This window comes from Nanorana parkeri, unplaced genomic scaffold, assembly GCF_000935625.1.
Source record: "Nanorana parkeri isolate BGI_ZX_2015 unplaced genomic scaffold, ASM93562v1 scaffold5, whole genome shotgun sequence".
In the NCBI taxonomy this organism is placed as follows: Eukaryota; Metazoa; Chordata; class Amphibia; order Anura; family Dicroglossidae; genus Nanorana; species Nanorana parkeri.
Window position 1 is genome coordinate 1,401,927 of NW_017306273.1, and position 51,172 is coordinate 1,453,098.

The 51,172-nt window shown below is 44.7% G+C and overlaps 2 protein-coding genes across 2 annotated transcripts; one reads left to right on the forward strand and one right to left on the reverse strand.

Annotated features, from left to right (window-relative positions):
- Positions 1 to 1,732: 1,732 nt before the first annotated feature.
- NOL9 (nucleolar protein 9) lies at positions 1,733 to 24,876 on the reverse strand. Its single transcript, XM_018576972.1, has 12 exons — positions 24,581 to 24,876; positions 23,763 to 23,982; positions 17,621 to 17,751; positions 15,119 to 15,254; positions 13,674 to 13,770; positions 12,524 to 12,621; positions 9,928 to 10,089; positions 8,714 to 9,005; positions 7,872 to 7,983; positions 5,930 to 6,107; positions 3,689 to 3,822; positions 1,733 to 1,834 (listed from the first exon to the last, which is right to left on the reverse strand). Exons 1-12 carry the CDS (start codon positions 24,809 to 24,811, stop codon positions 1,733 to 1,735), a joined length of 1,893 nt encoding a protein of 630 aa, XP_018432474.1. The 5' UTR covers positions 24,812 to 24,876.
- Positions 24,877 to 27,563: 2,687 nt separating this feature from the next.
- On the forward strand, positions 27,564 to 43,880 carry TAS1R1 (taste 1 receptor member 1). Its single transcript, XM_018576608.1, has 6 exons — positions 27,564 to 27,754; positions 31,030 to 31,333; positions 36,283 to 37,023; positions 39,245 to 39,454; positions 40,988 to 41,108; positions 42,946 to 43,880. Exons 1-6 carry the CDS (start codon positions 27,564 to 27,566, stop codon positions 43,878 to 43,880), a joined length of 2,502 nt encoding a protein of 833 aa, XP_018432110.1.
- Positions 43,881 to 51,172: the final 7,292 nt, after the last annotated feature.

Below are 51,172 nucleotides of genomic sequence, written 5' to 3' on the forward strand. Positions count from 1 at the left end.
GGGGACACCTGTTCTGCGGACTATTCCCCTCACTTTCGGAGATTTCTCTAACTTTCTGCTGCGTCTTTGGAACAGGACATGTAGGAAAATGTCCCCAATGAGACAGACAGCAAAAAAATAAAATAAAAAAAGAACCCATGGGTTTTATTCCTTCCCTACCCTATACATACACATTAAATGGTATTTGACCTGCTGTAGTTGCCTTCCTTTATTACCTTGTAGGCACACATGCTGCAGCCCTTTAAATGAAGGATAGACAGCGTGGTTGTAAATGGTCCCGTCAGTCGGCTTAGCTGGCATAGTCTGGTGCCAACACAGCTCGCGGAGAATAAACATTGTGAGCCATTGTCCGCACTCTCCCATTTATCCTGCTCAGTAGACTGCAGTGTGATTAATGCACCGTGCAGACATCCACCGGCCGGAGAGAAGTATGTCACATCTTGGATAGAGAAAGGAACTTATCCAAGAGTTTGGGCAGAGAAGAAATATGTACATAGAACAGTGCACAAAAACTCCAGAGGGGCCATATCAAATTTAGCTAAACAGAGTTTGCAGACAACGTAGGAAGAGCCCCGAGGAGGCAGCGGTCCATAACAAAAAACCCATCTTCCAGAGATGTATATGGAAGTGGTGGAAAATTTAAAGCTGAACTCCAGGAAACCAGCTAAATACATAAACACTACATTGCCAAAAGTATTGGGACGTCTGTCTTTACACGCACATAAACTTTTATGACATCCCAGTCTTAGTCCGTAGGGTTCAATATTGAGTTGGCTCCGCCCTTTGCCGCTATAACAGCTCCACCTCTTCTGGGAAGGCGTCCACAAGGTTCAGGAGTGTGTCTATGGGAATGTTGGACCATTCTACCGGAAGCGTAATTTTGCTCAGTCACTTTTGTGATCACACCGGCCAAAACATATAGCCAGGTCGATGTCTTCACTTTTCTGTACAGCAGATAGGCAATAGTGTCTGGTCACCAACCTCCCCCAGCTTAGAATTGGACAATGCAAGAGAAGCCGAGGAAGCTCTGCCCTCTCCTTTTATAAAGCATGTTCAAAGTGTTGACTGACAGCACCATGCAAAGCAGTACAGCCAGCATATTCAGGAGGTCATCAGCAATGGCACTCACTGTCTCTTTCATGACAGGTTTACTTTAAGAAGGTTGCTGGTCCCTGCAGAATGTCTCCCATAACACAAAATACTGGGGTGCTTTATGTAGGAAGCTACAACAGCACCTTGCATGGTCGCAGTGTAGCCCCACCACCCTACCTTCCCAACAGGTAGCGGATGGGATGGGTGGCCTTATAGTCCAATAAGAGTGCAAGGGAAGGGACAGGGCTCCCAGCCTATGGTACATTAGGACTGAGAGAGGGAGGGGCTGCTGAAGAAGCTTTTGATTCGTTCTTGTTTAACGGTCTGAACAAAATACACAAAGTAAAAAAAGTTTTTGTTTTTTACAAACCTTTATTGCAAACGCATTTCTCAAAACAGGATTATGTACATATTATACAATAAAAAGGATTTTGCATGAAGACTTTTTTAGACATGATAGCTCCCTAGAATGAACTTATAACCAAAAGATACCAACAGTATAAAAAAGAAATAATGATGCAGACAAAGTATTTACAGAGGAAATTCTGTGCCCGCCATCCAGGATCACTGCCAATCATTTGCACTTTCTCACATAGCTGCAAAACAACGGCACACAATGCAGTACACTGGACTTCAACACTTAGACATGTTCACGTCTTTTGAGGTGTTTGTTTATCTTCATCTTCCCGGAGCCGTATATGGAGAAGTCGTATTCCGAGGTGACATAGGGAACGTCGCCAGGCTGTTCATGGAAAATAAGGGAGAGAGAGAAGAGACATTCTTAGATATGGAAGATAAACTGGCCCCCCAGCACTAGAGGGAACTAGAGTAACAGGTCCCGTCTACAGACATCCTGTATAAAAGATGAGCAAAGGCGACTACTACAGGGAAATCGGATGAAATACCTGTGTGAGAAGCTTCAGGCTGAAGTGGGTATTCTCCCAATTCCTGAGCTGCAAATTAATTTGCCTTCTGATATCACCTGCAGCTTCCCTACCCTGGAACCAGCCTGTAGGTGGAATGTCAGGATGGAGAGTTTCTATCTGAGGCTTCTCTCATTGCTAAAGGAAACAAAGCTGCTTTATACTGACTTTACTTGCCTCCAGTTTTCTAGAATCAAGCTTTATCAAGAGTATCACCACACAAAGGTAATTAAATACCTGCATTTATAACACTAGCGCATATTGAAAACCGCAAGGATATTCATTATGTACATTCACCAGACCATCACCCGGGCCCCTGTGCAGTTCATTAGGCATTGTACCCTCCACAACAGACATTGCTTGACAAGCTGCACAGGATCCTAGGTTAATGGTCTGCTGTATGTACATAATAAACTAGACAATGGACACATACACACACACACACACCATCAGGCTAGTTGGGTTGGATGTAATTTGACTTAACCAGCATGTGTTTGGATTGTGGGTAGAAACTGGAGCACCCAGAGGGGACAGACACAGAATATAAAACTGCTCAGATTGTGTCCTTGGGGCAAACTGAACCCAGAACCCCGGTGTTTAAAGATTAGAGTGCCAATAGTAGCCCAGCAGTGTTTAAAAGTGACACTAAACTCAGTAGTTAAATCCTAAAAAATAATTCAAGTACCTGAACTATTAACAACAATGTATCTTATTTGTGTATCACTCGGCTGTAGATCCTCCAATCATCTCTGAATTGGTGCTGACACTGTCCTTCCTTCTGGAGGGGGGCTACTTTTGTTCCCCATGGTCCCTGTGTGTGTTGTAAAGTAGTTACCGCTCCAAACGCACTCCTGTGATGGACTACAATCTCATGTTTAGTTTACTCATTTGTATTGAGATTGTAGTCCATCCCGGGGGGGAAGCTTGGTGCCGTGACTATATTACAACACACACAGGAACCATGAGGAACAAAAGTAGCCCCCCCTCCAGAAGGAAGGACAGTGTCAGCACCAATTCAGAGATGATTGGAGGATCTACAGCCGAGTGATACACAAATAAGACACATTGTTGTTAATAGTTTAGGGACTTGAATTCATTTATACTATCTAACTCCTTATTGAAGTGTCATTTTAAGCCAAGCATAAACTTCTTGAACGTCAGTTGATCCCTGCTGAAAATTTGCCAAAATTCAGCTTTGTCGACCTCACCTGGCTCAACAAAATTGACTTCAGATGATTTTTGTTGAAAGCCCAGGGTGAAAAATTGGATTTCAGTCACTGTCCAACAATCATTTGCAGTCACTGTTCGGGTATGCAGCTGATGAATACAATAGCGGATAGGGGAGATTTCTTCACCCATGCATTATAATGCGTATGGGGGATCTGATTGATTTCTCTAGCTCAGGGGACAGAGATATCTAGAGGAGTATTGCCAGCTTAAGAGTCATTTCTCTGCAGTGAAGAATAGTCACAGTAATGGGCAGACGTTGTTAGGAATTGTGGAACTTATCTGTGAAAAAAAAACAACGGCAAACAGCTCTCATTCTTACAGTGGGGAGACTTTTGTTTCTATAGCAACACCACCCTTCCTTCAGACACATAAATAGGGCTCACTAATCATTCTGTGCCATGGTATTATGTGCCATGTAATAATTTAACAATAAGATACAATACCTGGCGCTTGAATACGCTGTGTGGTATAGATATGTTTCCTATCAGGAGGCAATTGACCGATCGCAGAGTCTCTGGAGGGATGGGTGTAAGGATGTGGTAAACCTTCTTCGTTACATTAACTCCCCGAATAATACCTGAGGAAACAGGAAGAACTCCTCAATTTACAATTGTATGTTAAAGTGTAAAATACCTTCCCTCATTCCCCCCAAAAAGTAGCATGCAATTAATATTTTTTTCAATCAAATCATTCAGTTTTTAAGAAATAACTTAAGACCCAATGAAGTCATTATGGAGTTTGTCTCCTGGTCTTTGCTCCAAATTGGTGGGAGAGGCCGGCAGGCTTCTGTAAACGTCACAGCACTATGCCTCAGATTTGCTTTCAAGAGTATTATATGAAAGACATCCCCGGGATCCCTTTAGATGTGCCTGCTTCTTTCTGATGGCCACAGGGAGACATCCCCGGGATCCCTTTCGATGTGCCCGCTGCTTTCTGATGGCCACAGGGAGACATCCCCGGGATCCCTTTAGATATGCCCGCTTCTTTCTGTTGAACAGCAAAAAGTTTCCCAACACACTCACCAGTCAGCATGCAAAAAAAAAAAAACCTGTCTAACCGCTAAGGTTAAAAAAAGAGGTTTTAGATACATGTCTTCTGCAGAATATGTGAAAGCCGCACAGCCGCGTCAAGGCTCCTCTGTGTAGTGCGGTCCTAACCCTAACCTATGAGAGTCTCCATCTTGGAGCACATGGAGCAACAGATAATATTGGGTGCAGGTTTGTCAGGAGGAAGCCCAACCTCCTTAAAAGGCACAGAGACGCACAAGGGACCCCGCACATCACAACGGCAGCTGAGACCCCCAGTGTGCCACTGCACCAAATCAGTCAAGCAAAACGAACGGCAAACGCACTCATCAACTAATAACCAGCTTTCAAGCAAGGTGCACATGAAAAGGGCTTTATACAGTACCACAGCAAAATGTTTCCCTGCACTCACCAGCCAGCATGCAAAACTGACAAACCTTCACCCAATTTTATCTTTTGCTACATGTGCTCCAAGATGGAGACTCTCATAGGTTAGAGTTAGGACCGCACTATATAGGAGGTACCTTGACGAGGCAGTGCGGCTTTCACATATTCTACAGAAGATGTGAATCTAAAACTTGTTTTTAACCTTAGCGGTTAGATAGGTTTGTTTTTTTGCATGCTGGCCACAAGATGCTGCAGACCTTAGATGTTCAATCTGCTGATCGGTTACTTGAGCAATACAGCTCCAAAGGGATGCCAGGGATGTGTTTTCTCATATAATGATCCAGAACAAAGCTAACAGCTGTGAGTGGCAGGCAACTACAGTACACATCAGGAGGTGAGGGCATTGATTGTAGTTAGAAGTTGTTCAGAGAGGAAATGGAGGCAGGCTCAAGATAGCTGCCGCAGCTTCATATGGTTATAGTATGGAGATGCACGTTTGTAGAAAAAAAAAAGAAAAGGTAAGGCCATCCATAAGCTGTATTGTGTCCACATCACCATGTACGATGCAGGATGAGCAGTCAGACACTGTACGTGATTAAGCGCTGTCCACATTTCAGAGATGGAGAGTGGAACGAAACCAAACATTATATTCTGCTTGGTAGAGACTAAATTAGCCTGGAATTTTCACACAGAATCATTTAATGGACACCTTTTAACCCAGGTGAGTGAATGTACACAGGTTAGCCATAGTTTTGAATGGTGCTTGTTCAAATCTGTACGAAACACTGAGCAATTGTTTCGATGCAGTGACATGGTATTATAGGGCCTATTGAGGACAATGGAAGAGCTTGAAAACCCCCGATTGTTGATAATGCATGTAAAATGTGCACAGAAAGGTGCGATTCCAGGCTAAAGAATTAAAGCAACGGTTAGGCAACTCTTGCCCTCCAGCTGTTGTGGAACTACAAGTCCCGTGAGGTACTGCAAGAGTGACAGTTACAGGTATGACTCTCAGAGGCTCGTTGGGATTTGTAGCTAAAGCACAGCTGGAGGGCTGGAGTTGCTCACCTCTGGATTAAGGGATGACTGCACTGATAAGCCATGTTACAAAAAAAAATTATAAACAGTAAGACAAGCGACGAGCCGCTCATGCTGAGATTTTAATGCCCTCTCTTCTGGAAAAATTCAATAAGGAGCTTGATTGGCCAACAAGCAGTTTTATACCCTTGTATGATCAGCCCCATATATTATTTTTTCTCTGTCCCAACTCACCAAACCCTAGGCAGTCACAGATTGGCGTCTGTGTTAGGATCACCGAGTCGGTTTCCTGGCTGCTGATATCATCCAGAATGTGGCAAAGGCCGACCCAGTTAGCGTTGGCCGTGTACATGATGTGAGACGGAGCGACGGCTGAATGAATGACACGAAGTGCTACGGCATTAAAAGGCACCTGGGAGACACAAGAACACGGTCTACGTTATACGGGTTCATTCACTCGCTGTGCCGTACAATCACAACTAGATTTCATATACGGTTTTTGAACTCCCATTGCTAGCGATGTGTATGTCTGCAAAGAGCAATCAGCGGTAACGGATATGAATGACAGAACAAGCCACCCAGGGACTGCACAGCTTTCGATAAACCATGTGCACAGACAAAGCGTATCTAAACCTTCAATGCTATAGACTAATAATCAAATGTTTATGATCCTTGAATGCATAGGACAACCGCAGTCTACATCTCCCTGTTCATAATTTGAATTGCATCAACATATTGACAAATTCAGCCTACGGAGTTAAACAAGAAGTAACCTGGCTACATTTGTATTTATACAAGTACAATGTTCTGCGGAAGGGTCTTGTATACCTCCACAGTGGTACCTGCCGTTTGTGCCGTTTACAGATTATACACACAGCATTAGGAAGGAGAATTAAAAACGAACAGTACATAAGCCCTTTCTAAAACATAAATGCCCTTTAAATAGCTTTTTATACATGCAAAGTGCCTGTAAACAAGCACTTCATCTGCAACCTAACTATGCAAATCCATCAGCACTCATTTCCTCCAGGCTTCCAATGTCAACAATCATTTACAGCGCCTCTAAGCTCTGCATATTCCTCATGTTAAATCTCAGCTATTTACACCTCATTTGTTAACACAGTGCCCCCCCCCCCTTCTCTAAGGGGCAGTAGAGGATCCCAACAGAATACTTATTTCATTAAAGGAGAATTATGAGGTGAGTGATTTTCACTCAGCCTCATAGTTGGAGCCGACCTGTGACAATGAGACTGTCACAGGTCGGCTCAGTAGTTTGGGAAGTGACCGAACACATACCGGCGCTCGCTCACTTCTCGATCCTGTGCCGGGAGAGATTTGTGACAGGGGAGGGACTGGATTCCCCCCTTGCCTGTCCGATCCTCCAGCGCTGACTGGCGGAACGGCGCGGGTACAGCCTCTAGATAGGCAGAGCCAGCTGTCACTCACGCAGCTGGGCGGATCCAGACATAATTGTCAAAATCCATTCCGGCTGCAGCGTCTCAGTATACCGCGAGCTGTAGCTCGCGGTATACTGAGTTTTGGGTGATGGGAGGACGCTAGTTTGTGTCCTCCTGTTACCTTTAGGAGAACTATGGGGAAAAGCACTGACCATAGTCCCGGCATTGTTCTACTTCTGCCACAATTGTGAGAGGAAAAAAAAAAAGAGAGCAAGTGAGTAAAAGAGGTAGAGGAGAGCGCGAGAGAGGTGAGGGAGAGCGCGAGGGTTAGGGTTGGTGAAGGAGTACGGAAGAGAGCGAGAGCAGAAGACAGCGAATGGAAGAGAGGAGCCAAGAATGGGATGGCGTATGGAGAGAAAGAACAAGGAAACAGAAGCAGCTCCAGGATCCAGAGCACATCATCCGTCGAAGTATATTAAAATGAATCAGGAGGTCTGTACTTATCTTTGTATAAATAACAGAATAGTCTGAAACCTGATAATTTTATAACAGTTTCCCTTCAACTAAAATGGCAAAGCACGGAGATAACTTGTTGCTGGGAAACTCATAGCACAAGAAAAAAAAATATTTATATGCAAGGAGTCCCCCACATGTGATGGACGTACTGCATGAGAAGCTATAGAAAACAATTTTGAGATGCAACTTTATTAGTAGGCATGATAGGTAAAAGGAAGTCAACCTCTGCAAAGTGTAATGCGACAGGCGATCCATATACTGACCTCGTATGGTACTAAGCTGTTCAGGGGAATGATCTGTTCCAGTTCTAATTGCTGTAACTTACTCATGTAGCCCAACATGGCAAGATCACGCAGAATCCAGGCATGACAACGCCTAAAAGGGAAAAAAAAATAAAGCTGAGAAAAAGCTTGTTCATTTTTATAGAGGACTTATATAGAGCCAACAGTTTGCAAAGCGCTGAATTTAAAATACACTTCATTTGTGTATTGTAAATTAAGGACAGCATTTCATTTTTTCCCCTTTCGATTCACCTGAAAAAGAATCAGCCAACTAATCGACAATGAAAATAATTGTTAGCTGCAGCCCTCCTCACCTCTGACTAGTACACTGTGGGGGTTCAGAACCCAAGGCAATCCATAAAATAGAGAGGACACTTCTGTTCCAAATGTTAACAATGCTAACACTATTGCTGGCCTGTCATCAGTGAAGGGAGTACATTCCCCGTCTGGGAACACACTCACCCCACTAAAGACTACCTAGCAATAGACAAGTCTATGTGACTGCTGGAAAAGGTTTTTATTTTTTATTATGGAGAATGTAATGGGAGGAACTGGAACACACAAAGGTGGTCAGGAGCTCCCAAAACTCCCAGGTGGACAGGAGCAGAGTCGGGAATTATTACAGGGAGATCTCATTGGGAGTATCCAGACGTATGCTCAGCCTATCCAGGTGGCTGCTTTCACTTACACTTTAGCCAGGACTGAAATGGCCTTGGTACACCATCTACAGTTCTATAAAGGCTTCTAGAAGGACCGTCATACCTTAAATCACTACCTTTAAGTTGCCAATTTCACAAACCAAACGCTTACAAAAAATGACTTACACAGTCTCGGTCCCTCCTGCTCCGCTAAAACTGCTCTCTGCTTGAAGAAGCTCGTGTCCTACTGACGCTTTAAAACAAACGTCATTTGCAGAGTCTCCTTCTTCATCGGAGGAGTCCAACTCATTGTTTCTGTACTTGGCGCCAGAACAGGGCTTCGTCATAGATCCGGGGGTGTTCCGAACATACTCATGGGTGAGTGGCTGCATGCGGTCAGCTCCCTCTGCAACCATCTGCACGACGTGGCTTGGGGACAGCAGGTGGATCAGGTCTAGCAGAAGTAGCCATCCAGACCCTGAAAGGGAAACAAAAAGCCACAACAAAGCTGTAAACAAATAATAAAAGGCAACTCCAACCAGACGCGGGATGTCTCTGTTTTAAGAAATGTGCCAAGGCTTCTCCAGAACGCTCCACATTTCCATGATCAGAATATGGTTCAACCTTGACTATCAGTGAATATACACATCACAAAAGCACAGGCATTTGAACATCTACATACTAAATATGGCAGTCACAAGACCTCTGACCTGTGTATTATAAACTCAGCAGAAGCCAAATACATGTGACAAAGAAACTTTTAAAAGGGTAAGTTCACTTTAAAACCAACATATCCTTTTTGCCCCCTTCCCCCGACCTAACCCATCCGCCCAAGTAAATATCTAGGCTCTCTTACACCTGACCTATTTTACATCCCTCTCCCAACCCTGTCCTATACCATGCATACCACCACCAGTGGTTCAGAGCTTTTTCTGGCTGCAGGCTTCTAGATGTAGATGCATCAGCAGTGCATATGCTCACTTAAAGAAAAATCTGGGTTCAGGCAGAAGTACTAGTTGACTGGCTCTGCCAGTTGTTTGGCAGCAATGACTAGTCGCCATGTCAATGGGGACCACTGTTCTAGAGCGAGATGATGCTGGACGTGTTCCAGTCAGTAAATGAGACAGGCTCTTTTAGACTTGCTGCAGCTTCGAAGCTCCTAGTGTATTGTGAAGTCAGAGTAAGCAATTTCAGCCCAGGAGAGAAGCTGGTACAACTGTGCAAGACTAGGGAAGGCCGGAGTTCTACTTCAATCTTACTGGAAGCGAGGCTCAAACTGGACCTTCAGAAAAATGCTGTAAACCCTTCAGATCTCAACTCATACAATTCCTCCCCCACTTAATTCACATGTTGTTAGAAAATGACTATAGTTATTAAGGGCAGTAAAATAACAAGCTGACCTTTAACCCATCCCATGGTGTTGATAATGAGCGGCTGCTCCCTCTTGTAACAAGTGATGACATATTTCACAGATTCGAAGTAGCGCTCCATCTCCTGTTCACAGGACACGTCTCCAAAGTAAACCATTTTCTGCACATCTCTCTGATGAGTGAAAGGAGGACCTACAAGAAATGAATTCAACAGAAGGTTTTGAAAAGCCACTCAGCCATTAAAATGTATGTAAATTCTAAATTCAAAAGTGGGGAGGGGTCGGCTTTCTTTTGTCCCTCACGAAGCAAACGGTAATGACTGTCATGTATGCACCATCTGTACAACTGAGTAAATAACCTGATGATCCAGCCGGTCCCCTTCAGCGATATCACCTTCCAGGTTTATTCTGACCACACTGAAGCAGCTCCATCCTAGTTTCACAAGCCTGCGTCTTATTTTACTGGTGGTTTGTCGAGGGACGAATGAGATATATAATAAGTTTCCTTGGGGTCATTGCAAATTAATCTAAAGTCTAAGGCCAGGCACAAAAATGTTCATTTAAATATATTCCTCAACAGCCACAAAAGGATATATAAATCAACTCTGTGTGCATCAAACGGATTTGTACACCTAGTTATCACCTTGAAAAAAAGGCAGCAGTGACATCATCACTGTGCTGCACATCAACTGCAGAGCGCAGAGCTGTAAGAGGAGCCCAGCAGGCTCCACCCTCTACAGGAAACTAGAGGAGGGGGCGGAGATGAGACCATCATCTTTCACAAGAAGAAAGCAGCAGTGACCAGTCTTCATTACAGGAAGATCCTGCACAGAGGTAACGCTTCACTCTGGATTACTGCAGAAAGCACACATGCCTCTTATACTTGTTAACCCAGAGTTCAGCTTTAGGATGGACAGTGCCAAGTGGAGATCTCCAAGATCAGATTACCGAATTAGGAGTGTAAGAGCCAAGCACTACAATAATATTGCTCGGATAGATAAATAAAGCTTCACAAACTGGCCTCGGTAGAAAATTCTACTCCGGCTCCAGTCAGTGATGGTCACATGTAAAGGCCTAGGTCTTTGTCTACATCAGGGGTCTCAAACTCAATTCCCTCGAGGGCCACTCAACAACATTTTTCTCCCCCATGGGGGCCGCTCGCCAAATTTCAAACTTTAAAGGAGAACTATGATGTGAGTGATTTTCTCTCAGCCTCATAGTTCGAGCCGACATGTCACACGTCGACTCAATAGATCGAGAAGTGAGCGAACGCATACCATAACTCCCTCACTTATCTACCCTGTCCCTGCAGGGATCCCTCCTCCAGCGCTGACTGGAGGAACGAACGGGGGAGGGTACAGCTAGCTCTTCCCCTAGATAGGTAGAGCCAGCTGTCACTCACGCAGCTGGGGAGATCTCAACAGTAATGTTGTGATCCGTCCCGGCAGCGGCGGTCTCAGTATACCACGAGCTGTAGCTCCCGGTATTCTGAGCTTTGGGTCACGGGAGGACGCTAGTTTATGTCCTCCCGTGACCCTGAGGAGAACTATGGGGAACAGCACTTACCCCATAGTTCTCCTTTAAAATAAAATGTAACTATATGCGATATGGTACTACGGACCCCAATACACACAATAAGGCCCCATTCATAACTGTAGGTTTAGGTGCAATTAGGGATTCCTGCGTCAGAAACTTGCATTTTCGTGCAGCAGGAATCCCTAATCTGATGTTTACACCCGGCCGCTGTCACCCATTCAAGTTAATGATCAGGTGACAGCAGTTGCATGTAAATGCCGGCACACCGCATGTAATGATATGTAATAATATCACATATCATTACATGCGGTGTGCCGGCATTTACATGCAACTGCTGTCACCTGATCATTAACTTGAATAGGTGACAGGTGCCGCTCTTAAACGTCAGATATGGGATTTCTGATGCAGGAAATGCATGTTCCTGATGCAGGAATCAGGAATCCATAATTGCACCTAAAGATACAGGTGTGAATGGAGCCTAATACACTTATGCTCTTTCTACACCCCCCCCACATAGAAAAAACTAAAACCTACACAAAATAATACACCCCCCATACACATGAAAAAATACCCCCACACACATTGCAGGGAGGAGGCTGTGAGCGGCGCCACGCTCACCGTTTATCTAGTGGCGATTAGTAATGTCTGCTGCAGACACTACTAATCTAATCAATCCTTTCGGCCTGCGTTTAGCGAAGACGCCGGCCAAAGGATCCGAGTGTCGGCACAGAAGCAGCTATGCGGTCTGCATCCGACAGAGATGCAGACCGTGTAGCTGCTCCCGCAAGTCTGGTACGCGGTCGCCACATAGTACCGGCTCACGGGCCGGTATTTTGAGACCACTGGTATACATTATCTATGCTAAAGGAGAAGACCAGCCAATCTGAACCCCAACAGACATCACATGGCTACATTCCCAGTCCTTCTGAGGTGACCGCACTAAAAGCATCCTAGAGCTGCAGTTTCTCCACAAGAGTAAAGTATTTCACCTTTTCTGTTACGTATCCAAGACCCTTAATGCAACCTTATGGTAAATATACGTCCGTTTGAACTTAGTCTAATGGAACAAAGCCCACCTATAAGACACTTACCAAGAACAGGCTTGGTGATGTTCAGCAGTGATATACAGCCAGGAGGAGTAAACTCTGACTGTCCCAAGTCACACTCCAGGTAGCCAACAGATGGAATGCTGTGAAAAAGAAGAAACTTTGCTGTCTCTAAATGCTTTCATAGGAATCATATTTAATGACTGATCTATGATCTATCTGTAAATAAAAAATGCAGTTATCTGTGAACCCTGATGGTCAAAGTGGACTGCTGGCTTCTAATCCCTTGAAGATTCCTGTATTAAGAACCAACTTCCAGAGTTCCTGGATTTGCCCCTTTCTCCCAAACCCTAGTGTTACCAGTCTGAAGATTCTTACTCTACATGCAATGGGGATTACAGGAAGCTGATGCAGCGACACACTTCGGGTACTTATGTTAAAGTGACAATAAACTCAGGAATTAAAGGAGAACTATGGGGTTAGAGCTTTTCCTGTGACAGTTTCATTGTCACAGGTCGGCTAGAACTATGAGGATGAGTGAAAAGCACTCACCTCATAATTCTACTTTAAACCTTACAAATACATTAATGTACCTGAACTATTAACAAAAATGTATCTTATTTGTGTATCACTCGGCTGTAGATCCTCAAATCATCTCTGAATTGGTGCCGACACCGTCCTTCCTTCTGGAGGGGGGCTACTTTTGTTCCCCATGGTCCCTGTGTGTTGTAAAGAAGGCACCGCAACAAGTTAGCTCCCAAAATGGACAACAAACATTAGTAAACTAAACATGAGATTGTAGTCCTTCATGGGAGCGAGCTTGGAGCTGTGACTACTATACAACACACACAAGGACCATGGGGACTATAAGTAGCCCCCCTCCAGAAGGAAGGATAGTGTCAGCACCAATTCAGAGATGATTTGAGGATCTACAGCCGAGTGATACACAAAAAAGATACATTGTTGTGATTAAGGTACCTGAATGCAGTTTTAAGATTTAACAACGGAGTTTAGTGTCACTAACTGTATAAAAGAACAAATTAGGATTTTTAGTAACTAGACTTTTGTTTGTCAACCCCCAGTAACTAACCACTTTAAGACCAAAAGTAATACTGACCATCAGAGCACACAGAGAACATGTGAACATTTTTATGACACAGGGCAGCATAAAGAAAACACGAAAGTAGCAACTTACTGATTTAATAACTGGTTGATGAGGTAGCGATTGAATGTCGATTTTCCAACATTTTGTGGGCCACATACAAGAATGACTGGACAGCCATGGTGCTCCTCTGCAAAAAAATAAAAAAAAGCACGATTAGCATAAATGTAAGGAAGCACGGCTACAAAATAAATTTTGGTTTACAAACAAACAAGGAAATAACACAAAATCTAGAAGCCCCAACTCAATATATTTCGGTGATAAGCTCACAGAAAACTCTTCTGCTTGCTTGGTCTGACAGAATGAACATAAGATGTGAGAATTTTTTGAAGCTTGCCAACTCAATATATACACAGGGGTGTGGAATTCGTATCGCCCGACGCCCGGGACATGTAGTTTTCCGGCCGCCGGGCAAGTTGTTTGGTCACTATTTTAGCCCTGCTACGGACAAGTAGCAGGGCTGGGTTTTTTTTCTTAAACGAGCGCCGAGAGCAGCGCTGCGAGCAGGGGGCGTGGAGCCATGACGTGGCTGGGGCGTGGAGCCGTGACGAAGCCAGACAGTGGAGCTGTGACAGGCTCTGTCACCTCCCTCAGAAGGTGACCGCGGTCACCTGACAGCACTGACCAATGAGAAGTGCTTCTTAGCACTACTAAATACAATTTTGGTTAAAATTATGTTTTTGTATCAGGACAAGTAGATTCGGCCCCCGCTTTAGTCCTTGGACAAGTAGTTTTTTCTAAAATTTCCACACCCCTGATACACAATAAATGTTGTCACCTGAAGCTTATTCTGCTTATGATTTGCCCTTCCTGGTTCCTTTCTTCATCCTCAACATGCGCATACATTTTTATATAAAGATAAAATAAAACCTTTCTTTTCTCTTTACATACTTTGTTATCTATGTTAAGCTATGCAATGCAGGCAGATCATGGCTGGTGCGAGGGGCCGGCAGGGTGCTGTACATGGCTTCTTAAACCACCACAGCACCCTGCCCTCAGTAATCCTCTCAAGAGCCCTCAGCCCTGATGTAAGCAGTGGGCTGGCTCCTGGGCGGAGTTATGCAAATATCAAAATAAGCCGATGGGTGGACGACAGTTGGAAGAAGGAGGGGGGGATTTCCTCTGCAGACTGCATTTGCAAGCAGAGTAGGAAATGCCCACTTGTGATGCTGAACCTTGACAATTAAATGAACAAACCTAATGAATAAAATGGGTGAGCAAGAGAAAGTGAATCAGGCTGGGGAAGAAAAAACTAGCTGATGCTGCAAGTCCCCCATCTAGAGCATGAGACAGGCTCTATCTGTGTTGTAACTTCTAATGCACATTATGAGAAGCTCACAGTATGCAGTGAAATCAGAGCAAGCCACTACAGTCCAGGAGGAGCCGGTACAACTGTGCAAGACTGAAGGAGAGGCCGGAGTTCAGCTGAAATACTTTCCCTCTTCCTGTAATGGTACTAAAGGCAGCCGCAAACTTACCAATGCAAGCGTCAACTAACGTCTGTGCTGCAGACACAGTTTTCTCTAGCAAGACAATCCCCGAGTCAGGATCACGATTCTCAATTCCAACAGACTGTAGGACTGTGTCATCCAACATGGAGGAATACTTTTCACTCTGTAGAAACACAAGATTAGATTGTTAGCATGCATCACCTTTGTGGCAAGTCTCGGTGACGGAGCACCACCCGCATCCTTCCTGCCATGTAAAAGGAAAAGAAAGGAAATACGCATACATTTCCCGCCGGGCTTTGTCTTGAAACATGGCCGCTTCACTGCTCTCCAACCGTTACATGTAGAGCTGCAGCTAACGATTATTTTCAAAATCGATTAGTTAGCCGATTATTAAGTTCGATTAATCGGTTAATCGGATAAATATGTAACTGGTCAGATGGGTCCTGAGTCCACATACCAGTCAACGTTGGGAGAGAGCACGGCATCCTAAAAGGAACAGGCATACCTGCGGTGGCTGGAGAGCACTGAACTGGTGGTGTTTGAACACAGAGGACACTAAGAAAAGTATAGAGCCTGTTTTTTTTGAGTTCCGCGTTATTTTGTAAGGGGCGGGGTCATTTTAAAGCCTAAAAAATAAATACAATAAAACACCACTGATGCAGGCATGTGTTCATTAAAATCATCAAGTGGCATTCAGAAAATGCACTTAAAGTACCTGAACTGGGTATCAGCCTTCTGTAACACTCTGTACAGCTGAGCCAATCAGTTGTGCTGCAGTGCCAACAAGCAACATGCTGATAGGAGGAGAAAGCACAGTGACAGAGCAATGAGATGATCAGTCTGTTGCTTCTCTTTCACTGTCAAATCTGGGGCTGGGTGCAGGGTAGAGCCAGGTATATCTCAGCAATAAATAGGCAGAAATACAAATCCTTTGGCAGGTAAAACAGCTCTCATATGTGTTTCACTTGTATTTAGCGGTTTAACTAGTAATCGGCTTTAAGCGCTAGTTCACAGCATATTTTTTGACCGCACCGGAATGCAGGCAATTGCACCGTGCAGCGTGGCTGCGGTGCCACTGACTTCAATGCACTGCCATGCCCCCTCAAACGCAATGAACCGGCCAGGATTCAATCCAGTGTGTTAAAGCACCGAATCAGGCCGGAAGGCACTGGGGCTGGTGCAAACTAGTCCTAACACCTACTTCATATTTGGTACGCTTACATTCACATAGCATTATCTAAATATTTAAAAACTGATGCTTAAATTTTCTGAAATCTGCAGTTTTCACATTCTATGTAATGTTAAAGGGGGGTTAAGGTTTACCATTATTAACCCCATCTGTACTGTGCTGTCAGATCTCATTGTCGTTCGTAAACTAGATTTGAACTGTCTGTCCAAAAAGCTGGCCATACACCTATAGATTATCTGCAGCTTTTCTATGGTGAGATGGAAAAAGTGCAACAGATTCCTCCATCTACGCTAAACTGTGTGGATGGAGGAATCTCCCACTGGGCCAAGCTTCAGTATCTTGCTAGTCGGCCCGGCTGGCTGTCAAAGCACCTGAACAATCTGATTGGATGCAGGCATTGTTCAGGTATTTTGAGAGCCAGCGGGGACGACTAGCAAAATACTGAAGCTTGGCCCAGCGGGAGATTTCTCCAGCCACACAGTTTAGCGTAGATGGAGGAATCTGTTGCACTTTTTCCATCTAACCATAGAAAATCCGCAGATAATCTATAGGTGTAAGGCCAGCTTAACAAAGGGTTTAAGATCGAAGATCTTTCAGGTGAGCTTGCAGTCTGCCCAAAGACTTCCTCCAAGAAATTAAGATATTTTGGGGGTATGTTGCGTGAATGGGAACACAACCATATGGTGGGGGTTTTCGCATATTGGACTGAATAGGGAGATATACACGAAGATTACAAAATGCCTCGTGTAGCAATTATATGTCCAAACAATTGTCTTCCTGCAAAATCAAATTTTTTTCTTTAAATAAAGGTATTTTGAGAGCCAGCGGGGACGACTAGCAAAATACTGAAGCTTGGCCCAGCGGGAGATTTCTCCAGCCACACAGTTTAGCGTAGATGGAGGAATCTGTTGCACTTTTTCCATCTAACCATAGAAAATCCGCAGATAATCTATAGGTGTAAGGCCAGCTTAACAAAGGGTTTAAGATCGAAGATCTTTCAGGTGAGCTTGCAGTCTGCCCAAAGACTTCCTCCAAGAAATTAAGATATTTTGGGGGTATGTTGCGTGAATGGGAACACAACCATATGGTGGGGGTTTTCGCATATTGGACTGAATAGGGAGATATACACGAAGATTACAAAATGCCTCGTGTAGCAATTATATGTCCAAACAATTGTCTTCCTGCAAAATCAAATTTTTTTCTTTAAATAGAAAATTCTTCAAATTATCCTACTGAATAAAATATTCTCCATTGTGGTTGCTTTACGCAGCACAGTCTCAGCACTATGCCAGCACCTGAGCTCTGTACACACACACACAAGATCATCTGCTCTCACGTACCAGTTTAGCAAAAAAGATGTTGGCGTACTCTGAATGAGTCATAATGTAGCTGGTGGTCGGGTCTTCTAGACGCTCCATCAGTAAAATAGAGCATGATGATTTAAAGCTTTTCATTATCGTACGTCTGCAATCTGGAGGGGAAAAAAAAAGAAGGAGGATGTTAAAAATACTACTAGGACACAACATTGCAACTGCATGAAAAATAAACACTGCAGATATCCCATGAATACTATTATCCCAGTTAGTCCTATTATTATACAGGATTTATATAGCGCCAATAGTTTGCACAGCGCTTTACAATGTAAGGAAGGCATTACAGTCACAATACAATTTAAGACAAGATGGTAAGGAGGGCCCCGTCCCTGAGGGCTTACAATCTAAAAAGGCTTGTGTCTCCTAGTATCTGAAGCCATGATTTGATAAGAGAAGCAGAGGGCGACAAATGTTTAACATATGGGGAGGCAGTACAACTACAATATAATACTATACAAAAGGATTACAGGGACCCTGCTCGTGAGAGCTTACAATCTAAAACATGGGTAGCCAAACTCCGGCCCTCCAGCTGTGGTGAAACTACAAATCCCATGAGGCATCTCTCTCCAGAAATCATGTCTGTGAATTGTGTATTGCTTTGAGTGTACGTGAATTTTAGATTTCTATTATTAATGTTCAGGTCCTTAACAAAGGATGTCAGTAGATCTTCACCTCCGCTCCACAACACCAGTATATCATCAATATACCTGAGCCACGTCTTTGCGTGGCTCAGGTATAGAGGATGATTGTATACTAGCTCCTGTTCCCATAGGCCCAGATGGAGAAATGCATAGGACGGGGCCCATGGGGCTCCCATCGAAGTGCCTCTAATCTGTTTCTAGAACATTCCCGAGAATTGAAAGTAGTTATTATCGAGGGCATACTCAAGTAGTTCTACAATGAATTCATTTTGAGTCGCCATAAATGGAAAATATACATCTAGGAAATGTTCTATGGCTTTTAGTCCCCACTCATGAGGGATCGATGTGTAAAGTGATTCCACATCAATCCCAACTAGAAGGGAACCCTCCTGTATTACCAGGTCGTTTATTTTGTTTAGTACATCTTTGGTGTCCCGGGTGTAGGAGGGTAACTGTAAGACCATTTCTTTTAGGAGGGAATCCAAGTATTTACCCATATTTTCCAGTGGTCCTCCTACAGCTGAGACTATAGGCCTTCCCGGGGGATTATTATAGTTCTTGTGAATCTTGGGTATAATGTAAAATGTTGGAATATTATAATCTTCTATTTTTAAGAAGTGAAATTCATTATGTGTAAGTAGACTTGCTTCCCTGGCATGTTTTATTTTGTTATTAAACTCGCTAGTCAATTTTTTGAAGGGGGATTCACTTACTTTAATGTATGTATTTTCGTCCTTTAATAATCTTTTAACCTCCTTATGTATATGTCCTCCGGGAGGAGCACTACATTTCCTCCCTTATCACTGCTTTTAATTATTATCCCTGGTGCTTCTCTAAGTTCTTTTAGGGCTTCCCTTTCTGTTTTTTTCAGGTTGTCTGTGCCTCTTATTGTTCAATCTATTTGTTTAATCTCTTTATGTATTAATTCTCTAAATAAGGCCAGGTATCTATTGCTCAAAAAATTGGTCATTGTTTTTGATCCTTTCTTTAGTCGGGTGGTCCTTTTTGTTGGTATTTCCCAGGGTTCTTGGGATATGATGTTTTCCTCCAGGAGGTCCTCTAGGTCTTTTAAAGCTTGTGCATCTAGTTCTGGTGTGTTGTTGTGTTCTTTTTTCTGTGATGTATCCCCGTGGGGTGGAGGTGTCTTTCTGAGTTGGTGTATGTATTTTAGGTAAACTTTCCTCAAGAATAGATTTAGGTCTTTGTATATGGTAAATTCGTCCATGCCATCCACTGGGGAAAAAGATAGGCCTCTTTTTAAAAGGCTTAAATGATGTTCATTTAATGGGAAGTCAGTCAGATTAATCACATTTTTAGTCTGTTCGTCCCCCAGTGGGTGGCATGGAGTCAGGTCCGACGGCTCCTCGTTCTCACACTGGCTCTGGTCTGAGATTGTATGTTTTGGCTGTTTATGTTTTCTCGTCTTTGGTCTTCTATTTTTCTTGGTTTTTTTTGTTTGTATGGGGGGACCTCCCCTTCCAATAAAAAACTCACTGACTTTGGGGGTTCGCTTTCACTTCCACTGGTGGAGATATCTCTAAAGCGTCTCTCTCCACTAGTGGAATATCTTGATCTAGATGTGTTCCTGCCCCTGTTTTGTATAGGTTTAAATGGGTCCCCTCTCTCCCAGTCTCCTATGTCTCTCTGGAATTTTGATTGTTTTATTTGTCTCAGATTTTTTGGGGCTTTCTCTACTTCCTTGCGTAATAGATCATTATGTTTCATGAAACTTTCTGCATCTTTTAATGGTTCTAACCCTTCGGAGCTCTCTTTTATTTGTACTTCAAGATCTCGCATTTGCAGCCTTTCTTCTTCTACAATTAGTTTAATTAGTGTTAGACCGTGTTCTATGCACTGTGTTTTCCATTTGGTCAAAAAGCGTTCATTTTGTAGGTGTTCCGCCGGTATGACTCTTTCCCTTAGACCTCTTGGGATAATTTTGGCTTGCAAGTAGGATTCAAGTGACATAACATCCCATTTCCTATTTAAATGTTTAAGTATTAATTTTTTATGTTCCTTGAATTTGTCTTTAATTTCACTCTCTATTTCTAATATTTGTGGATTTCCAAGTAAAGTCATATATTTGATTGAATGCCCATGCCAGAAATTCTACGTGGGCAAGACTAAAAGACAACTAAAAGTAAGAATAGGTGAACACCTAAATGATATTAAAAGAAGAGACGTAGACAGTCCCCTAGCCCAACACTTTTTGGAACATCATAAGGGGGTCTCGGAGATCTGGGATATCCCCCCAGCCCATACAGCCTATGCAAGTTGGTACATGGATGGGTTACCCTGTAAAGGGATAAAGACCGACATAATCCATACATCGGTCATTACTCCTTACGGTGAAATCTATATCAAGTGCCTATGAGGATCGATCCACATACAATTTATGATTGTCTGTATTTTATTCAGTTTTAATGGTGGTGAGTGAGCTAAGTGTGATGTTCTATATCTTCTTCAAATAAAATTAATTTTTGTATAATACACTCGCTTGTCCGGATCCCTACATTGACCACTACTAACTTGTTATCTTCTAACGAGTTAATCCCATTTTCTTTTGTATCAATTAACCCCTTCATGACTGAGGCCTTTTTTTCAATTTTTGCACCCATGTTATATTCCACATTTTAGGCCTGAAAATGACGTAAAACCCCCCAACATTATATATTTTCTGAATGCCAAGACCCTATAGAATAAAATGGTGGTAGTTGAAAATTTTTATGTTGCGCAATATTAGCGCAACTCCTTATTAAACCCCAAAATTTAGTGACAAATTTAATTAAATGCCCCAAAACACAACAAATTACCCATTTTTTAAATGAAATATAAAAGATGAGGTTACAACGAGTAAAACGATACCCAACATGCCCAGTTTACAGATTGCGTGCGACCGTGAAACGGCGAAAAACTGCAGTACCCCAAAAAGTCAATAAAAGACACTTTAAAAGCCCCCACAGGTCATCAATTTAGAGATACCCCAAAATACTGGCCCTAGAATTATTGCTCTCACTCCGGCGTGCGCGGCGATACCCAACATGTGTAGCGCGTTCGTCGTTTTCATGCGTAGGCGCACCCGACGCGTGTTTACGTGGCGACGCGCGTGCTCGCGGGGGCGGGGGACTTTTAAATTTTTTTTTATTATTATTAGATTTATTTTATTTCATTTTAATTTTAAAAACTGTTTTTTTTTTTTTTTTTACTTTACTTTGACTGCTATCACATGGGGGGGCTTGCAAGCCCCCCCATGTAATAGCAGATGGTGGTGACAGGTCCTCTTTAAGGTGATGCTGGGGGTCCAAAAGACCCTCAGTGTCACCTTTACACTGGAAATAAGCTATTGAAGTGCAGATCGCACTTCAATAGCTTATAGCTGGGCTGCAGGAGCCCAGAACTGACAGCCCAGGGACCGGAAGTGATGCAATCTGCATCGCTCCCGGTCCCATAGAACGGGGAGGGGATCGATGAACGGAAGTTCGTCGACCTCCTCCCCAGCTCCCCGCGGACACAAAGATCGCCGGTCCCGGGCCCGTAGGAGGGGCAACGGAGCCCGGGAAGCACGGCGGGGGTGTCCGGGGGGGGGGGCGGCCCCTTCTTCGGGACGCAGAAGCGATCTGGCGACAGGTAAGTCGCCAGGATCGCTTCTGTTGCAAAGCCGACAGTCGGCTCTACAAGTTTAAACAGAGTCCCGGCGGCAAAAGTCGCCGCGAGTCTGTTTAAACAGCCCCGATGCTGGCGACGTACACTGTACGTCGTCAGTCACGAAGGGGTTAACCTGGTTACGGATCGGAACACACAAGCAGTTATGCAAACTTCAATAGGGTGACTACAATTAGTCGGATCTCCAGGCAGGAACAAAAATCCCCTTTTTCACAAGAATCTTGCAATGACTCATGGGATTTGTAGTTCCACCACAGCTGGAGGGCCGGAGTTTGGCTACCCTTGATCTAAAAAGAAGGACAAGTGATACAGAAGGTAATAACTGTGAGGCATGAGCTGATTGAAGGAGTTGTTTTACAGTTTTTAAGAAGAGGTGGAAGAGGCGAGTTTTCAGGGATCGTCTAAAGGAAGTCAGATTAAGAGATAGCCAGACAGGATGTGGTAGGGAGTTCCAGAGGACGGGAGAGGCTCCGGAGAAGTTCTGAAGACAAGCATGGGAGGAGGTGATAAGGGAGCTAGACAGCAGGAGGTTTTGAGAGGAGCAGAAAGGACGCTTTTGGTGATACTTGGAGTGGAGGTTGGAGATATAGCTGGGAGCAGAGTTGTGGATGGCTTTGTATATTGTTGGTAGTCTTTATGCGCAGAGCTATTGGAAGCCAGTGGAGGGATTGGCAAAGAGGGGTGGAGAATACTAAGCGGTGGTGAGATGGATGAATTTGGCAGCAGCATTCATGAAAGACTTAAGGGACACTAAACTCAGGAGTAAAATCTTAAAAATACATTCAGGTACCTTAACTATGAACAATGTATCTTATTTGTGTATCACTCGGCTGTAGAGTCTGTGTGTGTGTTGTAAAGTACTCAAAGCTCCAAACTCACTCCCGTGATGGACTACAATCTGGATACAAATTAGTACAATAAACATGAGATTGTAGTCCATCCTGGGATCGAGCTTGGAGTGGTGTCTACTTTACAACACACACAGGGGCCATGGGGAACAAATCCCACCAATGCAAAATAATATGAAGCTACATACTCTGTCCTGATGTCTCCAGCGGAAGATCTCAGGTGGGCTGTGCAGGGTCTCACCAGGGGGTATACACTTTAATCACCAGGGGTCCTGGTCGGTTTCGCAGGCGCACCAATTCACAGGAAGGCTGTTGGGACCCTGCTGGTGACCTCTGCAGCCTTCCTGTGAATGGGGGCTCCTGTTTAAAGCACCGGTTTCAGTTCAAAAATTAAAAGAAGCGCTGGTATTGGCGCTCAGTATATGGGCATTATGACAAGAACATTAAAATGGTCAGTATTGGCACCGACATTGGTGCATCCCTACCTAAGGGTTTTTAAAATGTTATATCATCTTTATTTGATGAATAAAACATTCATTGCTGGTTGCTAAAGATATTACCTAGAGCAGTGGTTCTCAGTGGGTTCCCACAGTTGAGGGGGTCCCCACGTGCTTTGTGCTGCTCTAGGTAAGAGGCTCCTCAGCATCCTCCTAGCGTAACAGTGTCAGTTCTCCTAGATGGCACGGCAGCAGCAGAGGCCGGAGAGGATCAGAGAGAGGGGAGTAGGCAGGGGTGAGGGGAGTGCTTGATCACCACAGAGCTCGCAACTGGGCACCACGGAGGCTGCACTGGATGCCAACAGAGAGTTCCACTAGCCACCTGAGAGCCTGCATAGCCTCCTGAGAGCTCACACAGATACTAGTATTGGTGCATCCCTAAATTTTACAGTTGGGGTCACCACAACTTGGCAAATGTTACCAAGGGGTCCAGGGCCTGGAAAGGTTGAGAACCACTGACCTAGAGGGAGATATCCTCGTAGTACGGCTTTGGCCTCCGTGCGGATCTCTTTGAGAGTCTTGTCAGGCTTCTTCCGCTTCATCACTTCGATTGTCAGAGGCGCCTGCGTATTTGGGGAAAACAACTCGTAGGGTGTTTCGTTGGAGTTGATGGTTAAGCCCAAGACTTGAACGCTGCCATACAAGCACGTCACAATGCATTTCCCTGTGAACGTCAGCTTCTAGAAAACAAAACAAATGTAAGACGCAAAGCTTTATAGACTCGAGGGTCTCATTTACAGCATGTCCACTGAGCATGTCCGCAAGGTGCCGTTGTGACAGCACCATCCGTCATTTCAACATAGCACCTGCAATGGTCTATTGCTATATGGAATGGGCCGGATCCGCTGCATTATACACAGCACCAACTACCACACCAGCCGTACACAATAGTGATGCAATATATCCTGTATAACATAGACATACTGTACATTTAGGTCTGAGACTGGGGGAGCGGAGAGAGACGCTGGCACCTGTAGTCATGGCGGCAGAGGGCCACGCTGGCACCTGTAGTCATGGCGGCAGAGGGCCACGCTGGCACCTGTAACCGTTGTGGAGGACCATGCTGGGAGCTGTAGTCAGGGTGGCAGAGAGCCAGGACCTGTAGCCCGGGTAGCAGAGGGCCACGCTGGGACCTGCAGTCAGGGTGGCAGGGGGCCACGCTGGCACCTGTAGTCCAGGTGAGGGTAGTGTGTGCGGTTGTTGGGGAGGGCCATGCTTAAACTTATAGCGTGGTTGTTAAATGACAGAGTGGGGGGAAGGGCCATGCGTATGACAGACCTGCCCGGGGCCCAGCAGCAGAACACACTCTCCTTCCTCGGCCAGCAGTGCGGTCATGGCGGGATTCGGGGCTCTCTCCTGGGAGGTGCTAGGCCGGGCTTTGCTCGTTTCTGAGGCGGCTGCCATGTTACACTTCTCTTTCCAGACATGGCGAGACCGCAACGAGCCTCCCTTCCCAGGGCGAACCTTCAGGACGGCCTTGGAGCGGGCAGAAGGCGGCCGTGGCCTCATAGCTTGGCGTGTGTGTAGAATAGAGGCGCCACTCTGCGAATAATTCTCAGGGGCCAACAATTATTTTCCCTCGGTGCCCGATCTCTAGTAGGTCAATACGAGAAACATGCGTCTGTTTCCCAGGGTCAGGTACTGTTTGTCCCGCTTCCCCGTACGTCACCAGGCCCCGCCTTCTCATTGTCAGCGGCGGGACGCACAGAACGAGTAGATTTAGGTCATGTGATCAGAAGATATTGGCTCTATTAAAGCGGACCTGTCAGTAACGTTACAAACACATTCCTGATAGGTCACAATATACAGCAATTGTATCATTTCTCAATAAATATCCACCTTGTATCATTATAGTGAGCCTGCAGGTTAAAAAAAAGTGCAAACAGACCCAACCCAACCTTCAAAAGTTTAGTGCTTTACAGTCCTGCAGGCATCAAGTTCTTTTCTTTCAATGGCACTGCTGTCCAGCATTTCTGGATGTGTTGACTAGTGTTTCCCCTGTTGGATGCTCCCAGATAGCAAGCAATTGAGCTGCAAGTTTGAAAATGACTTGCTAAACTATTGCAGACTTGCCAAGCTTCACAATTTTGTTGCACAATTACAGCAAGTCTAGAGTTCCCCCGTACATCAAAGTTCCCAGAGCTCCCCCTTACATCAGAGTCCCCAGAGCTCACCCTTACATCAGAGTCCCCAGAGCTCCCCCTTACAACAGAGTCCCCAGAGCTCCCCCTTACAACAGAGTCCCCAGAGTTCCCCCTTACATCAGAGTCCACAGAGTTCCCCCTTACATCAGAATCCACAGAGTTCCCCCTTACATTAGAGTCCCTCCTTACATCAGAGTTCCCCCTTACATCCCAGTCCCCAGAGTCACTCTTTCATCAGAGTCCCCCCTTATATCAGAGTCCCCCTTATATCAGAGTCCTCCCTTACATCAAAGTCTGCAGACCACCCCCTTACATCAGAGTCCCCCCATATATCAGCGCCCCCGAGACCCCCTGATGTAAGTCTGGGAACTCTGATGTAGGGGGGACCCTGGGGACTGTAGAGTAAGGGGGGGCATTGATGTAAGGGGGGACTCAGTGCCCACAGTCCCCACTTTCCTCTACTCTACAGGCCCATTTACATTCGTGCGGTGCGTAATTGCACACGTGTTATGTCACGGCAGCCCTTTTAAAACCAACGGGTAAAATCAGACATGGCACAAAAACTGTTGCCGCAACCCACTTTGCTGCTTTGCCATGTGTTGCAGCACATTTTAATACACGTGTGTGGCTATAAGGCATCCGGGTGCTTTTCAAAATTTATTGTTCCACGATGTGTCGATGCGTGTAGCATGTTTGCCGCACGTTTGCATCTATTTAAAACCCCATTTACACTTGTGCGGCGCATTATGTCAAACCTTAACATGCGTAACCTAAAGGCAGTCCATTGAAATCAATAAGCTTCTGATGCATTAAAGCTAGAGGTGCACCGAAATGAAAATTTCAAAACGAAACCGAAATGTTAAAAAATGTCAGGCCGAAAACCCCATTTTTATTTTATTTGAACGTTTTCAATTTAAAAAAAAATATTTTATTATTATTAATTTTTTTATAAGGGGGGTCTAAACAGACCCCTAATATTTCCCTTTTAAAATATAAAAAAAGATTGGAGGACACAAAGTCCTCAATCTCTTTTTCTGCAGCCCCTGTTATAAATGAACAGGAATCCTCTAAACTGAGTGTTCCTGTTCATTCATAACATAAGGACAGAGTATGTTTACTATAACCACAATTATGAATGAACAGGAGGTGATGGCGATCACTTCCCATTCATTCATAATTGAGGATATAGTAAACATACTTTGTCCTCAATTATTTACAAACACTCAGCGATCACTGAGCACTGACTACTTGTACCCGTTCTCCATTCAGACAGCTGTCACAGGAGGCTGAGCGAGCGGAACAGGGAGGAGAGACGCAGGCCGCTCACAGCGCTCTCAGCCCGCAGCGCTCAGCCGCCTGTGACAGTTTCTCTCCTCCCCGCTGGGACACCCAGTGAGGAGGAGAGAAACAATGGAGGCACCGCTGTATCGGCCAGAAAATGGTACTTTCAGCATTATGCCAAAAAGTGCAATTTTCGGCCGATATGTTTCGGTGGCCGATATGATTCGGCGGCCGATATTCCTAATTAAAGCATCCCAATTTTTTTTTGGGGGGGGCTGCAATTCTCTATGGTTACACAACTAGCACATTGCAGTGCTATTCAAAAGCAATGGCACCAAAACGCGTCAACACATGTAACATGTCTTGTGGTAACATGTACGCTGACGCATGCGTTCCCGCAGAGCACAGAAGTAAATGGCCCCTCTCAGCTTTGTTTCTCTTTTTTTGCAAAACAGGGCGCATTAGTCCGGTTCGGCAGTCGCCCCGACCGGCCGAGTACATTTGAATACGGCGTCTCGTCTCTTTTAGCCTTTTTGATCCAGGTAGAGCTTAAACCGCCATAAGGCGCGCTCGGATTTGAATGCAATTAGCTTTTCACTTAAAATTTCCCCTGCGGTAATCCTCTCGTTGCTACAACAGGTGGAGATCTTCCCATATACAAATCACTGTGTACTCTGATCCTGTGGGTAGGGCGCAGTGGATGTATTTATGCAGCCGACCATCACCTGTGTAAAACAAATACCTCTATTAATAGAAGGCGCTCCGGCTATCTCGGTTTCCTCGCTTAGTGCGTCTCCATCCTTCCTGCAATCCCCCACATCTGTGATACCGGTGCCATGGTTGTCGTATCGGCGTTGGATCGTTGCTTCGCTCTCTTACTCCACCTCTGCGCCGCGCTGGGCTGCCAAATCTCCAACTATAAATCGGAATATAGACTTCCCGGAGATTACGTGATCGGAGGGCTGTTCCCGCTCCACAAAGCGGATTCAACGCAATTTCCCATGCTGGGGCTCAACTACTGTGATGGGTGAGAGAAGCCTGGAAAGCGCCTTCGCGCCGCGTCGTAAAGCAAACCTGTCATGCGGGAAACGTGGAGGCTGCCGTTACTGGGCGCTCCTGAAAACGTGTTCCATGGTGACCCTCTAGCCCAGGGGTAGCAAACCTCGGCAGCTGTGCTTTAACTACAAATCCCTCCATGCCTCTGCCTCTGGGAGTCATACCTGTGGCTGTCTGAGTCTTGCAATGCCTCATGGGACTTGTAGTTCCACAACAGCTGGCGGGCTGAGGTTGCCTACCCCTGCTCCAGCTTCAATGTTTTGACGTGCTGAGCCGGAACCAGTAGGCTAATAAAGACTACTCTGGATTTGGTGACCTGTGTATTTGTTCTGGTTTGGTGAATCTAGAGCAGTTGCCCATGGCAACCAGTCGGCTTCTAGCTTTCATTTTCAACCTTCAACTAAACAAGCTGAAGAGAGATGCTGATTGGTTGCCGTAGGCAACTGCTCTAGATTCTGTCAGCTCCAGTTTTCATAAATTTCCCCTAGAATACCTTACAGAGAGCTATCATACGATCAGGCAGCTAGCATTATCAGGAGTGCGTTAATGGCAGCCCCTTTATTTGTCTTATGGCAGCTTTACTTGATAAGATCAGTCCAAGTCAACATTTAGGTATTAGGCAAATGCTTTTTGTATTTTTTAAAGGGACCCTTTCATGAGAGGTTAATGGAGGTTGCCATTACCAAGCTCTCTCATTTGGTAATGCTAGATCCCTGGCTGCCATTCTGATGCTTTGATTTCAATGCTGTGCGTGTGCCACTGACTTGGAACAAGCAGAGAAATAGGTATTTCTGACACTTATTTACAGCATGTTTGTTCTGTGACTGAAACATACTATGCCAGTCAGATGAATGACTACCACTGGTGAAGGCTGTGTAAGGTCTGAATCCTAATATGTACAGTAATCCGCCATGAGGGAGAGGGCTGCATGAGGTCAGGATCCTAATATGTACAGTAATCAGCCATGCTGAAGAGGGCTGCATGAGGTCAGGATCCTAATATGTACAGTAATCAGTCATGCTGGAGAGGGCTGTGTGAGGTCTGGATCCTAATATGTACAGTAATCAGTCATGCTGGAGAGGGCTGTGTGAGGTCTGGATCCTAATGTGTACAGTAATCAGCCATGCTGGAGAGGGCTGTGTGAGGTCTGGATCCTAATATGTAAAGTAATCAGTAACGGACAAAGACAGTCCCTGTTTAAGTGCGTGCACTGGACCTGCTCGGACGTCCAGGTTCGAGTCGGCTTGCTATACCTGTTAGATGAATGACTACCACTGGTGAGGTCTGAATCCTAATACAGTATGTGCAGTAATCAGCCATCATGGAGAGGGCTGTGTGAGGTCTGAATCCTAATATGTACAGTAATCAGCCATCATGGAGAGGGCTGTGTGAGGTCTGAATCCTATATGTACAGTAATCTGCCATGCTGGAGAGGGCTGTGTGAGGTCTGAATCCTATATGTGCAGTAATCTGCCATTCTGGAGAGGGCTGTGTGAGGTCTGAATCCTAATATGTACAGTAATCAGCCATCATGGAGAGGGATGTGTGAGGTCTGAATCCTATATGTACAGTAATCTGCCATGCTGGAGAGGGCTGTGTGAGGTCTGAATCCAATATGTGCAGTAATCAGATATTCTGGAGAGGGCTGTGTGAGGTCTGAATCCTATATGTGCAGTAATCAGCAATTCTGGAGAGGGCTGTGTGAGGTCTGAATCCAATATGTGCAGTAATCAGATATTCTGGAGAGGGCTGTGTGAGGTCTGAATCCTATATGTGCAGTAATCAGCAATTCTGGAGAGGGCTGTGTGAGGTCTGAATCCAATATGTGCAGTAATCAGATATTCTGGAGAGGGCTGTGTGAGGTCTGAATCCTATATGTGCAGTAATCAGCAATTCTGGAGAGGGCTGTGTGAGGTCTGAATCCTAATATGTACAGTAATCAGCAATTCTGGAGAGGGCTGTGTGAGGTCTGGAAACTAATACGTACAGTAATCAGCCATGCTGGAGAGGCTGCTTGAGGTCTGAATCTAATGGTGCCCATACACTGCTCGATTCTCGTACGAGAATCGCGGGAAATCCCGCGATCGTACGAGAATCGAGCAGTGTGAACTAAGACGTGCAACCGTTTCTACTGTACGGTCGCACGTCTTTTGTCTAAGGAGCACGCTAAATCGTACGATTTTCAATCTATACAGTAATCAGTGATGGACAAAGACAGTGTCCGTGTTTAAGTGCATGCACCTGGACCTGCTCCGATGTGCAGTTTCTAGTCGGCTTATAGCCGCACGCAGCTGCGTCCTCCTATAGGGATGTACAGGCGGCTGCACGCAATGACATGCTGCACATGTCCCTCCCAGGAGCAGGTCTTTGCATAGACATGAACGCCGTACGGATGTGCACGCCCACGTGAATGAGGTCTTAAAATACAGATTTAGTCCTGTGAGCATCCATGGCAGAACCTGTCTAAACATTCCGCCCATCTTCGCCGATTTGTGAAAAGGGCGCTGACCTCAAACAGCCCTCATCTCTCCTATGTAAATCCCAGAGAAGCATCCCCGGTAGAAAGCTGAACTCTTCCCTGAAGAATGTCTATAAATCTATTGATCCTATTGGTGACATCCCATGTTGTATCTTGCACACAGTGGCACCACTGTCCGATAGACGAGTCTGGGTTTGGCGGTTGCCAGGAGAACGGTACTTGCCTGACTGCATTGTGCCAAGTGTAAAGTTTGGTAGAGGGGGGATTATGGTGTGGAGTTGTTTTTCAGGGGTTGGGCTTGGCCCCTTAGTTCCAGTGAAGGGAACTCTTAAGGCATCAGCACACCAAGACATTGTGGGCAATTTCATGCTCCCAACTTTGGGCCCGGCGAGCCGGCCTTCTCCTCCAACATCAGTACCTGACCTCACAAATGGTCCAACATTCAAGTAGACACACTGCTAAACCTTGTGGATGACTTCCCAGAAGAGTTGAGGCTTTTATAGCTGCAAAGGGAGGAGCCAACCCAATACTGAACCTTACAAACTAATACTGGGATGCCATTAAAGTTCATGTGCGTGTAAATGCCGGCGTCCTAATACTTTTGGCAAAATAGTGTATTTGTGAACATAGTAAGAGCTGTTACACTTATGCATTACTCATTCTGCATTCAGGTAACATGAAAGAATATTTCTGCTGCTCGGTCCATTTCACAATCCGGTTTGTAACTGACATTTTGTTGCCTTTATCATTCACTTTCTTCTTTTCAGAAGCACCTTTAATATTCTGGGCTACCACTTACTCCATTCAACGAGGATGGCCATAGAGGAGATCAATAACTCCAGCACACTGCTCCCCAACGTCACCCTGGGCTATGAGCTGTATGACACGTGCTCCGACCCCACCCACATCTACGGAGTTCTGCGCAACCTCTACCGCTGCGAAGAGCCCTATCTACAGATGCAGAACAACTTCACCAACTACAAAACGAAAGCCATTGCTTTGGTTGGCCCGTCCAGCAGTAGCTTTGCTTTTGTTGCAGGCAGAGTTTTGGGCAAGTTTCTTGTTCCCCAGGTAAGATTAATTTATCATTATATAGTGAGAAAATAAAGATTCTTTTTTCAATAGTACTACTTAAATTTTAAAGTACCAGAGCCCTGACAGTATCTATGATCATTCCTTTTGGGCAAATAATGCCTTAAATTAAGGTTCTTAATACGGTATATTATTTTCCCATTTCCAATGTAGTGTTGTAATGTCACATTATGGTCACTAGATGGAGCTGGGGAGTGTTTTAAATAAGGATTTCTTTTCTATGCTCCTCGGCCCCATCTAGTGGCCATAAGTTGGTATTACAACACACTACATTTGAACTTGGAAAAGCTTCATCTGGTGGCCATAATGTAATATTACAACACCACAATCGAAGTGAGAAAAAATATATTAAGAACATTTATTTTTGGCTCTATGTGCATTAAACACACATTCACAAATATTTGCAGGAGGAGGGGACCTGTGAATTGTTTATAAACAGGCCCCTTAGTCTTAGTGTCACAAGCACATCCCTCACCTACACCATTTGGCTAGACGTTTGTGGACACCCCACCTGATTATTACATTCAAGTGCTTCTCTATTAAGAGTGCAAATACTGTAAATTTTAGACCATTGTGCTCTTCCAACTTTGTGGTAAAAGTTTGGTGAATACCCTTCTCTTTTCCACCATGACTGTGCCCCTGAGCACAAAGCCAGCTCCATAGTAGTAATGGTTTGATGGGTTTGGTGTGGAGGATTTGAGTGGCCTCCATAGAGCCCTGACCTCAGTCCTACTAAACACCTTTGGGGTGAATTGGAACGTTGATTGTGAGCCAGGTTTTTTCGTCCAACATCAGTACCTGACCTCACAAATGCTCTTTCAGCTGAATGGGCACAAATAATTCCCCCCAGGCACACTCCAAAATCCTGTGGAAACCATTCACAGAAGAGTGTAGGCTGAATGGGGGACTGACTCTATATTAATGTCCATGGTTTTGGAATGGGATGCCCTGTGAGCTCATATAGGTGTAACGGTCAGGTGTCCACAAGCATTTGGCCATAGTGTAAATATCCTACCTTACCTTCATAGCTGAAACATCTTGTATGTGGACAGTTCAGCAAATTCCCCCTCCACGGCATTGACTCCCTGAGCCATCTGATGGGTAGCTGATGGAAAAGTCAATCTTCATAGTCAGTCCTCCTCCTCCAGCCTGCTGATTGGACAATGAAGGAGCAACAGTACATTTAAACCGCTCTCCCCTCCTGCAGCGATGTTCTCAGTGTTAAACTGACAGCATTGTACGAAGCAACAGATCCCTGATTGCCTCACAACATTGCCCCTCTCCCCCCTAGTCTGCGACCTGCTAGGAAGGGTGAATAAGATATGTCATCAGCTCACACGGGCAAGCTTGTTTCAAAGTGCAAAACTCTTCTTTATTGCATTACTGCATAGAAAAACAATGTGTCTGTGCTCCTCAGCTCTATCTAGTGGCAAAATGTATTACTGCAGCACACTGCATTCGAATCCGGAAGAAATATACTGCTTTATGAACATTGGTTTTGGCATTTTTTGCCCAAAATGTACATACTCAGGCCCTGTGAATTGTATATTGATTGACCCCTTTAAAATTGTGTCTATCAACTCTTTTCTGCATCCCACAATGCAAAGTGAAAGCCTCAGTTATCTATAGTAGCCAATGCATATTACACTGTGGGATGCTGGGGTAATGCCGGTGTTCTATCGAAAGCTCCAACTTGTCAAAATCTCAAGCTACCTCACTGCCGGCCGGGTACTTGCAAGTTGAAGATTTCGACCAGATGGCGTTAGACTCCAAAAGACAAAGACTGACGGAGCTCTCTAAACAATATTCAGCAGGTGTCCAACTCGACGAGTATTCTGTAAACGCTATGTGCGCGCGCAACAGTACAGAGCTCCAGTCTTTCTGAGCACTGGAAGTGAGGTAGTTGGAGATTTCGATGAGTTGGAGCAAAAGGAAGTTTTACTGCGGCCATTTATTAAAAGAGAAACACTGCCCCCTTGTGTTTTAAGTCCTGACTTACAAATTGTCTGCACAATGGCCAATCCACTATATTTGTTTTGCGTTTTTTTTAAGTGGATGTAAACTGCTGCATGCTGAGTTGCACAAATATACCAAAATATGCACAGCAGCAAGATGAAAGATAGAGCTGGATGTAGCACAGTCATTGTATTTTTTTTTCTGACGTCACTTTATTATGATTATTATGATATTATTATGATAATCCTTGATTCATTTAGCACCATCGTATCCCATGGTGCTGTACAAAGTCAGAGAAACATACAATGGTAGGTAATGCAACTACATAAAATGTTTAGAAAGGTACTTACAGTTGTATAGCAAAAGATAGTGTAATAATCGGAGAGATTGTTACTTCCTGCTTGCAGTCTAGAGTAGCCTTCTGCAAATTTTTAACCTTAGAGAAACCCTTACGATCATTTTCAGGTCTCAAGTAATAGTTAAAGTGACATTAAACCCTCAGATTTTTTAACATAAAACAATAGTGTAATGTGTGCCTTACTGTAATCCATGGTTGTTTCCCTTCTCTTTGCTGCTCTTCCTTTTAAATCCGTATCTCTTCTCATGCTGGGCAGAACTTCTGTTTTGCAGCAGACTGCCTTGTCTCTGGAATGGATACATGGTGTCTGTGTCAGCACTACAGGAAGAGACACTCAGCTGCAAAGGGAAGTTCTCCCCCAGCATGAGAAGAGATAAGGATTTAAAAGGAAGAGCAGCAAAGAGAAGGGAAACGACCAAGGATTACAGTAAGGCACACAGTATTGGTTTGTGCTAAAAAATCTGAGGGTTTAATGTGACTTTAATAAACAATAAAAGAATGTGGCTTCCTTTTTAATGTGACACATTTAACACTCAGTAGGAGAGGTGCCTTCTTAGGTTGGTGGTGAGTGGTAGAGGTGCCTTCTCAGATTGGTGGTGAGTGGGAGAGGTGCCTTCTTAGATTGCTGGTCAGTGGGAAAGGTGCCTTCTTAGATTGCTGGTCAGTGGGAGAGGTGCCTTCTTAGATTGGTGGTCAGTGGGAGAGGTGCCTTCTTAGGTTGGTGGTGAGTGGGAGAGGTGCCTTCTTAGATTGGTGGTCAGTGGGAGAGATGCCTTTTTAGATTGGTGATCAGTAGGAGAGGTGCCTTCTTAGGTTGGTGGTGAGTGGGAGAGGTGCCTTCTTAGATTGGTGGTCAGTGGGAGAGATGCCTTTTTAGATTGGTGATCAGTAGGAGAGGTGCCTTCTTAGGTTGGTGGTGATTTGGAGAGTTGCCTTTTTAGATTGGCGGACAGTGGGACAGATGCTTAATTAGACTAGTGGTGAGTGGGAGAGGTGCCTTCTTTGAGTGGTAGTCAGTGGGAGAGGTGCCTTCTTATATTGGTGGTCAGTGGGAGAGGTGCCTTCTTAGATTGGTGATCAGTAGGAGAGGTGTCTTTTTAGATTGGAGGACAGTGGCAGAGATGCCTAATTAGACTAGTGGTGAGTGGGAGAGGTGCCTTCTTATATTGGTAGTCAGTGGGAGAGGTGCCTTCTTAGTTTGGTGGTCAGTGGGAGAAGTGCCTTCTTAGGTTGGTGGTGAGTGGGAGAGGTGCCTTATTAGATTGGTGGTGAGTGGGAGAGGTGCCTTTTTAGATTGGTGATCAGTAGGAGAGGTGTCTTTTTAGATTGGTGGTCAGTGGGAGAAGTTCCTTCTTAGATTGGTGGACAGTGGGAGAGTTGCCTTCTTAGATTGGTGGTCAGTGGGAGAAGTTCCTTCTTAGATTGGTGGACAGTGGGAGAGTTACCTTCTTAGATTGGTGGTCAGTGGGAGAGATGCCTTCTTAGACTGGTGATAAGTGGGAGAGGTCATGTGCCTTCTTAGATTGGTAGACAGTGGGAGAGTTGCCTTCTTAGATTGGTAGTTATTGAGAGTAGGGCTCCTTATACTGGTAGTTCAGTTTTTTGAATGCCATGTTACATTGGTGTTTAGTGGGAAGAATGACCTTTACATTGGTGATGATCAGTGTAGTGGCCCTTAGATTGTTGCCTATTGGCTAGAATGCCTGTTGGTGTTCTGTGGCTATTTACCTTAGAGCAGGTATTAGAGGTTCCATTGGTCCTACACCACAGGCTCTTCTAAGGGCCATACATCAGTCAAGAGATCAATCTCAATCTCTCTAACAATGAGACAAAATCTCTCTAATGTGAGGACAAATCCCCTTTTGTTTCGTGTTGGGTTTTATTGCCACACTTTAATCTTTCCAGTAGGGCTGCAGAAATTAATGATTAATTACCCGATTAATCGTTAAAATTTTTGATCGATTAAAATTATTTTGATCACTAATGAAAACACTCACCTCTCCGCCGGCTTCCGGGGCTGAAGATCCAGTGACGTCACGGACATCGACGTCACCGGACTCCTCCCCCCTTCCCCAAGTGGCTCCGTCGGCTAACGAAGGGAAAGGGGAGGAGTCTGGTGACGTCGATGTTCGTGACGTCACCGGACTCCTCCCCCTTCCCTTCGTTAGTCGACGGAGCCACTTGGGCCGGTGAGTTTGCCCAAGAAACTTGTTCTGCACGAGTGCCAGGCAAGGCATTGGCCTATACACATACAGCACAGCAATGAAGTAATAAAATGAACTAGGATCACACTAATCCAGCACGTTATTATTCTGAGTTGCCCCACTCAAGCGGCAGCTATATTGAGTGGGGCACGTGAGATTAATAACGTGCTGAATTAGTGTGATCCTAGTTCATTTTATTACTTCATTGCTGTGCTGTATGTGTATAGGCCAATTTAGTTGGATCTGTATGTGCGTTATAATTAATCGAAATTAATCAATTTTAAAAAATTCGATTAATCGAACACGAAAATTTTAATCAGTACCAGCCCTACTTTCCAGGAATAACAATTAATAATAAATGCCAGAGAGAATACTGTATCATTTACAAAATGGCTGATTTCTATTTTCAGATAAGTTACTCCGCCAGCAATGAGCAGCTTGGTAATAAGAGGACCTATCCATCCTTCTTTCGCACCATCCCCAGTGACAAGCTTCAAGTAGAAGTCATTTTAAACTTGCTGCAGAAGTTTAAGTGGACGTGGGTGGCAATAGTTGGCAGTGATGATGTCTACGGCAGGCAGGGTGTACAAGACCTAAACACCCTGGCGAGCAAGAATGGCATCTGTATAGCGTACCAGGGCCTGATCCCACTTAGCACTGATACAACCAACGTCAAGAAGATGGTGGCCAATATAGTCCAGACCAGAGTCAAGGCAACTGTGGTCTTCTCGGCCTACTTCAACGCCAGGATATTTTTTCAAGAAGTCCTAAATGCCAACGTCACCGACTTTGTCTGGATCGGGAGTGAAAGCTGGATAATGGACACCCAAATCACAGCTATCGCCAATATCAAGAGAATTGGCTCGGTATTAGGAGTTTCAGTGGGTCAGGTCTTTTTCCCAAAGCTACTCGAATTTGAAACAGAATATGTCACATCTCCAAAAATAAAAACCATGGGCCAGAATGGCTGTAACCAAGTCTGCCTCGACTGTCAGGCTTTCACACTGCAGACCATGCCCATCCAAACTCAGTTTTCAATGTCAGCTTCTTTCAATGCCTATTCGGCAGTGTACGCCATAGCATATGCCTTACATGACCTACTAGACTGTAAATCTGGACAGTGCAGTACCAATACTTTCTATCCATGGCAGGTAAGTAATACTATTTAAAGTGTATATTTGGGTGAAATAAGGAATAAATAAAGCATATTCAGTATATGTCTACAATGTATTCACATTCCCCTATGTTTTATCCCTTTGAAATCTCTGCAAGTCCAGAAAAATCCCTGTTCACCCGTCAAATCTCCAGTGAGCTTCTAACTTCCTGTCAGCCCTGCCCACATGTTGTGTTTGGGGTAAGGGCTCTTGGGGGATGTAGTTCTGGGGACATGCCTAAGACAATAGTCAATAAACCTATCGCACTCCTATCCGTTTTTTCATGTAGAATAAGTGGGGGCAGCGGTAATCAACGGATGGCAACCATTCTCAAGTAAGAATAGAAATATGGACACCGGCACTCCTAATGCTGTATTAATGCGTCGATTTATTGACGGACATGCAGCATATCACATAAAATGCAACGTTTCGGGTGCTCCCAGGATCCCCTTCCTCAGGCAGAGCATGTAATGAGGAAGGGGATCCTGCGAGACCCTGAAACATTGCATTATATGTTATTTGCTACATGTCGTCAATACATTGATGCATTAATACAGCATTAGGAGTGCCGGTGTCCATATTTCTATTCTACCTAAAACAATAGACACTGAGTCTGGTGATGATGTCAGAGGGAGTATTAAAAGCTGTGTGTCTCACTACAGGAAATAGATCAAAGTAAAAAATAATGCTTGGTGTAGCGCTCACCTTCCAAAAGAGCCACTGGATGGATTGGACCCTCCTAGCCTCTCTAGGGTACACAGTTCCATAGCTGCCCCAAAGCATCCACTGGCATACCAGTGGTGACTGACTGACTTCCATGCTGCTGACCCTTTGCTTGCAGTAAATTAATTTAGGAATTTGGGACGAGAAGGTTAAGGCACAGGACACCCATGGTCTTGACTCCAGAAAAGAGAGACAAAAAAAGTACTTTTGAGGGGAGGCCAATAAGTTATTTCCCTTACCATGTTTAAAGTTGAAAGTTTATTGGTGGATATCTTAGGTAATATGCATGCCAATTTTTGTAGGTCGTGGTGAATTATAGTTAGAGCCAAGAGAAATGGAGTAGGTGTTATGCCGGACAAAATTGAATACCGAGCCGTGATTAGGTTCCTCCATCTTCAAGGGAAACCTGCCCAAATAATCCATGAAGAGATTTCAGCTGTGCATGGAGAGGATTTTCCATAGGCTATGAATCTCTGCCCCGGAAGGTGCCAGGTCAGGTGAGTAAGGTGGATTCATAGCCTATGGACAATCCTCCTTATTGGCCTCTCCTTGTACAACCTTTACAGATATAGAACCTATAGGCTGACCCAGAATTCTATGAATAGAGTACCTGCAAGATACTGGATGTTGCTGCTACCAACAACTTGGGGAGAAATCACCATACTTTAGTCAAGGACCGAGCTTCTGGCCAGCTTCTCAGACTCCTTACTAAGTTTCTCCATGGCATCTTCATCCTCAAGCTTCACATACTAGGCCTTAAACCCAGGCTTCAGTCTAAGCACATGACCACCCTCCTCGGGCAGCAGTCCTAGGAGGATCAGACAATCCAAAGCATCTCTTCCCCAGGCAGGAGGCCCAGGGGAAAGGCTGACTTCCCAATGTTACTCCAAAACATTTATGTCCTCTCCCAGCATGCACCACTGACAATAAACCTCCTAGTGGTTGGCCAGGGAGGTACAAACATTTCTGATTCTGATTACTGCAGCCTCCCACACTATTGCTTCACTTTCCAGCAACAGGCAGAAGAAAACAATGACCAGAGCTAAGGAGAGACTTAAAAAAGGTGAACTATCGTTCAGAATCGGACTGACTACAGTGGTACAACTTCTAAATTTAAATAAACACTCCTGCTTAGGGCATGGTGGCCACATTTGACATGCTCTTGAGGTGTAGGTTTGAGGGCATTGGTCCTCTATTGTTCTGGGTAGTTTAAGTCACCAATATGGAGGCTTAGGAGGGGTTTGGCGCTTGACTCTAAATTTGCATATAACGTCATCTTATTTTACAATTTACTGTTGGTTATTGTTATCACAATAGTGATCACTGGTGACGAAATGACTGAGACAGGAAGCATAGGAAAATGTTTCCACTGGGGTGATGGGCAGCAGGTTCTGACTTTTTCTCACCCTCTACAAAACGAACAAATACTTTGGGTGGAGTACCTCGATGTTTTACAATCCAGAGGGTAAATTCCTTTGTTTCTTTTTTTCCATAGCTTCTGCAAAAGGTGAAGAAGGTGAATTTCACTATGTACAATCAGACCATTAATTTCGATAGCAATGGAGACCCGGCCACTGGTTATGACATAGTCATGTGGTCGTGGAGCGAAGATACCCCAACGTTCAAACTCATTGGCTCTTACAGTAAAACTACACAGCAGTTGCAGCTGAATGACAAACTACAGTGGTACACCAAAGATAATACCGTGAGTTGGCCTAAGACATTATTGTTTAACCTGTTTGCCATATCTGGCAGCCTCTGTTGGAGCTGGCAGGCTCACCTCTATAAAATAAATACTTTATCATTAATTGCCAGTTTCCATGTGGCACAGAGCACAGGCTGATGAAAGTCTACACATCCTGCATGAACACTGCTGAATCCTACATTTTGTTTACAGGCCTCAGGATATTAGGAGGATGAGATTGGCTGTAAGACAAAATACATGCTAAAATGCTTGTGTTGTGCATTTTCAGGTGATCTTATTAGAGTCCATGGGGATAAAAAGGTGATCCATGTGTTTTTCATGTAACAAGTGGCAGCACAACACTCAAATGTAAATGGGTAACATTCAATATAATTGGGAATCTTCATGTTGACTGTTGTTGCACTTTGGGGAAGGGGCATGAAATTGCTCAGGTGTGAAGTGGGGCTTACTATGTCATTTACAGGCACATTTAGGTTGTGTAATCACTGCGGCAGTCAGAGGAATAATATCTGTAGGAAGGAGAGATATAAGCACAAAGGCACCAATGTTTTGCTCATTGTGGCATGAGAGTACTTGCAAGGGGTTTATTTATAAAGCAGTGAATGTGACTTTTACTAAACATTAACTGAAGGTGAAGCAATCACGGTCATTTAAAGCAAATGTACCAGGAAGCTTTACCTCTAGGACCATACCTAATAGCTTTACCTCTGTACCATCTAGGGCTTATAATTGCTTTGGTACATTATCACTGGGTAATATTTGCGTTAGATAAATTCAAGCAAGGGAGTAAATGAGGGCAGACAGAGATATATAATAAATAATATACTATGGACCCCATTTATAATGAGGTTTGTTCGCTACCCTATATGGGAAAAAGTTTGTGGACAACTGATCATCACTTCTATATGAACTTGTTGGACATCCCAATCCAAATCTATGGACATTAATATAGCCCCCCCCCTCCCTTTACCCCTGACTTTGTGGCTAAAACAGCCTCCACTTTTCTGGGAAGGCTTTCACAAAATGTTGTAGTGTGTTTGGGGGGATTTGTGCCCATTCAACCAAAATAACTTTTGTGAGGTCAGCTACTGATGGTGGAGGGTGGAGGAGAAGACCTGGCTTGCAATCTGCGTTTCAATAATTCACCCCAAAGGTGTTCAATAGGGTGGAGGTCAGGGCTCTGTGCAGGACATTCAGGTTCCTCCACACCAAACGCCTCAAATCTTTTTCGAAACTGACTTTGGGCACAGTCATGGTGCAACAATATAACGGCCTTTCCCAAACTGTTGTGCACAGTTGTCTAAAATATTTTTGTATGCTGTAGCATTAACAATGTCTTTCACTAAAAACACCTAAACTCAAACATTTGGAGGGGTGTTCACATACTTTTAGCCTTTTATTGTTCTTTGACTTTGAATGCCAAAAGCCCAGCAAGTATAAATAACAAAATTCTAACTAACTAAAGTCTTAATAAAAACTGAATTTACCTCACGGCAAAGTAAAACAACCATTTACTGTTCCTTTTGTATCCAGGTACCAGAATCTATTTGTTCTAAAGAATGCGAAACAGGAGAAAGAAGGGTACAGACTGGGTCTCACACCTGCTGTTTTGAGTGTTTACCATGCCCACAAATGAGTTTTCTCAATGCAAGTGGTAAGTCTAGTCCTTCTAAATTTCTGTATTAGGAAGGAATTTTCTGATACATCTCTTGAGTTGAGACATTTTCTTTGAAGGCTCCCTTGGAAGGATGCTGGGGTGCCTTTCTCCCCCCATACACAGCCCTAGGCCAATTACCAAACATCAGAATCATCGCATGAGTTATGGAACTGAATGACATGGTGCTCCATACCCAGAAGTACTGGGTATTTCCTTTTTCTCCCCATAGCTGAATGGAGTGGTACACAGGAAAGATGAGTATGTGCTATGGAGGCCAAATTGTAGTCTGTAGAAACTACCCTCCCAAGAATCTCCAGAATCCAGCACTTCCAGGAATGTTGGTTTTCCAGTTCACCCTGCACAGAATGGTTACTTCCACCATAACTCTATAGGGCACAGTAAAGATGAAGGGGTTGGACAACCGAACCACTGAGCACATTAGGGGACTAAGGACCAAACACTCCTTGAAGTGTTTCAAAATTACTCACAGTGTCCCCAGTACAACTCAAAAGCCCATTGCTGTCACCATTTCAGCTGCGGGTGCGCACATCGCCAGGGCCTGCTCCTTCCAAACCAGTCCACCATACCATACCGAGATGCTGCAAAGAGCCGTTCTGTTAGGCATAAAAACAACTTTATTGTTACCGCATTTTTTATGACAGTCAACATTTGCTTCCAGTTCTGCTATATTAAAAAATGGTCTTTACCTAGATGTAATTTATTGTAAGTGGAGACCACCCAAGGTTGCCAACTCAACTGTGCATGTTCTGGGTTTAATACAATTCAGCCAGTGTGTGGTACTATATTTTAAAAGTAGTAGTTCATTTGTTTTGGTAATTAGGCAAATGCCTTGGTAAGATAGCTAGCTTCTTAAAGTGCAACTCCAGCCAAGCAGCCAAATAACTGGTCAGTCACTTTTGTTGGTTTCCAGTCCTCTGCCTCACTACGCAGACAGAAAAATTATAATACTACTTCTTGATTCTGCTTTACCGCTTGTTGGATCATCTCCTTGCTAACTGGGCAGAATTGATGATGCTGATTCATTCTCCAGTGAAAAAGCTAGAGGTGGAGAGATGGTGTAGGAAGCTGGATACCTGAACCAGGAAATAGGTGTGTCATCTGCTTGGATGGCTTTAGTCTATATTATGTAGAAATAGTAGGCTGCTCGCTTGATGACATAGAAATATCAAAGTGTCCCACATGTTGTATCTAAGATGTGGCAAAAGGAACGTAAGTGCTCCACTCCATCAGTGCCTATGCCCATAAGAATGCTCTATACATGGCATATGGGCATGTATAGAATTTTATTACGTTGGAATTGAAGGGTCAAGGAGATCCAAATCGTTTCAGGAATCTACATCCTGCTTCATCGGGGGTAATAACAAACATATTTGGTCTTAATGAATAAAATATAAACATGAACAATATATACAGATGCAAATACACATCTGCAGTTTGGCAAATGTGTTTCAATTGCAAGACTGGTCATTCAGAATTAAAATCTTGTGGCAGGTAAAACAGTAAACATTTTAGTATTTCATCTTTGAAACTCTTGCACATCCTAGAAAGGAGATTCTATAGAAATTCAAAGTAATAAAGGAATAAATAACAACTGGACACCACTAGATCAGCCATGGTTCTGGTGGAGGACAGAGTTGGAGTAAGAGGACAGAGGAAAATCACATGGAAGCAGCTGGACACATGAAAATCATTTCAAGAGTGTGTACATTTCCTGTATATGTTGAGTTTTGGGTAGGCTTTGGGTTTTTTCTTTACAACATGTCAATTTTATTTATGTAAACTGAATGACAAAATCAATATTTATGTTCTCCAGATCTTTATACGTGTCAGCCTTGTGGAACTGATCAGTGGTCACCAATGAAAAATGACATCTGCTACAATCGAACCGTGGAATACCTACCTTGGACTGACCCATTGTCCCTCGTTCTTCTGTTTCTTGTTACATTGCTGCTATTAGTGACCATAGCAATAGCCGTTCTATTTGTTATTAATCTGAACACTCCGGTAGTGAAATCGGCAGGAGGGAAGATGTGTCTGGGGATGTTATTGTCTTTAGCGCTCTCTCTTTGTACCTTATACTGCTATTTTGGAGAACCTGGAATCATCACATGCATGGTGAGACAACCTGTCTTTGCCGTGAGTTTCACCATTTGCTTCGCTTGCATCGTGGTCCACGCCTTTCAGATTGTTTGTATTTTCAAGATGGCTACCCATATGCCAAGAATATACGACATCTGGGTGAAGAAGAATGGCTCAGATGTTTTCATTGCCGCCAGTACCGCCATTCAGGTCCTGATCTCCGTTGTGTGGATTGTGGTGAAGCCACCAAGGCCTATAGCAGACTATTCCACCTTCTCAGATCAGATCATTCTGAAATGTTCTGAGACGGTGTCCATAGGTTCCATCGCTGAAATTATTTTTATTGCTTTCCTCAGCATGATATGTTTTATCTTCTGCTACATGGGGAAAGATTTGCCTGCAAACTACAACGAGGCCAAGTGTATCTCATTCAGCTTACTGGTCTACTTCTTCTCCTGGGTTGGGTACTTCACAACGTACATCATTTATCAAGGGAAATACCTTGCAGCGGTCAATGTGGGCGCTGTGCTCCTCAGCGTTTTCGGGATCCTAGCTGGATATTTCACTCCAAAATGTTATATCATTCTGCTCCGGCCAGAAATGAACACTACAGAACATTTTCAGAGTGCCATCCAGGATTACACCAAGAAACAGTCCGCACATGATTAAAAATCAGATAAGCATGATTATGGACCAATATGCAGACTGAAAAAGAAGGAAGTACCTAGAACAGCTTAGTCTGTCAAATTAAAGAAAAACAGAATACCAGGGTTAGAAGAACCAATCACATTCCAGCTGTAGTTTACCTTGGCTTTATTAAGGAATTGCACAGTATTATGTGTAAAGATGTTGACATAAGGTCTATTTGTATATTTTAATATTAGTTTTACCAGGACTGTCCTTAAGGTAAAGGTATTTGCCCCTGAGGAGATGTCATTCGGATGTTGGATGGGGGGCATGACTACTGCCAGGGAACGATCACTGGGTCTCATATTATTTGCTTGCCAGGAGCAAATAAAACCAGAGCATGCCGCTCAATTCCTGGCAACTGGTGACTTCAGCGAGCTGGCTGGGAAGCTGCACAGAGTGTCACAGGTTGCTAAGAGCCACCACCTAGCTGCTCCCCAATGAGATGCAGCCTAGGGCAACTCAATATAGGAATGGCCCTATAATGCCACCTGTGTCATCTATGGGCTTTATGAGTTGGGAGCAATACAAGGCAATGAGTAATATCAACAGAAATGTTCAAATCGATTTCTAGGTTGAAGGTTGCACCCAGAGTGAGTAGAGATAGATTTTCATAAAACGTTTGGACACACGGGCAAAAACTAATATTCTTGCAGTGTTTTTAGTGCTACTCAATCACCCACACAATTTTGTTTAGTGTTTTTTTTAACCTATTTAGTTCTATTTAGTTAGGGTTACTTTGATGTTTTTGTTGTTGTACACCAAATACCACTTGTGTTGTGTACCGTTTCTACAAATAATTAAAGTATGTTTTCTGTCTGACTTGTATGTGTCTTCTGCAAAGTTTTCTTGGTCATACAACAACAAGCATTCAACAACATCTCTGTCAATCAGACACTTCAGCGCTAAAGCAGTCTGTCAACCTTAATGCACAAAAAAAAATCAAGTTAATCTTTGAGCGTTTACATTTGGTGCAAATTGAATTCCACCCTAAAGACCCCTGAGCATCTCTATGAGCAAAAACACAGTGTTCAACAACAGCAGCAAAAGACGCTGTGCAGTTCAGTGAGCTAAGTCGGTGGCAGATGAACAGTGATACACTGTATTTTACTATTTAAAGTGTTGACATTAAAGTGACACTAAACTAAGGAGTTAAATCTTAAAAATACATTCAGGGACCTTAAGTATTAACACAAATGTATCTTATTTGTGTATCACTCGGCTGTAGATACTCAAATCATCTCTGAATCGGTGCTGACATTGTCCTTCCTTCTGGAGGGGGGCTACTTTTGTTCCCCATGGTTCCTGTGTGTGTCGTAAAGTAGCCGCCACTCCAAGATCACTCCCGTGATAGACTACAATCTCAATACAAATTAGTAAACTAAACTTGAGATTGTAGTCCATCACAGGAGTGAGCTAGGAGCGGTGACTACTTTACAACACACACAGGGACCACGGGGAACAAAAGTAGCCCCCCTCCAGAAGGAAGGACAGTGTCAGCACCACTTCAGGGATGATTTGAGGATCTACAGTCGAGTGATACACAAATAGGTTACATTTCTGTTAATGGTTAAGGTTTTTAATATTTAACTCCTGAATTTAGTATCACTTTTATGCAATGAGGAAAGGAACAACACCATTCCTTGGCACCATGGGCATGAAGATGTAAGATGAAAAAGGTTTTTTAAGCCAATATTAAAAGCTTGTTTGGGTGACTACATGCAAGAGGATATCTTTTTGAATAGATATTTGGAAAACTTCTGTTAAAGAAACCCGTTAGAACAAAACAAATCCCAATGCACTTCTCTGTACCCTAGCCTAGACACACTTCAGCATCTATACATATCTTTGCTGCTGATCCACCCTCACTCCTATCATTGCCACCACTCTTTTAAATTCTGGTACTTCCAGGTATTAGAAAGCATGTCGCATGCCACCCAATTGCAGAACATGAGGTCTGAGTGATGAAGTCACCTGTAAGAGGGTTGATATTTTGTGTTATCTCCAGTGACTTTTCATGGCCGATGCATGGTTCTAAGTGTTATGTGAATGGCCATAAAGGTAAGCAAAAACATTGGAGAGTGTCCAGGACTGTTACAACAGACTCATAGTATACCTCTCCTGACCTGACCCATTAGCCATCAACCTTCAGTGCTTGCTGCTATTAGTGATAACAGCTCTGTTCACGATATTCATTATTCACTATAATAATATGTCACACTTGCCCCAGGGGGTAATAGCTTTCTGGACCACAGCTGCGGACAAGGCTTCTATCTGTTGCTTTAAGGATGGGTATCAGATTGCAGCTCTACCTCTTATGCCCAGTATGGGAGTAAGGCGAGGAGGGAGCTGCTACACATCACACCCCGTATAGCAACACGTAATTCCCTGTAAGGTGACCACAGGGTATATATGGTTAATTCAATTAGGAATCCCAATGGGTTGGGTTTAGGTGAGTATAATGGTTCTAAGTTATGCAGATGGTATACACGCTACACAGTGGAAGGAGGTAGTATAAACGGTAAGCATAACACTAGAACTAGGCAGTTCAAACGGTAGGATGCAGGTTACTATGAATCAACAGCTGTTAAGGTGATCCCTTGAGATATATGCAGTTCACTTTAAATCAGATAGCAGTTCCATTGATATCTATGCAATTCACTTTGAGTAATTAGTAGTTAAGGTGATCTTATTTAGATATATGCAGTTCACTTTAAACAGGTAGCAGTTCCATTGATATCTATGCAATTCACTTTGAGTAGATAGTAGCTAATGTGATCCTACTTGATATAGGGAGTTCACTTTGTATAGCCCTACAGCTATAGACAAGGTACTTGCGCTTTGTGGTCTCTCCCTGGTGTGGAAGAGCTTCAGGTGGTGCTTGGTTTCCTCGATCAGGTTGGTTCCAGGAGTGGAGCACGGGGAGGCTGCATTGATCAGCGTCCTGCTTCAACAATAGTGGGACGCCGATCAATCAGTGGATGGCGGCTTTATGCCAGCGACTCGTGTGAGTGGGCGGAGACTCGAGGCACGCCTGCCCCGTAACTGAGACGGACCGCGTCCGAGAGTGGGAGGAGCCGCACGTCGCGCCTGCACAGTAGCGCGGAAGGAGGCCGGACCCGGCCGTAGAGGGACACGAGTGTTACAGTACCCCCCCTTCAAGGGAACCCTACCAGGGATCCCAGGAGGAGAAGGCCGGTCAGGATGCCTCTTGTGGAACAGCAATACCTTCCTAGGTGCGTGGACGTCCTTCGAGTCCTCCCAGGAATCCTCCTGAGGGCCGCAGGACTTCCATCGTATGAGATACTGCCATCGGTTACGGTATCTTCGGGAGTCGAGGATTTCTTCCACCTCGTACTCCTCTTCACCGTCAACCGTAACAGGAGTAGGAGGAGGGGGCACCCGATCCCGGAAAGGGTTCTCCCGAAAAGGTTTTAGAAGGGAGACATGGAAGGTCGGATGAATCCGCAGTTCCGGTGGGAGCGAGAGCCTCACAGCGTTGTCGTTCACGACGTTCTGGATAACGTAGGGTCCGATGAATAACCTGCTGAACTTTCGTGAAGGGGTTTTTTGGTTCAGGTTCTTGGTCGAAAGCCATACAAAGTCACCCGCCTTGAACTGAGGTGGGGGGCAATGTCTGAGGTCGTAGTACTTCTTCTGTCTTTCCTGGGCCGACTGTATGTTGGCCTTGATGGCCTCAATACCCTGCTGTATATGGTTTACATAGTTGTCAGAGGTAGGATTGTTTGATCGGATAATTGAGGATGGAAGAGGGACCGGATGGAATCCGTAGTTGGCCATGAATGGAGTTTGTTTGGTGGAGGCATTAACAACGTTGTTGTAGGAGAATTCTGCGTGAGCCAGGAGGTCCCTCTTCCATTCACCCGTTCCGTCTGCCCATTTGTTTGAGGGTGGTAGGCACTCGAGAGTCGGTGGTCGATTCGTAGCTTCTGACAGAGGGCTCTCCAGAACTTTGAGACAAACTGCGTTCCTCGGTCTGTTATGATGCGAGAAGGGATGCCATGCAGTCTGAAAACCGAGGTGAGAAATGCGTCGGCAGTCTCCTGGGAATTCGGCAATCGGGTTAGAGGCACAAAATGCGCCATTTTTGTCAAATGATCAACAGCGACAAGCACAGTGTTGTGGCCATGAGATAAGGGAAGATCAACAATGAAGTCCAGAGAGACAACCTCCCATGGGCGTCCTGGTATAGGGAGGTTAGCCAACAACCCGTAGGGTTACCCGTAGGGTTACAGGATGCACAGGTGTTGCATGTGGTAACAGGATGTCACAATCTCTCTCATTCTTGGCCACCAGAAGTACCTTCTTACTAAATCCAGTGTCCTGTCTACACCAGGGTGACCTGCGGTAGGGGAATCATGGAGGAGTTTCAGAATAGGAACGTGCATAGCAGGAGGAACGTATAGTTTGTTGTCTCTGTAGAGGAATCCTTCGTTATCCCGTACGAGACCAAGGGGATGGTCAGCCGTCCCCAGTAGTGCCAGTTTGAGTTGGTTTTTTAGGTCGACTGTGGAAGCCAGTACCCTCTCAGGAGGGATGATGGATGACATCACGGGGCTCCCCTTGGAGGAGTCATTGATCCTTGAAAGGGAATCCGCTTTACCATTTCTGGTCGGTATGTGATTACATAGTTGAATCGATCGAAGAAATAGCCCCATCGTACCTGGCGGGAGGATAGTGCCTTGGTTGTCTTTAAGTACTGTAAGTTACGGTGGTCGGAGAAGATGACGACGGGGTGGAGGGCACCCTCCAGGAGGTGCCTCCAGTTTTCAAGGGAATTTTTAATGGCCAATAACTCCTTTTCTCCTATAGGGTAGTTCCTTTCGGCGTTGTTCAGCGTTCTCGAAAAAAACGCCACAGGATGTAGTGGAGAGGAGAGGGATTCCCTTTGGGACAGTACGGCCCCGATAGCCATTTCGGAGGCGTCCACTTCAAGGACGTAATGGAAGGTAGGGTTAGGCAGTTTGAGAATAGGGGCAGTGGTGAACCGTTGTTTTAGGTCATCGAAGGCATTCTGGGCTGTGGTCGACCATGTAAACCTTGATTTGGTGCTGGTGAGTATGGAGAGAGGTTTGACTGTGGCCGAGAAATTCCGTATGAACTTCCTTTAGAAGTTTGCGAAGCCCAGGAAGCGTTGCAATGTTCTTCGTGAATGGGGTACCGGCCAGTTCAGGATGCATTCAATCTTGGAGTTGTCCATACGTACGCCTTCTGGAGAGATGATGTACCCCAGGAACGGCATAGTAGTTTTCTCGAAGGCGCACTTCTCTAATTTGGCATATAGGTGGTGGGCTCGAAGTCTGGACAAGACCCAACGTACATGCTTGCGGTGTTCCTCGGGACTGTTTGAGTATATCAGGATGTCGTCTAGGTAGACGACTACGCATATGTCTAGAAGATCCCTGAAGATGTTGTTTATAAAACATTGAAATGTGGCAGGGGCGTTGCTTAACCCAAACGGCATGACTAGATACTCAAACAGCCCGTATTGGGTCCTGAAGGCAGTCTTCCACTCATCCCCCGGTCGCATACGGACTAAATTGTAGGCACCCTTCAGGTCAAGTTTGGTGTAAGTTTTGGCCATCTGGAGACGTTCGATGAGTTCTGGATGAGAGGAAGGGGATAGCGGTTTTTCACCATTATTGCGTTTAGGGCACGGTAGTCGATAATGGTTCTGATACTGTTGTCCTTGTTGCGGACAAAAAACAATCCGGCTCCTGCAGGAGAAGTGGAGGGTTGGATGAATCCTTTTTTGAGGTTCTCCTCAAGATACGATTTAAGATGATCCAGTTCAGGTTGGGATAGCGGGTATATCCGCCCCACGGGAATACAACTGCCCGGGAGAAGGTCTATGGGGCAATCGTATGGCCTGTGGGGAGGTAGGGCGTCAGCCATTTTGGTGTTAAACACATCTTCAAAGTCACTGTAGTGGTGGGGTAGCCCTTCAGGGTTGATGTGCATGATAGCTGATAATGGGTAACAGGTCTCTTTGCAATAGTTAGAGTCCAATCGCAATCTGTTTTCAGCCCATATGAAGGTTGGTTGGTGAAGACTCAGCCAGGGGAGACCCAGGATGACCGGAAAGATGGGAGACTGGATAACATCAAAGGAGGTGCAATCCCTGTGGTTGTCCTGGGTGACCACAAGTAAGGGATGCGTTTGTAGGTGGATTGGCCCTGAAGCCAATGTGGTTCCATCGATAAAGCTAACTGAGAGAGGTTGGAACTTCTTACTGGTTGGAATGTTGTTTTGTTTGACCAGTTGTGCGTCGATGAAGTTTCCACAGGCGCCGGTATCAATCATGGCATCAATATGAAGTCTTCTTTGATCCCACTGTAGGGACAAAGGTAGGTAGAAGTAACATGTTGATTTCAGTTGTGGGGAGTATATCTTCGCAACGCGACGGGTCTTACCTGCGTTTTTCCGTCTGACCGAGGGACATTCGTCTACTTGATGATCTGCGGCAGCACAATACATATAGAGGTTCATCAGTCTTCTTCTGGATCTTTCTTCCTGTAAGATTGGCCCCCTTACCACACCGATCTCCATAGGTTCAGGGGGAGGTACTGTGGGAGGTAAGGGCGTGGTTGTTCTCCTTGGTGTCCACGGTATCCCCGTGAGCCTCTCTGACCTTCTTTCCCTGATACGACGATCAATGGAGATGGAAAGCTGCATGAGATCCTCGAGAGTGTAAGGTAGGGCAACGCGGGCTAGTTCGTCTTTTAGGGCCTCCGAGAGTCCCAGACGGAATTGGTTCCTCAGACTAACGTTGTTCCATTCAGTCTGGCGTGCCCAACGTTTAAATTCAGCAATATAATCCTCTACATGTCTTTTCCCTTGCTGGATATTTCTGATCGCATGTTCTGCAGTTAGCTGCTTCTCCGGATCGTCGTAGAGCTGGGACATTGCGGCGATAAACCCCTCGTAAGACTCCAAAAGGGGGTCATCTGTCTCCAGATAAGTGTTCGCCCAGGCCCTGGGCTCTCCCCGTAGGTAAGAGATCATGGTGCGTACTGTCACCCGATCAGAGGGGTAGGACCTGGGTCTCAGCTCAAATAAGAGCTTACATGCGTTCAAAAAGTCACTGTACTGCTTACGGTCTCCTGAAAACGTATCGGGAGGGCTTTCCGTAGGTTCTGGCCCTACGCTGGCAGGTGCCCCCTCCGGCACCCTGTGGGCGAGACTCTCGCGCAGGGTTTGATTTTCCGTGCGGAGTTCCCCAACGTTCAGGTTGAGGGCTTCCATCTGTTCGG

What these genes read in the sequence shown, in the direction of transcription:
- NOL9 (XM_018576972.1), bottom strand. Translation starts at nt 24,811, where the DNA reads ATGAGGCCACGGCCGCCTTCTGCCCGCTCCAAGGCCGTCCTGAAGGTT. An exon ending in ACATCTTTTTTGCTAAACTG is followed by an intron (nt 15,255 to 17,620) that starts GTACGTGAGAGC and finishes GTGTTTCTACAG; the next exon opens with AGTGAAAAGTATTCCTCCAT. An exon ending in CTGTGACTGCCTAGGGTTTG is followed by an intron (nt 3,823 to 5,929) that starts GTGAGTTGGGAC and finishes CTGTTTCCTCAG; the next exon opens with GTATTATTCGGGGAGTTAAT.
- TAS1R1 (XM_018576608.1), top strand. Translation starts at nt 27,564, where the DNA reads ATGGTTGTCGTATCGGCGTTGGATCGTTGCTTCGCTCTCTTACTCCAC. An exon ending in GCAAGTTTCTTGTTCCCCAG is followed by an intron (nt 31,334 to 36,282) that starts GTAAGATTAATT and finishes TTCTATTTTCAG; the next exon opens with ATAAGTTACTCCGCCAGCAA. An exon ending in GGTACACCAAAGATAATACC is followed by an intron (nt 39,455 to 40,987) that starts GTGAGTTGGCCT and finishes TTTTGTATCCAG; the next exon opens with GTACCAGAATCTATTTGTTC.